Here is a 72,089-nt window from a genome sequence, read left to right as displayed (position 1 = left end):
ACTGCCGCTCAGACACTATACTTTTCTGCCCACACAGGAAAAAAGTTAGAGGGAACATTGTACACTAGTACATGTTCTGCTAATAATGGTTAGTACATATTCAGTATCATAATGTAATAAGCAAATGAAGACCAAGAGAATAATTAATTGTTTGCCCAAAACAAAAGAAAAGAGCACGTGTTACTGAAACATATCAGTACAATCAGTTGAATTGCAGTTGGATTTATTGATCCAGCCTCTTTGATGTTTCACTCTTGAGGCATTTCCATGAAGTCTGTTTCCCAAGATAATAGACAAATTTCTCATTTATTTAAAGCATAAATAATAAAACATGTATAAATAGTCATATTATTATGTAGACCATCTAAAAATTATTGGTGGAAGAAGCACATCATAAGAATATCTCAGAAACTGAGAGACAAAGACCAAAAATAGTAAGTTAATAATAAATATCTATTGTAAATTTGCTTTTCTTTTCTGTTTTGTTGATGGGTTTATATTTAGCAATTGTTTATTTTCCATATTGTAGAATCCAAAATATAATTTTGTCTTTTTAAAATATGAGTAATATTTATTTTAAAGTAAGCGTTTTTCTGTTATTTAGCAATATCCCTCACTCTATCTGTTCAGTAGTTAAAATATATTAAATGCAACAATGGCAATAATGTTGAAACAAATGGTGGAAGATATTTTTTCTGCTTACAGACAAGTAAAGTATGTTAGAACATCCTTGCAGATTGTGGGGAACATAGAGTACATAATTATCCTGTTACTATCATGTTGGGAAATGTCAATCTGTTTGTTCATCAATGCACTGCAACTTTAGCAAACTGGATATTTCCAGTCATTTTGTGTGCATATATTTATTTATTATATTATATTATTTATTTATTTATTTACTTATTTTTATTTATTTATTTATTTATTCATTCATTCATTTATTGATTTATTTATTTAGTCAAGTACATATTAGTAGTATACAAAGATATAACAATGTTTATATACATGATACTTGTAAGAGAGAAACATTAGGACAGGGGATGGAAGGGCACACTGGTGCACTTATGCACGCCCTTCACTGACTTCTTAGGAATCGGGAGAGGTCAACAGTGGATAATCTAAGGGTAAAGTTTTGGAGGTTAGGTGATGATACTTCAAAGTCAGGTAGTGAGTTCCATGTATTAACTACTCGGTTACTAAATCATACTTTCTGCAGTTGAGTTTGGAGCAATTTACTTTAAATTTGTATCTTTTGTGTGCTTGTGTGTTGTTGTGGTTGAAGCTGAGGTAGTCATAGAAACTTAGGAACATAGAAGATTGACAGCAGAAAAAGAACTCATGGTCCATCTAGTCTGCCCTTATACCATTTCCTGTATTTTATCTTAAGATGGATATATATTTATCCCAGGCATGTTTAAATTCAGTTACTGCTGGAAGTTTGTTCCAAGCATCACTACTATTTCAGTAAAATAATATTTTCTCATGTTGCTTCTGATCTTTCCCCCAGCTAACCTCAGATTGTGTCCCCTTGTTCTTGTGTTCACTTTCCTATTAAAAACACTTCCCTCCTGAACCATATTTAAACCCTTTAACATATTTAAATGTTTTGATCATGCCCACCCACCCCTTTTCCTTCTGTCCTCCAGACTATACAGATTGAGTTCATTAAGTCTTTCCTGGTAAGTTTTATGCTTAAGGCCTTCCACCATTTTTATAGCCCATTTTTGGGCCTGTTCAATTTTATCAATATCTTTTTGTAGGTGAGATCTCCAGAACTGAACACAGTACTCCAAATGTGGTTAATTGACAGGAAGGATATTGGAGCGGATGATTTTATGGGCTATGCTTAGGTTGTATTTAAGGCGAGGATAAACCTAGGATAGTAAGTCCAGTTGTGTAGGGTATTCTGTTGTGAGTGGAGGGCTCTTCTAGTAAATTATTTCTGGATATTTTATAGAGTGTTTATGTCCAAAGTGTAGTGTGGATTCCAGACAGATGAGCTGTATTCAAGGATTGGTTTGGCAAAAATTTTGTATGCTGTGGTTAGTGAGATTACCAGAGCAGAAGTTATGTAGGATTAGGTTAACAACTCTTGAAGCCTTTTTGGCAAAGTTGTTGCAGTGGCTCTGGCTCTTAGATAATTTGATATGAGTATTCCAAGGTTTTTTTATGGAGTGAGGGTTGTCTGTAAGGTCTTGTTTGTTCAGCTTGTATTTGGTGTTCTGATTCTTTTTGCCAATCAATGCCAATTTTGACATCTTGTTGCCTTTTTGGATAGGAACACAGTTATCCAGCCATGGAGGGATCCCGAGATGCCATAGGATTTGAGTTTTAGAAGTAGTTTGTCATGAACCACTGAGTCAAAGGCTTTACAGAAGTCAATGTAAATTGCATCTATTGATTTGTCCTGATCAAGATGTGTGGTCCATATGTTTTTGCAATGAAGGAGTTGCAGTTTATCCAATGCACACGTAGAGATACAGACACAAATTGCCAAATATCAAGGTGAATAGTTCTGCAGATGCTATGCTGTATAATTACAAAGATCAGAATAGTGCAGCAATTGAATATTTAAATCTTCCTTATTTGTTGTTATTTTATTACTTTCTTATTTTAATTCCAATGAGACAGTAGTTATAAATTATGTGAAATTTTAGTTTCAAAGACTTACTAATGCTTTTTATTTATTCAAAGATGAATATGGAAGACAACTTGATACTAAATCCCTAAAGTACAAATTGAACATTATAATTTGTGACTGAAATGGCTAGAAAAGTAATTATTTTCCAAAAGTGGCCACAACTGTACTTTCAATTATTTTCTCTTCTTTTTTCCAGATGGTATATTCATCTTAGTAATGAGTAAGAAACTCTTGATGGGTAACCAGACATCTGTGACTACATTCTTGCTTCTGGAATTCTCAGCTATTCGGGAACTACAAATTCTACATTGTTTTGTATTTCTAGCCTTCTACTTTGCAACTGCAACAGCAAATCTTCTCATCATCTCAGCTGTGTCTTTTGACCATCATTTGCACATCCCCATGTACATTTTTCTGATGAATTTGGCTATGCTGGATCTTGCTTCTGTTTCAGTTATTATGCCCAAATCCATAGCAAATTCTCTCATGAATACCAGATTCATTTCTTATTCTGGTTGCATTTCTCAAGCTCTCCTGTTTGTTTCATTTTTGACATCTGATTTCTTTCTTCTCACAGTCATGGCATATGACCGATATGTTGCTATTTGCAATCCTTTGCAGTATGAAATGGTGATGAATAGGAGGACATGTGCTCAGATGATTGCTAGTGTATGGATCAGTGGTTTTTTCTTTGGAATCCTGCATGCAATTGGCACATTTACAGTTCCTTTTTGCTCCGATGTTGTTGATCAGTTCTTCTGTGAGATTCCACAATTATTAAAGCTCACTTGCCTAGATTTCAATCAAGGTGAAGTTGGAATTCTTGCCTTAAGTATCATTATAGTATTAGGTTTATTTATCTTCATTTTAGTAAGTTACATAAAGATCTTGAATGCAGTGTTCAGAATACCCTCCACACAGGGAAGACAAAAGGCCTTATCCACTTGTCTTCCCCATCTCATTGTTGTTTCTGTGTTTATGTTCACAGGAACACTTACGTACATGAAACTTCCTTCAAATTCCCCATCTAATCTGGATATAATGCTGACCATTACATATTCCCTTGTCCCACCCATTCTAAATCCACTGATTTACAGCATGAGAAACAAAGACATAAAGATAGCCCTGTTCAAACTATTAGATCCAAAATTTGGTTCTAAGCATTCTTTTCTTACCTCTCCTTTCTAGATTTGGATTTGGGATTTAATTTAATATTAATTCCATTGGGGGAGAGAAAAATGTATTTCAAATTTTGACTTACTTTTTTCTATACTATAAGTCTTTTTATCAATTTTAATCTTTAATCTTCCAATCTTTCAATTGTAATTGTGAAAACCACTAACAAGTATATCCTGATATTAATTGTTAACTTGTTCTGATTTTAAATTTCTCTTGATAATTTTCCAATAGGTCTCAGTATATCAATTTATCTTTATCGGCATTTTTCTTTTATAATATGCTCCTGAATTGTGATCCCTAAAGAAATTTTTGAGAGAACCTGGGTTTATATTTATTCCATAGTATCAATATATAATAAAATGATTTTTAAAGTCCACATTGACTTTAATTTCATCATAGTATAAATATCCATGTAACTAAGCCTGGTTTCTGAATCTGTAGTTAGATGCCTCTGTGAATGGCAGAAACAATATAGCAGTGGAGTTGCCATTCAGAAGTTGGTTCATCTGATAGAAAATTTCTGCAGATGAAAGAGAAATTGGGGTTATCTATTTGTGGTTTGAAATAGCTTCTATATAATTAGGATGATGACTCCTGATGGCTCCTCAATTACTCTAACTAATAGTGACCTAACTCAAGCAAGGACCATTAGTAAACAATATAAATAACTAATTATAGAGAAATGTGAAAGAAGACAAACTTAAACGCCAATCAGTAGACACAGAAGGCACTTCCACAATCAAGCACAAAGAACTAACATGCCTTTACACAAAGGCACAAAGCATGGGGGGGGGGGGAACAGCGTGAACTAGAAATATTAATGCACGAAGGTGAACATGACATAGTTGGAATAACAGAAACCTGGTGGGATGAAACACATGATTGGAACACAGAGATAAAAGGATACAAACTCTTCAAGAAAGCCAGATCACACAAAAAAGGAGGTGGAATTGCACACTGTATATAACAGATCATTATGTTGCTACAGAGTTACACGTAACTAAAGAAGAAAACCCTTTAGAATGCATATGGGTCAACATAAAAGAAAAAAAGTGTGATACAATAGGAATAAACTATAGGCCACCAAATCAAACAGAAATACTGGATAGCCTTTTTACCAACTAGCTAATGAACATATGTAGGAAGCACAATGCAGTAATGGGAGACTTTAATTACCCAGATTTTAATTGGAAAACCAACTCTGCACCAAGTGAAAAATCAAATAGAGTCCTAACCAGCCTTGCTGACAGCTTTGTGGTCCAAAAAGTGGAGAATGGGACTAAAGGATTAGCCATACTGGATCTGATACTAACAAACATAGAAAAAGTGATTGAAGGAATCAAAACTGTAGGAACCCTGCGTGAGAGTGACCATGTCATACTAAAATTCATCAAAACACAAACACAAATAATTGAACACAACAACACCAAAATCCCAGATTTTAGAAAAGCTGATTTCAATAAACTAAAAGAAAACATGGGAAAGATCTTTTAGATAAAAGTCCTAAAGGATAAAACTACACAAGAAGCTTGGGAGACTCTGAAAAACATGATCATAAAAGCGCAGAACAGTACAATCCTGATGAGAAAGAAAAACATGAAATCCAAAAGGAAACCAGCATGGCTATACAAAGACCTCACTAATAGACTGAATGGGGAAAAAAGACAAATACAAAAAATGGAAAGAGGAACACATAATGAAGGCAGCGTATCAACAGACAACCAGAGCATGCAAAGGAAAAATCAGGATAGTAAAGGCCTAGAATGAACAAAGACTTGCAACAAAAGTGAAAGACAACAAAAAATGTTTCTTCCAACATATCAAGAACAAGAAAAAGATCAAGGAATAAAAAAAGAAGATGGCATAGAAGTAACAGACAACAGAGACAAAGCAGAGCTATTTAACCCATTCTTTGCATCAGTCTTCACACAAAAAGAAGCTACAAACCAACAAACCAGAATGCAACTGCAAAAAACAGAATCGGATCAAAACTCAACATAAGCAAAAATACTAAGAGATTACCTGTCAGAACTTAAGAAATACAAATCACCAGGACCAGATGGACTACACCCTTGATTTCTAAAGGAACTAGCAGACATCATTTCAGAACCACTGTACTGCACTTTCCAAAAATCCTGGAACACAGAAGAACTACCTGAAAACTGGAAATGAACTGATACAAAACCATCTACAAAAAAGGCAAAAAACCAGACCCAGGTAACTACAGATTAATCAGCTTAACACCAATACTTGGGAAAATACTAGAAAAAATAATCAAGAATCCCTTAGAAACAAACAAGGTAATAACCAATAGTCAACATGGGTTTGTCAAGAATAAATCATGTCTCATTTCATTTTTCAACACTGTGACCAAATCAACAGACCACTGAAATGCACTGGATATAGTATACCTGGACTTCAGTAAAGCATTTGACAAAGTGGACCACAATCTACTACTCTGCAAGCTTTAAAAAAGTGGAATAGACAGCTAAACAGCCAAATTAATTAACAACTGGCTAACCAACCTTACCCAATGAGTAGTCTTCAATGGGTCCAAGTCCATATGAAAAGAAGTAAACATCAGGGTACCAGAAGGTTCAGTCCAAGGCCCAGTAGTCTTTAATATATTCATTAATGACCTAGATGAGGGAATAGAAGGAGAATTAATCAAATTTGCAGATGACACCAAGCTGGCAGGAGTAGCCAATACCCCAGAGGACAGGCTCAGGATCCAAATAAATCTTGACAGACAAATAAAATGAAGTTCAATGTAGGGAAAAGTAAAATCCTACACCTAAGTAAGAAAAACCAAAGACATACAAACTGGGTGAAACCATACTCAATAGCACTGACTGCGAGAGAAATCTTGGAGTCTTGGGGGACAACCAACTAAATATGAGCCAGCAATGTGCAGTGGTGGCCAAAAAGGCCAATACAATCCTAAATTGCATTAACAGAGGGATACATTCTAGGACTAGGGAGTTACTAATACCACTGTAGACCCTACCCTAGTCAGACCACACCTAGAGTTCTGCATTTAGTTTTGGTCATCATACTACAAAAAAACCATGGAAACTGTAGAGTACGTGAAGAGCGCAACCAGGATGATTGAACTAGAAAAAAAATATATGAAGGACAATAAGAGCACTGGAAACAAAATATATGAAGAAAGATTGCAGGAATTGGGCATGGATAATCTAACAAAGAGAAGGACCAGTGGAGACATGATAGCAGTCTAAAAATACTTGAGGGTTAGGCTGTTTCCCAAAGTACCAGAAGGCCAGACAAGGAACAACAGATGGAAGCTGACCAAAGAGAGATTCAACCTGGAAATAAGGAGGAACTTTGGTGAGAGCAATCAACCAGTGGAACAGCTTGCCTGTGGAGGTTGTGAATGCTCCAACAATTGAAACTTTCCAGTGGAGATTAGACTGCTTTTTTCTGGGGTGTTATAGGGTGTCCTGCTCAAGCAGTGGTTTGGAGTAGATGACCTACAGGGCCCTTTCCAACTCTAATAATAAATAAAAATAAAATAAACCATAACTGGCTTTCTATGGACTTCTCCCACTGTTGTTCATATCCTTAGGCAAGCCAAGCCAGTGGTTATCAACAGAATAAGAGATATGGATTTTCAACTAGAATGTAACAGGTTATCTCTCCACATCAAAAATCAGATTAAATGGAGTGTGTGACTTTTCCTAAGAAGAAAAAGAAAAGGGAGATGTAAGTATCCTCCTATGAGCACTCCTGCAGGGCAGGTATGAACAAACCCAATAGCTGAGCAAATGTGTACATGTGGCAGTGGGAAAGTTAAAGATATCTCAGATGTTCTATTGCACTGCATGTTCAACAGGAACATCAGGTCAACATATATTCTCCTTTTATTAGAAATATTTTTAGGGAGATCAGATAATTTCTACATGAACCATCTTCTTCAGGATTCAAATCCAGCCACCACTCATGCAGTAGCAAATTTTTGTGCTGCTACAATGATAATAAGGGAAAAAACACTTAAAAAATTAAAAATCCTTATTTATACTACTACTACTTTGCTTAGTTCCTTTGCAATAGTTTTTACAGAATGTATTGCTTTTAATATTTAACTTTTATGCTGATCTGTGACTGTAATAAAGATTGTTGCTGTACGTTTGAGAAATGAATTATTTTAGCAAATCTGAAAGGAAATAATAGGGTTGTATATCTAAAAAATTATATTCATTATGGCAGATATGTCTGGGTGGAAGTTAGTCTACAGGGGACTAAAACTTTGTTTTATATCCTCTGAAATGTGTTCGGAAACTTCAGATCGTGCAAAATGTGGGGCTATTGTCAGGCTTCGAGATTCACCCACGTCTCAGCAACACTCCACGGCCTGCACTGGCTGCCGATCAGTTTCCCATCAAAATTCAAAGTGTTGGTAATGACCTATAAAGCCCTACATGGCATTGGGCCAGAATACCTTTGGGACCCTTTTCTGCCATATGAATTCCAGTGCCTGATAAGGTCCCACAGAGTCGGCCTGCTCCGGGTCCCGTCGACTAAGCAATGTTGTCTGGCGGGACCCAGGGGAAGAGCCTTGTCTGTGGCAGCCCTGGCCCTCTGTAATCAACTCCCCCCAGAGATTAGCACCATCCTTGCCTTTCGTAAGCTACTCAAAACCCACCTATGTCACCAGGCATGGGATAACTGAGTTGCCCCTAGGCTATGCTATGCTAAGGCTATGGTAGAAGTGTGTACGGTCTGTTTGAGTGTATGGTTTTTAAATAATGGGTTTTAATGTGTTTTAATATATTGGATTTATGACATGGTATTTTTGTTGTGAGTCGTCCGAGTCCTCGGAGAGGCGCAGCATACAAATATAATAATAATAATAATAATAATAATAATAATAATAATAATAATAATAATAATAATAATAATAATAATAATAATAATAATAGAAGATAAAACAACATATTATATTTAAAAGTAGATAAACTTTTGAAATTTTATATGAAAATTGATATTTTCTGTGGGAATTATAATATAGTGGTTTCTATACAAAAAGATAAAAGTTCTGAAAAAAAATCAGAATAAATTATGAGAGGGGGGATTTCGTAGATAATTTGAACTTTCTACATTTAAATGCTTTCTATAAGCTTTTTCATCTCCACAATCTTATTCTGTAACTTTTTGGTTTGCACATTTAGCAAAAGCCTCATGCAATCTTGCTGTACTTTAATGACAGCAAGGAGACTATACTAAGGTGACCAGTGGGACGCTTTTTAATAATTTGTCCCGCGTCTCACGGTGTTTCAAACCTGTCCTGATTTTTCCAAAGATTGTGCCACCTTATTCTAGGGGCTATCTGATCAAGCCTTTCTTCTGAACCAAGGAAGGCAAAACTTGTGTGGAGGCAGCTGAGAGAGCTTTGAAAGAGAGACTGTTAAATAAACTAGGGATTATCTCTCTCTCTCTCTCTCACTCATTCACTCACTCACACATACACACAAACACACACACACACTCATGGACACCGAAAGGTTCTCTTCCCTCCAGCCCCCTTGCAAGGGTCTCCAACTTTGCAGCCGCTGCTGTTCCTTGCCTCTCCTGCCCTGGTAGTGGAGCCAGGTGGCATTTCTCTCTGCCTGACAGCTGCAACTGGCAGTGCCTGATCTGCCCCTCCCAAGACCGGCTTCCCTGCTGCAGTGCCCTTCTGCCCACCTTGTGGAGTCTGCGGTGGGGAGGTGCCAGGAAATGCTCCTCCTGTAGCCACTCCCTGTCCCCAGTGGGGGCACAGCAGCCTCTGGAGCCACAACCCCCATATGGCTCAGGAAGGAAGAGGCACAGAGAGCCCCCACTCACCATCCCTGCAGCCCCCCTGGGAGGAAGCCCATTCAGCTGCTTGGCTGGCTGTTGCACTCCAACCCGCTCCACAGAGAGAAAAAAAGAGAGAGGAAAGAAGAAAGGAAGGAAGAGAGAGAGAGAGAGAGAATGGAAGAAAGAAAGAGAGAGAAAGAAAGAAAGAAAGAGGGAGGAAGAGAGAGAAATGGAGGGAGGAAGAGAGAGAGAGAGAGAAACAGAGCAAGAGGGAGGGAAGGAGGGAGAGAGAGAAAGAAAGAAAGAAAGAGAGGTAGGTAGGTAGGTAGGAAAAGAGAGAAGAGAGAGAGAGAAAGATAGAGAGAGAGAAAGAAAGAGGAAGGGAGAGAGGTCTTGTAGTTCAACCCCCTGCTTAGGCAGGAACCCCTACACTACTTCAGACAAATGGGTATCTAACATCTTCTTTAAAACTTCCAGTGTTTGAGCATTAACAACTTCTGGTGGCAGGCTGTTCCATGGATTCATCCATTGTTCTAACTGTCAGGAATTTTATCCTTAATTCTAAGTTGCTTTTCTCCTTGTTTAGTTTCCATACATTGCTTCTTGTCTTACCCTCAGGTGCTTTGGAGAATAGCTTGACTCGTCTCAGATAATTTAGGTAACAATTTATTTATTTTTTCATAGACCAAATTTTTAATCAAGGAACCCAACACTCTCCCCCCTCTGGTCAATGGTGTCCTGCTTTACCAATGTGAAAATCTGGTCACCTTATACTATACTAGCCATTTTTTGTAGGTGATGGCAATAGCAATTATTGTAGAATAGCTATGTCATATCAAAATACAAAATATACAATACACATTAATAAGATTGCAATATAAAACTAACTAACTAACTAACTAACTGACTAGCTAGCTAGCTAACTAACTAACTAACTAACTAACTAACTAACTAACTAACTAACTAATATAGAAACACATCAGTTTAAGACATTTTTTGCTCATCTAAATTGTCAGGAGAAATGTTACTTTTATTTATTTTTATTTATTTATTTTATTAATTAGATTTCTATGCCACCCTTCTCAAGGCAACTTAGTAAAACTTCATATAGGGCTATCTAGATATGCTGCCATTTCTCAGAACAAAATAATTGGCTTACAAAAGTAACTTACCAGCTATTTTCTAGAAAAAGTTTATTTTTAATAGTTTTGATAAGGCAAACCTGATGTCCTTGTTTCTCATACTATAGATTAGAGGATTCAATAAAGGGGGGATAAAACAGTACAGTACAGTTGTAGCTAAATCATGTACGCTAGAGGATGGCTTCATATATGCAATCAATGCAGATAGAAGAAATATTGTAACAACAAACAGATGGGGTAAGCAAGTGGAGAAGGCTTTTTTTCTTCCTTCCTTTGAGGGGATTTTGAGAACGGCTTTGAAAACAAATACATAAGTAATAAGAATATAGAAAAAACAACCTATGCCCAAAATACAAATGACAATAATTAATTTGATTTCCTTTTGATTTAAGTCAATGCAGGTGAGTTTAAGTAACTGTGGGATTTCACAGAAAATCTGATTGATAGCATTGGAACAAAAAGTAGCTGAAAAGGTAAAACAAGTATTCAACAATGCATTGAGAAGGCTGCTGACCCACACAGCAATAATCATGTAAACGCTGGCTTGTTTGTTCATTATTGTTTCATAGTGTAGTGGATTGCAAATGGCAACATAGCGATCATAAGCCATGACTGTGAGGATCCAAAAATCAGAACCCATAAAAAAAGCAACAAAGAAAACTTGACAAACACATCCAAAGTAGGAAATATGTCTTGTGTTCATGAGTATATTGACTATGGATTTAGGGACAATGACAGAAATGGCACCAAGGTCTTGTATGGACAAATTCATCAGGAAGAAGTACATGGGATTGTGGAGATGATGGTCACAAAGTATTGCAGAGATGATCAGGAGATTGCCTGTCAGAATTGCTAAGTACAACACAGTGAAAACAATGAAGTAAAACATCTTCAATTCTTCTATCTTTGTGAAATCAAAAAGTATAAAATCAGATATAATGGACTGATTATCCATGGTTTACAACATGGCACGTGATGTTTCTAGAAAAAAAAATAGAAGGACAGTTACTGTATTTTGATTTTCATTCTAAAATTTTAATCATCTGATTTATCTTTTATTTAATCTGTATAGATTTACTAATTTTTATTCCTTTAAATATTCAGGAAAAGATAAAGGGAAATAATGGTGGTTCACATAATGCTAGTTTTAGTGTTATTTTCGGAAAATCTCAAAGAATTTTTCAGAATTTTCACGTCTTGTTACATGAAATATCTCCACCCTTTTGCTTTGTAACTATAATTCTCCAATCTCTATTACTTTTTTAAAAATCCCCAAACAATGGAAATAATGTGTTTCATTGGAAATCTGTAAATTATCACACTAGCAAAATCAATTTCTGAGGTGTAAATTAAGATAATTCTCTACTTATTTGCAGCTTTCTAAATACGTATTTTGTAACTTTTTTGGTTTCAAAAGGTTTCAAGCTAGGGGAATCAAGTTTCTGAGAAATATATAGTAATTTTTTAAAAAATTATTCATACCAAGCAAATACATTTTGGGAAGAACTAGAAATATTGGGACTCATTTCTTTGCTGTCCTTCAGGAACAAGTGTCTTTTTAAAAAGCTACCTGATCTTATTTCCACATAAATTTAATTTTGGAGTTATTATTAAACTTTAATAATCAAAATACTAAAATCTCAAATAGCAATTCACACCCCAATTAAAATGAGAAACAAGCTTATTTCCCTATGCTGAAACCATTTTCATACTATACCACCTATCATAGCAATAAATGAACTTGATTAAATAAAGATAAGAAGACAAAATCCTCAACGTGAATATATAATAAGAGTTTGGGCTACCCCAGATTGTTTAACCATTAATTTTCACAAGATGCTTACAAAGAATTGTTATAGCAATAAAGAAGTTTGAGTGTAAAATATATAGAAGCATAGCTCCTCATAGCGTAGTAATAATGTGGGTGGGGGGGGGGAGAGAGGTGTGTGAGTTTCATACAAAGTTCTTTAAAAGTACATTTATTTAATATATATTTTTTAAAAATAAAAAGCTTAATTAAATATGCATATTTCCCATAATCAACAGAACTGACAGACATGTTAACTCTGATACTAAATTTAAGATTTAAACTTTTAAAAAATCTCTTAGGTATTATTCCATATTTATAACTATTAACACATATACATGGAGGGAGAGTATTATAACAGAGATAAATACATTCCTCAGTATACATTTAGAATTCTAACATTCATGTTTATTTTCTGAGGAAGCCAGTAATAGTTCTATAGTTCATTCAATAAATTTACAGAAAGCTTACATATTTCTCCCACAAGCAGCATTTTATTTGTGCCTAATAGTTTTCAGTTCTCAGTACTCATCTCATTTTAAATAATGTTGCTAAAATGTCCCAGACAAGAAAAGTTAAAGAAGAATGAATTTATTAATATCTCTTGTCTCTTAGGTAATTTCTGTTCAACCAACAGGGGTTTGGGTTATTTAAATCATGTACTAAGGTTCAAAACAAGATCCTGTAAGAAAATATAACTTTTATTAATTCCCCTCGGGTCTGAAAGAACCCAAAATAAAGTTTGAGACCCTGTAAAAAATTTTCCCTGCATATCTGAAACTTGAAATTGCATGACTTTGTCTCATTTGTTCTTTGTGTTTTGTGATTTTCTCCAATTCTTTCTCATCTATTCTATTGCCTCTAGATCTGACAACCTCCATCATCATTTATTTTTCTTATCAACAATTTATTTCTTTATTTGATTTTTATAGCTGCCCATTTTAGTCAATGTGGTTGGCTTACAATTCCAAAACTATAAAAAGAAATAAATTAATAAAAAGAAATAAAAAAATTAAATGTCCAAGTTAAATATACATTACAGTATATATTTGGCCAGGATAGTTAACAGTCAATAGAAATTGTATAGTTTTAGCTGGGCAAAAAAAGTTACCAATGTTGTCCTCTGGGTCCTTTTAGACCCAGAGAATAAAAGGGTTGGTTCTAGCTACTGGAATGGTCTTTTTGAATACTTTTTTCACTAGTATACTAATTTGAACATTTCTGAACACAACGATATGAAAATTGAAATGAAAAAAATAATAATGTTTATTTGTTTATTTTGCTCAGAAAAGCCCGTCCACCCCGTTTTTGTGAAATTTTGTTCATTTTCATCTAGATTAGGCTGCAAAATCTTACTTTTTTGACCATCTTTGGCATTGAAATACTAATTTGAACATTTTGGAACACAATGATATGAAAATTGAAAGGAAAAATTAATGCTTATTTGTTTATTTTGCTCAGAAAAGGGCCTTCCCCCCACAGCTGTGTGCACTTTTTTCAATTTATAGATAGAATAGCCTGCCAAATCAGAATTTCTTTAACCATCTTTGGTGTTGGCATACTAATTTGAACATTTTGGCAGTTTCGCTCCAGGCAGTGTATCAATACTACAGTCTGTGGCCCTGTGGGGTGGCAATTTATCAGCTTCCCTTTCACTGAAAACTGTCTTGAGGTCCCAATAATCTTTAGGGATTTTCTCCTCCCCTGTAATCTTTTCCATCTCAGGGGGGGTTCTCCATCCAAGTTCTGCTAAGATAAACCCCAGTTCATCCTTTCCTTTATAGGTAACGGTGACAGCACCAGTGTGCCAGTTAATTTCTGCATTCCACTTTTGTAGCCAAGGCAGTACCAATATAACTGCATTATCGGGCAAGGGTCCCACAATAAACTGTATAGTCTCTTGGTGGGACCCCATCATCATGATAAGAGTCCCTGTCTCATGGGTGGCTGGTTTTGCCCCTGCCATCGATCCATTTAACTGGGTAAATGAAATGGGGTCCCTCAAGCCTCGTAATTTGAGGCCCAAACTCTCTGCCACCTCAGGAGACATAAGGTTCCTGGTACAGTCCGAATCCAAAAGGGCTAGCATGCTTCCCCTTGTCCCCCCCATTGGGTCCCTTAACGTGAGGGGAATCTATATCCATCTGGGAGGGACTTACCAATATGGCTTCTTCTGGCTCACTATCTGCGATGATTGGATGCACCGGAGATCCAAACTCCTCCCCTTTTGGGGGGGGTGACCTCTATGGTTTCCTCCCCCATTCGCCCGGTGTCTGTGGATTTCTTGGTCCATTGCTCCGGCTTATTTCCACCACTTGGGGTCACTCTCAGCACAGGCTTCGCCAGGCACTCTGCTGCTCAATAACCCTCCTTTGCACATCGGAAGCAAGCTGTAGTTTTGGGTTTCTCTGGAAACACTCTGGGGCCTTTTTTCAGGCCCCGTTCCCCCCCAAGGGGGAACTTTTCTCCTGTTGGCTTCTCAGGAGGTCCACCTCTACCTCTACCGCCAACTGGAACCATCTACTGAGGTTTCTCGGGGTTGCTCTGGCTCGGCAGTGCTGGTAAACCTCATCATCCAACCCATCCATAAAATACTCCATGAGGATATTCATTGGATACGAACTAACATAAGCCATCAGCTCCCTGAACTCTTGGGTATATTCAGTGACTGATATCCCTCCCTGCTTCAGGGTTTTCAGCTTGGTTCTAGCTTTTCTTTCAGCCTGAAGATCCTCAAAGCATGCTTTGAGGGTGGTCATAAACTGATCAAAATTCCTAAGGATGGGGTCCCTTCATTTGTGTAATGACACCATCCAATCCACGGCTTTCCCGTCCAACACGCGGGTCACAACTCTCACTCAGGCTGGGTCATTAGGGAACTCATCCTTGTAATCTTCCATGTATTGATTCACTTGGGCCAAGAAATATCTCAACCCTCCTGGCGTTCCATCGTATCGCTGGGTGAAGGGGGGGCAGTCAGGGCCTTGCTTCTGTGGGCTTCTCCCCCCCTTTGCTGCATACGTCTTGGGATCAGAGGACTCAGATCTCATGCCGGAGGGGGGGTTTGGGCGGCTGCTCTCCACTGCACTTCCTGCCCCGAGGGCCCGGCCATCTCATCCTCCTCCCCCTCCTCCTCACTCAGGAAGCCAGCTAAGGATTCCTGACTTTTCTTCTCCACCACTGACAGGGCTTCCTTAATCCCAGATACCAGCTCTGTCAGTAAACTCCTTTCCTGGCTAACTACCCACTTCTCCTTCTTTTGTTTCTTTCGGCGGGTCACATTAGCATCAGAATCCCCCATTACATTGCCAAGGAGATCACTTATGCCCACACGGGTTGACCATCGAGGGGCTCTTCTCACCGGCTTGTCTTCGGATTGGTCATCTCTGCTGGGATCCGGAGCTCCCTCCTTTTCAGGTATCGGAGGATGGAGGCTCTTGAGAGCAGTCTCCTCTCCGGAAGAGTATCTTTTGTTGTCGCATCGGGACATATTCGCCAGTCCCTGGTAGAATTTCTTCTCCAGGAATGACTATAAGGGCAGACTTTGCTTAATGTCAAGCAGCCAGTCAGAATTCAGACAAATAAAACTCAGAGTTCTTTTTATAAAAGTTCAAAAGTGAATTTATCAAAATCAGAACTAGAAGCATCGAAAGAAAAGCAAAATCTGAGAAAATGGTGCAATACAGAGATATATCAAACCCCTTTTCCAACTCCCCTTGGGACCGTGCCCAATCCCCAGTGTCCATGATCATCAGGTGGGACATCTTGGCCCTCATGTCACTCTTCTGGAATTTTCCTCTAACGGTCTCCTCCTGGTACCTAGGAAAACGAAACCTATCTCTTCCTGTGCACTTCCTACCTACACCCCTTCTCTCTAACCCACCCTGTAACTATTGACAACCAAGCAAAAGAATGCAACAGTCTAAGTGAAGGTTGACACTGGCCAAGCCAGGCTAAGAGTAGCCATTGGGTTATTGACCTTCAGTGAGATAAGGACTTGTCTATCCCAAACATGTGAAGACAGATTTCAGTGGACTGAGCAGATGAAATCTACTAGAATAGGACAATGGTGGTGAAGGTGGTCTCTGCAAACCATGTGGTACTCTTAGAGCACAGTAAGACATAAAAGACGCCCTGGTCAACCACTGTGTTCAGCCCATCTCCAACTGTCTCAACTCTGTCTGGAGAAAAGGACTAGTTGCAAGGTAGGCTTATGCATGGACAAAGGTTCAGAATCTCTCCAAAAAGGGATTGACCAGCAATGAGTCACCTCGAGAAGGGTGGCATAGTTAGATAGATAGATAGATAGATAGATAGATAGATAGATAGATAGATAGATAGACAGACAGACAGACAGACAAACAAACACACAAACACAAACACACACACACACACACAAACAAACACACAAACAAACAAGTCAACAAGTCAACAAGTCAACAAGTCAACAAGTCAACAAGTCAACAAGTCAACAAGTCAACAAGTCAACAAGTCAACAAGTCAACAAGTCAACAAATCAACAAATGGGTGCTTATAGCAGTTGCCATTTATGGCAGGTGTGAGCAAGCCACGTGCATAGCCAGGTCATCCTGCATGCTGGCACCACTGACCCCATGGCCCTGTCTGCAAAGCTAACAGATTGTAAAATGGTATCAGAAGTGAAGTGGCTGATGGCTAGGAGTTTATTCAAGTCCTGATGTGTCCTGGTTCCTGATGCTAGCAAATGGTCCTGGAGGGCATGGGGCCATTTGAGCATAGTGCAGCAAAAGAACGAGGCTGTGGTCAAAGCCTTCACCACCCAGGATGCTGACTGGTGAGCCTGCTGGAGTGCTGTCTCTGTATGATGGTCTTCCAGATGGAGCAGCTCCTCAGAGTCCCTGGGCATTTGAGCATTCAAGTATAGTGCCAGGATTGGACTGTCAACAGAAGGGACAGGCAGATGTTGTACCAGGGCTTCCCCTGAAGGGGAAGCATGTTAGCCATGACTCTGGCTTTGTGCATTAAACAGTGAAAAAGGCTAGGGTGGAAAAGGCAGTTTAAGGTCTAATTGTGCCCCCTCTGGTTGATCTGCCTGCAGCTGGTCATCCTCTAGGTTCTCAGGGAATCCTGTGGGGAGCAGCTTCCCTCATCATCATCATCAAACAAAGAAATCTCTTTCTGTGGAGGTGGGTGGTAAGCAGCAGATTATGGCATGAACAGAGGAAGTGCTGGCTATGGCCCTAATGCCCACCTCTAAACCCTTGAGTCCATGTCAATCCTATCCTGAACGTCTTTGGACTAGAAAGGATCAGTTTGAGAGGATGCTCAATTCTGAGCTGTGAAGTCTGGCACAGGACAAGTAGGCCCCCACACATCAGCATCCTGCAACCTAAAATCAACATTGTCAAGTGAAATAGAATCAGAGGAGTGCCCCACATCTGACAGGTACTCTCTGCAGAGTGCAGCAATTGTTGGGCAAGAATGTGGATGAAAGGGGCCTCAGGAGAGCAGTCCGCAGTTTCTGGAGGTTTGGTTCAAGGCCCAGGCTCTTACTGGAAGTATGCACCAGCTGACGGGCTCCTGATCAGGTGGCTACTGGTCTTACACTGACACTGACAAGGTCTGAGAAGTTCCGATAGGCTGCGGCAGGCTGAAAAATGGCTTGGGCAAGATAAGCATGCAGCTTTTCATCAGGAGGCCAGGCAGCTGGGAGAGGTGCTGGAAGGCTCTGGGAAATAGTTATTGGCTCTTTGTGATTAACGCTTGCCAGCCCATTTGAAGTTATTATTGGAAAGTGATGACAATGCTCAAGCCAAAAGAGAGGTTTTACCTCCTGTGTGGCCTATGACCAGCCAGCCTCTGCCCCCCACCTGACAGCTGGTATAATGGCCATCTAGATACCAGATATGGGTCTTCAGCTGGAGGTAGGAGTGGCAGTTGAGCCCTGGGCTGCCTTCAACCCAATGATGGTGTCAGGTAGCAATTGGAGAGCTTGAAAGGGGAAAGGCACTCAACAATTTTGGATGATATTGATTGATGAAAAACTCTTTGACTGTAATTCCTTTGGAAGCAAAGGCACACATCCTAGACTTAAGGACTGAGTTGAAAGAAGTGGAACCTAAGATGGAGGGCAATATTTATACAGTTTTCAGACTCAATCCTGATTGGCTAGAGGACAAAGTCGTCCTAGCCTTGGAGGTTAGCTCCATCCACTACCATCAAGTGAGTAAAATAATTGAAATGGAAATGGGCTGGTCATATAGCAAGAAGAACTGATGGTAGGTGGATCAAAGCAGTCATAAAATGGAGCTCATCTGATTTTTAAAAACATCCAAAAAAAGAGACTTAAAACAAGATGGATCAATGATATCAAGTATTGCAGGCCCAATTGGCAAAAGAAAGGACCAAGTTGGAAACATGTGGAAAAATCCTTCATCCTGCAATGGATAGATAATGGCTAAGATGATGATGATGATGATGATGATGATGATGATGATGATGATGATGATACAAAGGCTACTGCAGCATTATTACTAGTCGCTAGTCAAGATGAAATGTCCAACAGAATAGGCAATTTTATATGATTTTTTCATTTAACTATTACATTTATTTATTTATAATAATATCACAACTGATCAGATTGTGAACATTTCACTGGTATTGGCATCCTGGTATATCTATGTCTTCATTTTTATTCTGATATTTCATCCAGTCCACATAGTTCATGTCTCCACTATGGGCCCATCTTGTATTGCAATTCAGATTATTAGTTTTGCAGATTAGTAGTTTTGCAGCATTGTCATAACTGGCAGTTTTATATCATTCCCTCTTTTTTCTCTCTGTTATGTTGTATTACATTTATTAAAAAATTCCTTTGATACATGAGTTATTTGAAAAATAAAAACTTTTAACATACATGGGAAAATGAATCAATGTCCTTTGCTTGAAGTGACTGTGATATATTAATTAATTATATTATGTATAATAAAAACCTTTCACAATCTAGTGCTTTCCACAGAAAAAGAACTGAGTTCTTGAAGTTTCAGTTCCAATACTTTGAAACTGTTGCCTTTGGGATATGTGTATATCTAGAAGGCTTCAACAATAGAAAGACTTGTGAACCACTTAATTTATCCTATAATGATCATGGAAAAGGGAACATGAATGATTTCATCCTATTTGGGATTCTTCAACATATATAGTTGTTGTTCCTTGAGATTTCAATCCTTTATGGGGAAATGAACTCATAGACTTCACATTACAGACTAAACTCAATGTGTTAACTTGAAGAACTACTCTCATTAGTTTGCAGAAAGTTAGAAATAACATCTATCGGAATGGTAGATACAGCGCATCTTCCTTTGAGATCACAGAGAGGTGAGTTATATCTTCGATAACCATGAATTTATACCAATAATTGCTATAATGATTTTTCTACTTTGTTACATTTTATCCTAAAGTAAAATTTAAGAACCATTCTGCAACAGTACTGAAATGAATTGAGCACAATTCAATTTCATTAAGATATCTTGGAAGGGTTTAAAATTGAATGTTGAATGCAAACACTACTATTAATTTATAAATCTATTGCAGTCATTTAGTATTCTAGTTGGATTATAGTAGAACTATAATCAGAAAATAATTTAGTTCCCATAGTCATGTACTCTTGAAGTTCTTTTGAGTACTGAGATCAAATTTACAAAGATGTTCCATATTTTTGGAGTATAAGATGCACTTGAGTATAAGATGCATCTTAGTTTTTGGGGAGAAAAATAGGGGGGGAAATCTGCTTACCAGATATTCATCTGGCTAGCATCCTTAGTCTGGTTAGTTTCAGCACATTGTTTTATCCCCTGGTTAGGGCTTTAAAAAAGCTTTATTTGGAGAGAGTAACAATGAAAGAGCCAGTAAGAGCTGGGAACATTGTTACAACCTGGTGGGGGCTGGAAAAAAATATTTAGAGCAAGTTAGAGCAATGAAAAAAACTCTGCAAAGACGTAGAGCTTGGAAAACATTATTTGCAGACAGTAACAATGAAAGAAACTGCAAGTAAAGATCTGGGAAGATCATTAGACCTAGTTAGGGTCGGGGAAAAAAGCTTTGAAAAAAGCTGCATTCAGAGTATACGATGCACCTGAATTTTCAGCCTATTTTATGGAGGAAAAGGGTGCATATTTCATCTCTTTAAAAAGTATGGATAAAAGTTCTTGCTTTTATCCAAACTTTTTGAATAAAAGCTTTATGCTTTAATACTTTTATGCATTAAATTCTTGCTTTACTGGGAAAAAAGCATAAGTTTCATCTCATAATGAATGTGTAAGCATTATACCATATTTTTGTGTGGAATACTCTCTTGTTACATTTCTTATTTTCCTTATATTCCTTCTAGAATATTTCTTAAGTCTTTAAAATACTACAGGTATTTTGCAGATTGATTAAATAATATCTTCATCGCTTTGTGAATTATCATGATATATCTATTAGAAAAATAACCCTATACTAATCCTATCTGGTTTGATATCCCATCTCATTTATAACATGTTGATGAGTGTAATGGTAATGATTAGTATAGAAACAACATAATTACTATTTCTTTGAAACTCTTTTAATTCTTCTAATGACAAACAGATTATTTTTAAGCAGTTGACATATTTTAAACAAATTTAGCTACCTTATAGGATGTTTGCAATGCATATTTAATCATAATTCAATCCTGAATTTTTTTTAAAATGATACAACTCACTGAATTGGATAGCAGACTGCTCTAATGGTCTAATACAAACCGGGATATGATTTAGAAAATACTCTGAATACAAATTGAGTAAATGCTTGATTACTAACTTATGTGAGAAAGTTGAAAAAGTCAGATCAATAAAAATGTTATTATTCATTAGTAGAGTAAGAATAAAAATAATCAAGCTTTAAGAAATTAAAACAAATATATCTTTGGAGGTGGAAATTTATATCAAAGTCATTCTTACACATTTTTAATGGAGCATTTAAATGTAATTAAATCCAATTATTTATAAATTATATGATACATCATCAAATTGAGCCAGTGTGGCGCGGCAGGTAGAGTGCTTTACTACAGACCACTGAAGTTGACTGTAGATCTGTAGGTTAGTGGTTCAGATCTAATCACCGGCTCAATATTGACTCAGCCTTCCATCCTTCCGAGGTGGGTAAAATGAGGACCCGGATTGTGGGGACAATATGCTGGCTCTGTTAAAAAGTACTATTGCTAACATGTAAGCCTCCCTGAGTCTAAGAAGAAGGGTGGCATAAAAATCAAACAAATAAATGAAATTTGAAATCTTATACCTTATAGCTAAATCCAATTAACCACAATTTTAACCAATGTTTCCAAAAAGCTTTCATTAAAAAGGATTAATTAATATTTCACTATAATAAGAGTAACCTTGTGGAAAGATGAGCTGTAAACAAATGTAATAAATAAAGAAATTAAAGATAAATTAAGAATCATAAGGGGCTACCACACCATTAGAGTTGAGCTATTCTAGTTCCAGTGTCTTCTGATTTGTGTATGTTGAAATATTGAAAAGGGAGTATAAACAAGGAAGAACAGTTTTCTCCCACTACATCACAAATGTATTTACCTTTTTCACAATATTTAATAGTACATGAAGAAGCCAATTACCTAGAGAAAGCAATAGTTATAACTTAATTTATGCCTTGAATACTATTAGAAATCCAAACACTTTTAGACTTTAAATGATTTATCAAAGTGTGACAGTGGGCAAAAATTACAATTTACCTGTTCAAGTAATAGAAAATACTCTAATTTCAAGTTCAGGAAAGCATTTCTGGTCAAGAGCAACCATATTACCCTTGATCAGTGGTTTTCAATCTGTGGGTCAGGACCACTTTAGGGGTTGAATGGCCCTTTCACAGGGGTGGCCTAATACCATCGGAAAACACATATTTCTGATGGTCTTAGGAGCCAAGACATCACTCCTCTATCCATCTCTAGGCGGATCCACTCACATTCATATTTCCACATATGAATACTCAGTATGATGATATCATTGTGCCAACCCCATTAGATACATTCTGAACAAATACAGGTATATGTGACAGGGTGGGCACCATAATGTGCTTATGTGGAGAGCAGTTACTGTGTTGAAAGCAGCAGTATTGGAGGTAAAACAATACTTTATGAATTATAATTACTGGGTAAATGTAAAATCATGTACTGTAAATTCATCAACTACTGCAAAAAAAAATCTGTATCATGGGAACTTAATCTGGATGCTAATAAGTATTTTTATATTCAGCTGTGGTTGATGTGAATATGCCCCCTTGTGATAGTTTATTCTCTTTTACAAGTATTAGAATAACTTGATTTTGACATTGAAAAGATAAAGAAGTTTGAACATAATATAAATTATTTTTAACCTCCCAAAACTAATTTAATTCAAGTTATAATCATAATTAAATTTATATTTCAAAAAGTTTTATTTTGTTTCTTCCCAGGAACAGAAAATATCTCATGAAGCAATGAGCAATCAAACAGTCTCTGGATTTTTCCTTCTTGAATTTACAACAAATTCAGAACTTCAGATATTGCATTTTGTTATGTTCCTGATACTATATTTGGGAATAGTTATAGCAAATGTTCTTATAATCTCTGCAGTAATTTTTGACAGTCACCTACATCGCCCCATGTATTTCTTTCTGATGAACTTGGCCATACAAGACATTGGTCAAGTTTCAGTCATTATTCCCAAATCCATGATCAATTCTCTCAAGAATACTAGATACATTTCTTATTCTGGATGTGTTGCTCAGGTATTCTTCCTTGTCTTTTTCATGGGGTCTGATTTTTCTCTTCTCACAGCCATGGCATACGATCGCTATATTGCAATTTGCAAACCTTTACATTATGAGATGGTGATGAGCAGGGCAGTATGCAAGCAAATCATTGCTAGTACATGGATAAGTGGTCTTCTTTATGGATTAGTACATACTGCAGGCACATTTGCAAACTCTTTCTGCTCTAACGTTGTCAATCAATTTTTCTGTGAAATACCACCCTTGCTCACTCTCTCCTGCTCAGACTGGTATTTTCATGAAATTTTAATTATTTTATTAAGTTGTAGTTTAGCTTTAGCTTGCTTTACTTTTGTCATTCTCTCTTATACAAAGATTTTGATTATAGTGTTGAGAATTCCGTTAGTTCATGGGGGGAAAAAAGTGCTCTCAACCTGTCTTCCACACCTCATTGTATTTTCCATATTTGTGTCAACTACAATGTTTGCTTATTTGAAGCCCAACTCTGACATTGAGTCACATCTGAATTTATTATTTACTGTTATATATTCTTTAATGCCCCCTCTACTGAACCCAATAATTTATGGTCTGAGAAACAAAGAGATTGGACTGGCCTTAGTAAAACTACATAGAAACATAGAAACATAGAAGATTGACAGCAGAAAAAGACCTCATGGTCCATCTAGTCTGCCCTTATACTATTTCCTATATTTATCTCAGGATGGATATGTGTTTAAATTCACTTACTGTGGATTTACCAACCACATCTGTGGGAAGTTTGTTCCAAGCATCTACTACTCTTTCAGTAAAAAAACTCCTATGAGGTCTCAATCCTTCTTCAGAAAAGAAATAATGTCAATTTTTCTGCTTGGAGGCACTATTTATTGCCAAGTAAATGAATTCTCCATATTTCTGCCAATTCTTATTTAATGTGATAATTTGTTTTATATTTGGCTTCAGAAGCATTTAATTTGGAAACCACAAACCAATATTCAATGTGCATATTGAAAGATATTTCAGTCCTGTGTGATTGCAACAGTCCTGTGTGATTGCAATCAGGATTTAATCTTAATTTTTAACATATGTAAGCTTGGAAATATTCTGAGTGCCAGTTGATGTTGATCTTCTGCTTGTTTATCCTGTATTTGAAAGGCCGGCATGCCTTAACAGCTGGTCGACATTTGCAGAAAGGGCTGGATAAACAGGACACCAGTTATTCAGGTGAGGGACGATGGTGGTTTTTTACAGCTGCTTGGGCACCTCCCAGTTACCTCAAGGGGGCAGGAGCGGTGCTAAAAGACCTATTTAAGGGGCAGCACGCCACCATGCCAGTCCTTTTCCCCTTTGGCATCATCCCTCAAGTCAGACACCCACCTGCCCTCTGCTATGTTCAGTGTGCTTGGTAGGGTCACCCACTGGGGGCCGAGTAGGAATTTTTGCAGTTGGGACACCTTATGTCATGGCTGGTTTTTTGCCTACACCACACTGGAAAGGCAGAAGTGGACTTGGTTAGGGTGTGTTACGAGTGTAAATAGTAAAAGGCCAATTAATTCTTAATTTTCCCTATGGTCATGGGGTTAGCAGAAAGCGGTGGAAAAGGGGATGCCAGATGCAACTTCATGTTTTCCTATGGGCATCTTTTTGGGAAGTTGATGGACAGCCCCTCACCAGAAACCCAAGTTTCGACTCGATCAGGGGATTTTGGGAGGGGCTGCCCCTGGGGCTCATACATGCCATTTCCGGTACTGGGTCAGGGCATTGGGCCCTACGGTTATACACAACTTCTGGTTCTGGGTCATGGCTTGTGAGCCCTCCCACACGCCTGGGGCATGGCTAAAAGTTGGGTGAAGGTGAATAATAGTTTCACACTACTTGGCAAGGAGCTTTGCCCATAGTTGCCCAAGTATTTTTTGGCAAGAAATTCCACCCACTTAGCAATCTCTGCAGGTCTTTGTCATAATCAATAAAAAATGACCCATTATAACCCAGCTCTGATGTCCGTGTGATTATTCCGCCTCCTAGGCAATACTTGCTGTTACTGTTCTTACATTATATATTTTATAAGGCTCCTGTTGTTTACTCCTGGAGTAGACTGCTAGGTATTTTGCTTTGCTTAGGATGATTTGGAGGGCTATAGTTGATTCACAGAACACAAAAAATAGAATAACATAGTCTGAAAGGATCTTGGAGTTCTTGTAATCCAATCCACTGCTTAGGCAGGAGACCCTATACCAGTGATGGTGAACCTATGGCACAGATGGCACACGGAGCCAAATCTAAAGGCATATGAGGTGTTTCCCTATGTCAGTTCTAGTGCACATGTGCTTGCTGACCAGCTGATTTGGGGGCTTCTTTTCGGCCATTGTTGTTGTTGTTGTTGTTGTTGTTGTTATTATTATTATTATTATTATTATTATTATTATTATTATTATTACTTATTAGATTTGTATGCCGCCCCTCTCCGTAGACTCGGGGCGGCTCACAACACAATAAAAACAGTTCCTGACAAATCTAATAATTTACAATTTACAATTTAAAATAGTTAAAAAAACCCATTTTTAAGCAGACATACCTACAAACATACCATACATAAATTATATAGGCCCGGGGGAGATATCTCAGTTCCCCCATGCCTGACGACAAAGGTGGGTTTTAAGGAGTTTGCGAAAGGCAAGGAGGGTAGGGGCAGTTCAAATCTCTGGGGACAGCTGGTTCCAGAGAGTCGGGGCCGCCACAGACAAGGCTCTTCCCCTGGGGCCCACCAACCGACATTGTTTAGTTGACGGGACCCGGAGAAGGCCCACTCTGTGGGACCTAATCGGTCACTGGGATTTGTGCAGCAGAAGGCGGTCTCAGAGATATTCTGGTCCGATGCCATGAAGGGCTTTATAGGTCATAACCAACACTTTGAATTGTGACCGGAAATTGATCGGCAACCAATGCAGACTGCGGAGTGTTGGTGTAACATGGGCATACCTGGGGAAGCCCATGACTGCTCTCGCAGCTGCATTCTGCATGATTGGAAGTTTCCGAACACTTTTCAAAGGTAGCCCCATGTAGAGAGTAGTCGAACCTCGAGGTGATGAGGGCATGAGTGACTGTGAGCAGTGAGTCCCGGTCCAAATAGAGCCGCAACTGGTGCACCAGGCGAACCTGGGCAAATGTCCCCCTCGCTACAGCTGAAAGATGGTTCTCTAATGTGAGCTGTGGATCGAGGAGGATGCCCAAGTTGCAGACCCTCTCTGAGGGGGTCAATAATTCCCCCCCACAGGGTAATGGATGGACAGATGGAATTGTCCTTGGGAGGCAAAACCCACAGCCACTCCGTCTTATCCGGGTTGAGCTTGAGTCTGTTGACACCCATCCAGGCCCCAACAGCCTCCAGGCACTGGCACATCACTTCCACTGCTTCGTTGATTGGACATGGGGTGGAGATGTAAAGCTGGGTATCATCAGCGTACTGATGATACCTCACCTCAGGCCCTTGGATGATCTCACCCAGCGGTTTCATGTAGATATTGAATAGCAGGGGGGAGAGGACCGACCCCTGAGGCACCCCACAAGGGAGAGACCTCGGGGTCGACCTCTGACCCCCCACTAACACCGACTGCAACCGACTGGAGAGGTAGGAGGAGAACCACTGAAGAACAGTGCCTCCCACTGTCCCGGGCCCACCAGAGATCATCCATCAACACATGACCAAAGCAGTTTCCGTGCTGTGACCAGGCCTGAAACCCGACTGCTGGGGACCTATATAATCGGCTTCTTCCAAGGACCGCTGGAGCTGGAGCGCCACCACCTTCTCAACAACCTTCCCCATAAAGGGAAGGTTGGAGACTGGACGATAGTTGTTAAGTATGGCTGGGTCCAGGGAAGGCTTCTTGAGGAGGGGGTGCACAAGTGCCTCTTTATAGGGTGATGGAAAAGACCCCCTCCCCAAGGAAGCATTGACAATCTCCTGGACCCAGCTCCGTGTCACCTCCCTGCTGGCCGAAACCAGCGAGGAGGGACACGGATCCAGTAAGCAGGTGGCGGAACTCACAGCTCCAATGGCCTTGTCACCAGATCAAACTCTTCCCAGACAGGTGGACAAGTACAGGCCCCAATCACCTCGACTGACTCGTTGTCAGACGACTCTGTTTTACAATTAGAGTCCAGGTCCGCCCGGATCCGAGCGATTTTATCAGCGAAAAATGTGTTAAAATCCTAGGCACTACTCTGCAAGGGCTCCCCAACTCCCCCCTGGTTAAGAAGGAAGTGGGTCACCCTAAACAGAGCAGCCGGGCGGGATTCCGCTGATGCAATCAAGGCGGCATGATACGCGCATCTTGCCGCCTTGAGTGCCACTTTGTAAGTCTTAATAAAAGCTCTTACAAGTGTTCGATCGGATTCAGACTTACTCTTCCTCCATCGCTTTTCTAGATGTCTCTTCTGGCGTTTCAACTCCCGGAGCTCCTCATTGAACCATGGAGCTCTACGGGCTCTAGCGCCACAGAGAGGTCGCAAAGGCGCAATCCAATCAAGAGCCTCCGCTGCAGCCTTGTTCCAGGCCTCCGCAAGAGACTCCGCCAAATTGTGGACGAGTGCATCTGGAATAACCCCAAGCACCGTCTGAAAGCCCTCTGGGTCCATCAGGCATCTGGGGCAGAACAACTTGATCAGTTCCGCCTCCCTGCGGGGAAGGATTGGAGCCAGGAAGTCAAGCCTAAGTAGAAAATGGTCCGACCATGACAAAGGTTATGGTTCTAAGCCCCTTAGTCTCAGACCATTTCTCAATTGCTCAGAGAGGAATACCATGTCGGGTGCGTGCCCTCCCTCGTGAGTTGGACCCTGTACTACTTGAGTCAGGTCCATGGCTGTCATGGTGGCCATGAACTCACTAACTATTCTTAAGGTCTTAAAAGAATAACATTATCAAAAATTAACAAATTTATAAAGTGCAGGATAATTTAATTTAATTTAATTTAATTTAATTTAATTTAATTTAATTTAATTTAATTTAATTTAATTTAATTTAATTTAATTTAATTTAATTTAATTTAATTTAATTTAATTTAATTTAATTTAATTTAATTTAATTTAATTTAATTTAATTTAATTTAATTTAATTTAATTTAATTTAATTTAATTTAATTTAATTTAATTTAATTTAATTTAATTTAATTTAATTTAATTTAATTTAATTTAATTTAATTTAATTTAATTTAATTTAATTTAATTTAATTTAATTTAATTTAATTTAATTTAATTTAATTTAATTTAATTTAATTTAATTTAATTTAATTTAATTTAATTTAATTTAATTTAATTTAATTTAATTTAATTTAATTTAATTTAATTTAATTTAATTTAATTTAATTTAATTTAATTTAATTTAATTTAATTTAATTTAATTTAATTTAATTTAATTTAATTTAATTTAATTTAATTTAATTTAATTTAATTTAATTTAATTTAATTTAATTTAATTTAATTTAATTTAATTTAATTTAATTTAATTTAATTTAATTTAATTTAATTTAATTTAATTTAATTTAATTTAATTTAATTTAATTTAATTTAATTTAATTTAATTTAATTTAATTTAATTTAATTTAATTTAATTTAATTTAATTTAATTTAATTTAATTTAATTTAATTTAATTTAATTTAATTTAATTTAATTTAATTTAATTTAATTTAATTTAATTTAATTTAATTTAATTTAATTTAATTTAATTTAATTTAATTTAATTTAATTTAATTTAATTTAATTCAATTCAATTCAATTCAATTCAATTCAATTTAATTTAATTTTTAATTCAATTCAATTCAATTCAATTTAATTTAATTTTTAATTTAATTCAATTCAATTCAATTCAATTCAATTCAATTCAACTCAACCTAACCTAACCTAACCTAACCTAACTTACAAAGTGGCGCTCAAGGCGGCAAGATGCGCATATCATGCCATCTTGATTGCATCAGCGGAATCCCACCTGGCTGCTCTGTTTAGGGTGACCCGCTCTCTCCTTAACCAGGGGGGACTTGGGGAGCCCTTAAAGAATAGTGCTGAGGATTTTAACACACTTTTTGCTGATAAAATCGCTCAGATCCAGGCAGACCTAGACTCCAATTGGATAACAGAGTCGACTGACAACAAGTCAGTCGAGGTGACTGGGGCCCATACTTGTCCACCTGTCTGGGAAGAGTTTGATCTGGTGACACCTGATAAAGTGGACAAGGCCATTGGAGCTGTGAGTTCCACCACCTGCTTACTGGATCCATGTCCATCCTGGCTGGTCTCCGCCAGCAGGGAGATGACAGGGAGCTGGGTTCAGGAGATTGTCAATGCTTCCTTGGGGAGGGTCCCTACAAGGAGGCACTTGTGCACCCCCTCCTCAAGAAGCCTTCCCTGGACCCAGCCATTCTTAACAACTATCGGCCAGTCTCCAACCTTCCCTTTATGGGGAAGGTTGTTGAGAAGGTGGTGGCGCTCCAACGGTCCTTGGAAGAAGTCGATTATCTAGGCCCTCAGCAGTCAGGATTTAGGCCTGGTTACAGCACGGAAACTGCTTTGGTCGCGTTGATGGATGATCTCTGGCGGGACTGGGACAGGGGTTTATCCTCTGTCCTGGTGCTTCTTGACCTCTCAGCGGCTTTCGATACCATCAACCATGGTATCATTCTGCGCCGGCTGGAGAGGTTGGGACTGGGAGGCACTGTTCTTCAGTGGTTCTCCTCCTACCTGTCCGGTCAGTTGCAGTTGGTGTTAGTGGGGGTCAGAGGTTGACTTCAAGATTACTCCGTTGTGGGGTACCTCAGGGGTCAGTCCTCTCCCCCCTGCTATTTAATATCTACATGAAGCCATTGGGTGAGATCATCCAGAGGCATGGGGTGAGGTATCATCAGTACGCAGATGATACTCAAATGTACATCTCCACCCCATGTCCAGTCAATGAAGCAGTGGAAGTGATGTGCCGGTGCCTGGAGGCTGTTGGGATCTGGATGGGTGTCAACAGACTCAAACTCAACCTGGATAAGACGGAGTGGCTGTGGGTCCTGCCTCCCAAGGGCAATTCCATCTGTCCATCCATAATCCTGGGGGGGATTATTGACCCCCTCAGAGAGGGTCTGCAACTTGGACATCCTCCTCAATCCACAGCTCACATTAGAGAACCATCTTTCAGCTGTCGCGAGCGGGACATTTGCCCAGGTCTGCCTGGTGCACCAGTTCACTCACAGTCACTCATGCCCTCATCACCTCGAGATTCGACTACTGTAATGCTCTCTACATGGGGCTACCTCTGAAAAGTGTTCAGAAACTTCAGATCGTGCAGAATGCAGCTGCGGGAGCAATCATGTGCTTCCCTAGGTATGCCCATGTTACACCAACACTCCGGAGTCTGCATTGGTTGCCGATCAATTTCCGATCACAATTCAAAGTGTTGGTTATGACCTATAAAGCCCTTCATGGCATCGGACCAGAATATCTCTGGGACCGCCTTCTGCTGCATGAATCCCAGCGACCGATTAGGTCCCACAGAGTTGGCCTTCTCTGGGTCCCATCGACTAAACAATATCGTCTGGTGGGTCCCAGGGAAAGAGCCTTCTCTGTGGCAGCCCCGACTCTCTGGAACCAGCACCCCCTGGAGATTAGAACTGCCCTCACCCTCCTTGCCTTCCGTAAACTCCTTAAAACTCACCTCTGCCATCAGGCATGGGGAAATTGAGGCATTCCCCCCTCCCCTGGGCCTATACTATTTATGTATGGTATGTCTGTGTGTATGTCTGGTTTAATAATGGGGTTTTTAAATGTTTTTTAAAATTTATTAGATTTGTCATGAATTGTTTAATTGTATGCTGTGAGCCACCCCAAGTCTACGGAGAGAGGCGGCATACAAATCTAATTAAATAAATAAATAAATAAATAAATAAATAAATATGATTGTCAAGGCCAATTATATCTTTATAGTTTAAATTGTACTGTATAAAAATACATAGCTACATTAACTTTAGGTTTTTAAAAAAATTCTGACCATAAATGTGGAAATTATACTGAAAACAATTAAAGGATGATGCAAAGGGACCGCTGAATATTTTAATCCAATAAATTTATCAGTAACAAGAACTAAGTATAGACCAAGGTTTTTTTTTTAATGAAGAACTATTTTGAATTAGTTGTGATGGACTCTTGGGTACTGAAGTTGTGTCAAAGAAGCTGAAACAAACATGATGCTGCTGCAGATGCAGCAAATCCTTTAAATCCCATATTGATTAGAAGCAATATTATAATGGGTCAAATTTCAAAGGAAGCATATAAAAATGTTTCAAATACCAGAAGGGAATAGCCGAGTTACCAAAACCAACATTATCCTAGAATTGTAAATAATTCTAAGCGAACGTTGCAAGTAAGGTAAGTAGATACATTTATAATTTATTATCTTTGTTATAATTAGTCTTCATCCCATTCCCTAACCTGAGACTTTGATGGTCTTGGTATATTCGGGTTTCTTCCCGTGTAGGATTATATATATATATCTTGAAGCTTGCAAAATGTCAGGGGTTTTTTTTACATGTCACCACATCACAATATAATGGTCAAGATAAAAATATAATGTTGTTGCTTTTCCATCAGATCTTATGTTTGAATTACCAGATTTATGGATCTAGACATGGCCACATTGGTCTAAGGAATAACTCTGCATTTGATAAATTGAATGATTTGGCAGATTTTGATTACATTGTTCCTAAAATAAGAATATCAATTTATGTGTACCAAATCTTACTGATTATGGTACATCTAATTTCAAATATGTTGAACTACTAAAATGCATCTTTGTAAGCTATTGTTGCGATAAAGCTAGTTACTATCCATAAACTATACTGATCAAAAATTAAACCATGCTGAAAATTAAATGTTGACTGCATGAAAATTCTTCCTAGCAATGACAGTTTTAGATTTTCTCATCTCAACATGTCTTTACATAGCTTTATAGCTTCATTTGGCGTTTGATTATACATATTTTGAAATAAAATACTTCTTACCTTGTTCACTTCTATAAAGTATTTAATAGTATTTATTAAATACTTAAGATAGTATTTATACTGTCTTAAAATATTTTATTGTTTTCTATTTGTTCATTTACTTATTTGTATCAGTTCAACAACAATTCTTTTATTCCGCTCAGTCTATAAGTTAATAACATTGTAAGGTTACATGTAGCCACTCAATTTCTGCTGGTCTGTATAGAGAGGTAAGCATTTTATTACTTTTTGCATTATATTAATTTGTATTGTGTGGTTGTTACAATTTTTAATAATTATTTTGGTTAAGCCAATTATACCACCTGTTCCAGGTTTTATAAAATTCCATTTCATCCTTATCTTGCAATTCCAATGACATTTTGATCAGTTCTGCACACTCTAATACTTTGTTGATGAGGTTTAGCATAGATGGAATTGATTGCATTTTCCAACTTTGTGTGTATATGATTCTGGCCGTTGTTAAGATATGCAAAATTATATACCTGTTTTCTTTTGTCATCTTTTCTCTGAAGATGCCTAATAAGAGAAGTTCCAGCTTTAAAGAGATTGTTTGTGATGTAATTTGTTCGAGTTAGTTTTTTATTTTTATCCAAAAAAAATTCACCCTGGGGCATGTCTACTATAAGTGATATAAAACTCACAACATGCTTTGGATAATGCTGCAAACTCCACTTCAGCTGTTGACAAACTTATAGATGTCTGCTTTCTGGAATTTCATACAATTGGTACATTTTCATATTTTATTACATAACCAGTACATGATTTTCTGTCTTCTAGACTTGCAAATGAACTATTCAGTTTAGTTCATTCCCTTGCTTTGGTGAAATATTAAACCCATTCTCAGAAATACCTTTTAGATATCTCAATATCCATTTAATTCCTTGCCACTCTCTCATTGTAGGTTTTGTAACTCTCCTACTCAATACTTCTACAGCATATGATATATCAGGCCTTGTATAATTTGCAATGTGCAATAGACTACCAATAATGGATCTACACAAATCTGGATATTCAAACATTTCATTATTGTCTTGCTTGTTAAAATTGACACCCATTGGAGTTTTTACAGCTTTAGCATCTTTTAAATTTGCTTTCTCTATTAATTCCATGACCTTTTTCTTTTGGCTTAATATAACCCCTTTGTCATTTACAAGTGACAAGTATTATGTTATGTCAAACAAGATAGTGTTTAAGATATCCTAGGTCTTTAACTATGAATGACTTACTGAAATCATCAAACACCATTTTGATTACGTGGTCTTCCTTCGCACATACACATATGTCATCAACATACACAATATTCATGACTTGTTTATCCCCATCATCCTTGGCATACACACAAGCATCTGCTACACTTGTTTTGAAGCCCATCTTTAACAATTTTCTATTCAAAGATGTGTTCCAATTTCTAGCAGATTGCTTTAACCCACTGAATGCTTTCTTTAATTTATAAACCTTTCTGGTGTCATCTAGCTCGAAACCTGATGTGGCTTCAAATACACCTCTTTTGACAATGTAGCATTTAAATAGGACACTCAAAATCCAAGTGTTTAATCTTAAACCCTTTCTTCAGTGCTAATGTTAATATTAACCTCATAGATTTGGTCTTTGCTGTAGGTGAGTATGTTTTGTCAAAATATACATGTAGTTTTGTACATAACCTTGAGCTACTATTTATTTGTTTGTTTGTTTGTTTGTGTGGTGTGTGTGTGTCTATCTATCTATCTATCTATCTATCTATCTATCTATCTATCTATCTATCTATCTATCTATCTATCTATCTATCTATTGGATTTATATGCAAATCTAGCTTTGTACTTCAAACTGCCATTTAGCATAGATTTCAGTCCATAAACCCATCTGGAACCTATTGCTTTCTGATCCTTGGGTAATGTTACAATTTCAAATGCATTTTGTTTTTTCAAAACATCAAACTCAACATTCATGGCTTTCTTCCAATTGCTTACTTCTTCCAGTAGTCTCTGCAACATTTCATTGTAACTTTGTGGTTCCCACATTAAATTACAAACAAACACACTTTGTGTATACCCATATCTCTCTGGTGGTTTACCAATATTTGATCTTTTTAGATCTTCTGGGTAATAGCCTATCACTATCTTCAACCTGTACTTTATATTATTCAGAAATACTTCCCTCTTTACTCTCCTGTTTCACACTTTCATGTAATGTTGAAGAACTTCTTACTTCAGAATTAATCTGATAGATCATGGTTTGATCACTGCCTAAAAATACTTCTGTATTTTCATGAATGTTATCCCAATCACTATGCTTTTTAAAATTAGCACTCCTAGGTATGACAACTTTACCATAAGAAATTGAAAATCTATATCCTTTTGAATACTCGTCATATCCCACAAACCTTAATCTTCTCCAATTAGGTTGCCCTTTAAGTCTTCTTTCTTCTGGAATCAAAACATTAGCACATGACTAAAAAATCCTTAAGATGCTCTAAACTAGGATTTAAACAACTTGAAATAAGACATTTGGTTAACACTTGAACTTCATGTCTGGTTTAAAATATATCTGGCTGTCATCACAGCTTTCCCCCAATAATTTAACTGCAAACCAGCATCTGTTATCATGTCCTTAAGGATATTTAACATTCCATTGCTACGTTCCACAATTCTGTTCTCTGATGGTGAATAAGGATTTGTCATCTGTGCATAATACTTTTGCATTTAACCATCTTTTAAAGTTATAGCCAGTGAATTCTCCACCCCTGTCCATTTGTAATTTAGAAACTTTACACAAAAATTGTCTTTTTATCTTTGCTACCCATTCCTTAAATTTCTGAAATATCTCACTCTTGTATTTCAATAGTATACAATATGTATAACATGTATAGCCTACTACTAACACAAACCTATATCTTGCATCTCCCTTGAACATTTTCTTTGAACATTTTCAAGGGTGTTAATGTCTGAGATGAGCTGTATTCTAGGATGGGCCTAGCAAAAGTTTTGTAAGCTCTGGTAAGTAGTGTGAGATTTCAAGAGCAGAAGCTACATAGGATTAGATTAAAAACTCTTGAGACCTTCTTAGCGATGTTGTTGCAGTGGGCTTTGGCACTTAGATCTTTAGTTATTAGTATTCCAAGGTCCTTGACCGAGTGGGGATTATCTGTGATAATTTGTTTATTAAGTTTGTATTTGAAATTCTGATTCTTTTTGCCGATGTGTAGGACAGAGCATTTGCTGATTGAGATTTGGAGTTGCCATATGTTGGACGAGTCAGATACTGAGTCTAGGTCTTTTTGTAGAGTAGTTGTGTTATCAGTGGTTGAAGAGTTTTACATCATCTAGCAAAAAGAACACAGTTGTTTGTGATGAGATTATAAAGGTCGTTGATGTAGAGAATGAAGAGTGTAGGTCCCAGTATGGTTAACTTTGGATGAATCATTATGGTATTCTTTGTTGTTGGGTCCTTTGAGAGGTGGGATAGGTCTAGAGTCCTTGAGTTTGTTGTTGACAAAGTTGTAGAAGGCACGATTGGATTTGGTGCACAGAAGGTTTTCCTCTTGTATGCTGTGGTAGTTGAGACATTCTGCTTTTATTTGTTTGCATATGCTTTTATAATGGCTTTTGAAGTTTACTACTTGTCCTTTTTTGTTTTTACACCAGAGAGATTTTTTTTAAAGTAATTTTCTTATTGAGATGGGGAGGTTATTTTTCTTGGTTGAGGCAGATGCAAATGGTATGTAAAGTCTGATGATTATTTTCATCTCAAGCAAGAATGTGTTGTATAGGTCATCCATAGAGTTGCAATTAGAGAATAAAGTTTGCCAGTTTAATGTTGAAAGATGGGTATCAATGAGTTTGTACTTCGCTTTTTGGAAGTTGAATTTCGGAGTCACGTTATTTTGGTGGATCTTAGTGTGATTTAGGTTGAGATTGAGGTTTATCATGCTGTGGTCACTGTTGGAAAAAGGTTCTTTTATTTGTAAACCATATATTGTACTGTTGCTGTTGCAGAAGATGAGATTCAGACAATTATCTAATCTAGCATTGTCACTTACTAGTTGGTCAAGTCCAGACTGGTGATTGTGTTATATATAGTAGAGTGGATAGGTTCCTTGCTACATTCATTTAATGTCCAGTTGATGTGTGGTAGGTTGAAGTCACCAAGGAAGATGATGGGGTGTGGGCAGTGGGTAGCCCACGTTAGTAGTGCTGATAATTTGTTTGCATGTGCGATGTCATAGTCAGGAGCTCTGTAGCAGAGTAAGAAGCAACTTTGATGTTTTTTATGTTTAGAGATTTTTTGTAAAATATAGCTACCCCGCATCCTCTGCGGGATTCATGGTCATAACGAGAGACAAGGTAGTTCCTTGTTGTAATAATGGAGTCTGGGTAGGATGCATTAAGCCATGTTTCACAGCCAAAGATAATATCAAAGACTGAGGAATACTAAGTATAAACGTGGAGGATTTGAACTTGTTGATGATCCTCACTCTGTCAAAGACCTTGGAGTACTCATATCCAGTGACCTAAATCCTAGAACCTACTGTAACAATATTGCCAAAAAGGCTTTAAATGTTGTTAACCAAAACCTTTGCAGATTCTTCTCTGGTAATATTGATCTACTAACCAGAGCATACAACACATTTGTCAGACTAATCCTAGAATACAGCTCACCTGTATGGAACCCTCATCTGACATCAACACAATTGAGAGAATCCAGAAATATTTCACAAGAAGAGTCCTTTACTCCTTTCCCCACAACAAAATGCCATACTCTGCTAGACCAAAAATTCTTCAATTGGACAACTTACAACTCTGTCATCTCTGTTCCAATTTAACTATAGTTCATAAAATAATATACTAAAATTTCCTTCCTGTTAGTGACTACTTCACCTTCAACTGCAACAACACATGAGTACATAATAGATTTAAACTAAAAGTCAACTGCTCTAAACTAGGCTGCAAAAAGTATGACTTCAGCAATAGAGTAATCAATGCCTGAAATGCACTACCTGACTCTGTGGTTTCTACTCCTAACCTCAAATCCTTTAACCGTAGATTATCTACAATTGATCTCTCCCCCTTTATAAAAGGTCTGTAAGGGGTGTGCATAAGCCCCTTACCAGGGGTGGGCAACGGGCAATTTTCTCTGCTCAAGCCAAGCCCCCTTCCCTCACAGCCTCACCACCACTGGCAGCAGGTGTCAACAGCTGCCCCACTACAGGTGGAGGGCAAAGCCGAGCCAAGATCTCCGCTGGGGCAGAGAAGTAGCTGGAAAGGTGGAATCCAAGGCCCCTGAGCTCTGGCAGCATAACACAGGTTTCCAGCTGTGGCTGAGGAGAACAGCAAGCAAAGCAGGGTGGAGGGCAGGGTGTGGAAGGACTCAGGTGATCAGCTAGGAAAGTTTCCTTCATGGAACTTTTTCTGCATAGAAATTTCTCAGGCGTGACCTTCACCTGCTGTTCGATTCCCAGGCAAATGTTCTAACTGAGCACCTGAGTCCCTCCACCCTCCACCCTTCACCCCACTGGGAGAACACATCTGTTCAGCCACTCAGTATTTTCTTGCTTCTGCGTATGCACAGAAGCAAGGAAATACTGGGGGATTTGCAAAATGGTATGCTGCGCATGTGCAGGAAGCTGAAGATTGCATGCATGAATGCACCCATGCACCCCCCACACCGGAGCATTCCAGTGGGGCCGTGAATGGCTGCCCTTTGCTGATTGTGCCTACCATCCTTCTCCTACTGTCCTATTGTCTTTTATCATTACTTTTCTAATGTTATGCTTATACAAATTACCATCCTATAATCGTTTGAAATACAGTGGTACCTCTACTTATGAATGCCTCTACTCATAAAATTTTCAAGATATGAACTGGGTATTTAAGAATATTTTTACCTCTTCTTATGAACCATTTTCCACTTATGAACCCAAACCTGTGCCATTAGGATGCTCCACCTCTGGACTTCTGTTACCAGCCAAAGTGCCTGTCATTCTGCTGCAGGGATTTCCCTTCACTTCCCCCCACTTGCCGGCAATGCTGGGATGCTCCGCCTCCAGACTTCCATTGCTGAACTGGCCAACCACTGCTAAAAAAGTCATTTTTAACTCATAGGAAAACTGTTCACTTTCTCAGGAACAAATCTTCTGCAGTACACCTGGTTCTGTGTCTTCAAGAAACCTGGTTTCTTGCCAATCATTTTAAGTTCAATTAAAACAAAAATGTCCTTAGCAGATCTTAACTCTGCCAGCTCAAGTGTGAGTAAAAAGAAGGCTCTCTGTCTTCTTTTTACTCACACTTGCAGTTGCCTCTTTTTTGTCTCCTGGTGCTTTCTGTCTTTGCTCCTCCAGCTGATAGCCAGCAATTAGGGCACACCATCTTATATCTTTCTACCAGTCATTGAAAAGTCCTCTCAATGTTTCTCTTTCCTATAATCTCTACCACTCATCTTGGCTGTTCTTCTCTTGCTTCCTTATTCTGAGTCAGGCTGTCACGCTTCTGGACTAGCCATGGAGGCCGTTTTCTTCATGATAAGCTCTAGGGGTTATTCTCGCTCTCTAGGAGGATTGCTTATCCACCACAGAAGCTCTGAATTCTTCTCCTTTGAATCACTCCTCCCTCCAAACCAGCAATCACCTTTAGGCTTCCAAAACACCAAAAATTATCTATCATCTATCTATCTATCTATCTATCTATCTATCTATCTATCTATCTATCTATCTATCTATCTATCTATCTATCTATCTATAAGCCACTCCTCTCCGAGGACTCAGGGCAGCATACAAATACAGCCCAGATACAACACAGATATAGTCCCAGAGACTCCAAAGGCTGTTCTACTCTGGCATGACATCAAACTGGAAATCCTCTTCTTCTCAATCTTAAAATCAATTTTATTCATCAATTGTGTTTCATCTTCCACTTTAATGTTTTTATTAATATATTGTCTGTTCTATATTAATCTTGAAACCACTCACCAAATGAATTAATGTTTCAAATCCCCTTAAAGAATATTGGAGTTTTAAGGATGATTTTAAAATTTGTTTTTAAAGACACATTAATCAATTGTCAACTTGTTCAGAAATCTCCCATATGAAAACATTATAGTAATATACAGTACATTTACAATGGAAATTTACAGTGTCTAAAAACTATTCCTTTATCCAAAAGCTACAACTAATTTAAATATCAACTGTTATTGTAACTTGATTTTTTTAGTTCATTAGTTAACATAAACTAAATGATTCAACTTAAGAGCACTCTGTTATTTGGAACAACCTTTTATTTTTATTATTAACCCTTTTTACTCTTCTTACCACAGAGAGAACAGGATGTCAAATCTCACCTTCGATTCTGGGTTCCTGCTTCTGAAATTTTCTGAAGATCAAGGGTTACAGATCTTATATTTCTTCCTGTTTCTAGGAGTATACCTGATCACCCTGTTGGGGAATCTTTCTGTCATCATTGCAATAGCTGTTGATCATCACCTGCACACACCAATGTATTTCTTCTTAATGAACTTGGCAATTATTGATATTGGTTCCATATCATCTATTGTACCCAAATCTATGTTCAACTCACTCATGAACAACAATTTCATTTCTTATTTTGAATGTGCCATTCAGGTTTTCTTTTTGCTTTTCTTTGATGCATCTGAGATCTCTCTCTTAACTGTAATGGCACATGACCGTCATGTTGCTATTTACAATCCGTTACAATACGAAATAATAATGAATAGCGGAACCTGTATTAAAATTGCAGCCATTGTGTGGATATCTGGTTTCCTTTATGCCATATTGCACACAAGCAATACATTTTCAATAACTTTCTGTTCAAATAAAGTTGACCAATTTTTCTGTGAAATCCCCAAACTACTGAAACTTTCTTGCTCTGACTTATACCTAGTGGAGGTTATTCTTGTTGTAATGAGCGCTACTCTTGGGGTGGGATGCTTTATTTTCATCATTATAAGTTATGTATGGATCTTCAGAGCTGTACTTCAGATCCCTTCTGTACAGGGAAGGCAAAAAGCTCTCTCTACTTGTCTCCCACACTTAATTGTAGTCTCAGTGCTCATTTGTGTTGCTTTCTTTGTCTATGCCCAACCTCCCAGCAATAGTTCATCTTATTTAGATTTAGTTTTTTCAATAATATATGTGATTTTTCCTCCTATGTTGAATCCATTCATCTACAGTATTAGAAATAAAGAGTTTCAGAATGCCTTGTGCAAGTTCTTAAACCTTAGGCAAATTTTCCACACTTTTTCCAGGTTTGTTCTAAAATTATTGGGATTGTAAGATTTTCTTTTCCAAACAGCCTTCACCCTACATTATATAATTAATAGTTTATTTTGAAATATATATATTGTTTGTTTGCAGACACAACCAGTATAGTTTAGACAATAAACTCAATATTAATTATATGTAATCTAAACATACAAAAAAAAAGTAAAGGAGAAGACAGAAGAGAAGAAAACTTGTTTTGTCAGGCAAGTTATTTATTTATTTATTTGTTTGTTTGTTTGTTTGTTTGTTTGCCTGCCTGCCTGCCTGTTCTGTTTTGTTCACATTTACATACTTCAACAAGTTGCAAATTCAAAATTGAAACAATGCAACACAATTCAATACAATACGTACAATACAATACTATAAATACAGTACAATGCAATACAGTACAATGCAATACAGTACAAACAATGCAATGCAATGCAATGCAATACAATACAATACAATACATAACAACACTTCTCCATTAGTTATTTTAAAGGATATTACAGTATATTTAGGATGGGGGGAAAGGCAGAGAGGAAAGATTTTAAAATAGGTTTTAAAAATATGATGTTTGACAAATGACAATGCTAGATCTAGTCAAATTGATCAATTTGTTTTTGTTTTTTCCTTAAGCATCAACATCAGTTTGTACAATCCTTTGTCAAAGAGAATAATAGCAATAGCACTGTAGACTTATATACTTATAGTGCTTTTAAAGAAATCCAGGCAGGCAGAATTGGGAGTAAAGGTACTGAAATTCTAAGAATGCTCTGAATACTGCAGTATCCAGAGGAAGAAATGAAATGCATAATGAATGAAACATTGGTTACTCTTCAACTTAAACAATGGAATGATTGACTGTACTGTACCCTGAAGGTCACTTCTGCAGTTCTACTTAAGTTCTTATAACAGATGATTCAATCAGCAAAAAATGCTTCAAATCAGTGAAATAAGAAGGGAAGCTTTATATGCTTTATTCTGATTTATATTCCTTGAAAAAGAAATACCCTACTTGAGTCAAGTGTGCAGGGGAAGATTTCTAATTTTAAGGCATGTGGGCTAGACTAAGGTTTTAATCAACTATTGTAGTTAGAATGCAAACATTGTGTTTCATTTTTCCCACACTGAAACATATCATTAATTATTAGAGAAAGGGGTGACATCTTTCTCAACAACTGAGTTTTTTATCACTTCTATAGCTAAGCTTTGTCATTATGATGATAATAAGATTGTAGTAAGTAGAACAGAGAATGTAGATACTTTTTGAAGCATTTTAAATGTCTTTCCAACAACACTTTTTTCCCATTACATAAATTAGGAAATAATTTATGCAATAATTAAAACCTAACATACTATCCAAAGTAATCTAAATTATATTGCCCTTGACTTAAAATATATAAAAACTGTTTATCTTCCATAACTAAGGAAAAGTTGACAGAAATCTAATGGTAGTGCTTTATTTTAAAAAAATAGTTTTATTGAGTTATTTACATTTAAAAACAACTAAAAAGGCATATATACATTTAAATAAGACAAAATAGTATGGTGCAATACAATACAATATTTGAAACAGCATAGACACTTTTTGCCCCTCAATCTATTCATGCAGTTTCATGGGACACTATGCTGGTCAAGTTGAAAAACTACTACATGCCACTACATAAGGTCTAGGGCAGGGGACCCCAAACTTTTTACACAGGGGGCCAGTTCACTGTCCCTCAGACTGTTGGAGGGCCGGACTATAAAAAAACCGCTATGAACAAATCCCTATGCACACTGCACATATCTTATTTAAAGTAAAAAACAAAATGGGAACAAATACAATATTTAAAATAAAGAAGAAGTAATTAAGTAATTAAGTAATAAAGTAATTTATACTTCTTAATTAACAAGTAAATTTAAACTTAAATCAACAAACTCCCTCCTTCCTTCCCTCCCTCCCTCCTTCCTCTCTACTTCTCTCTACCCTCTCTCTTTTCTTCCTTCATTTTTCTCTCCATCATTTTCTCATTTTTCTCTTTCTCTTTTTCTCTCTCTCTCTCTCACTCTTTCTATCTATCCCCCTTTCTCTCTTCCTCTCTCTCCTTCTTCCTCTCTCTCTTGCTTTCTCTCTCTCTCTCTTCTATTTCTCTCTCTCTCTTTCTCTCTCTCTCACTCTCTTTCTCTCTCCCTCTATCTCTCCCTCTTTCTCTCTCTCCCTCTCTCTCTATCTCCCTCTTTCTTTCTCTCCCTTTTTATCTCTCCCTCTTCCTCTCTCTCTCCCTCTTTCTCTCTCTCTCCCTCTCTTTCTCTCTCTCTCTTGCTTTCTTTCTCTCTCTCACTGTATTTTTATCTCTCCCCCTCTTTCTCTCCCCCTCTCTCTCCCTCCTTCTCTTTCTTTCTTTCTCTCTCACTCACTCTATTTCTATCTCTCCTTCTCTCTTTCTCTCCCTCTCTATCTCTCCCTCTTTCTCTCTCTCTTGCTTTCTTTTTCTCTTATTTTCTCTCTCTCTTGCTTTCTTTCTCTCTCCCCTTCTTTTTCTCTCTCTCTCTCATACACCTTGCCGGCAACAGAGAGAGAAAGAGAGAGAGAGCGGAAGGTGGCTTGCCGGTCCATGGCCCCCTGGATGAGCGGATCCGCATGGCCCCAGCACCGGACTTTGCCGTTGCCTTCGCCTTCGCCCAGCTCTCCAGCTAACTCCCTAAATTCGCCCGAACGGAGGCAGCGGCGGTTTCAAGGGACCAACATATAGTCCTTCTCGGCGCTGCATTGCTGCAGCCTCTGAGCACCGCTGCTGTCCCCGGGCACTGTTACTTGTAAGCTGCACTGAGAGAGAAAGAGAGAGAGAGTGGAGAGCACCAGATTTTGCCATTGCCTCCGTCCCTGTCCAGCTTTCCAGCTAAGAGGCAGCAAGAGACTTTCCCCTTGGCCCTGCAACTAGTTTATGCGGGGAAAGTCTCTGCGGAGAGCCAAAATCCCAACGAAGCTTCTTTTGTCTTCAGTAGTCATTAAGGAGGTGAAGAAGAGGCCAAACTGGTTTTGCGAATTCACACTTACAGCTTTCCCCTCATCCACGCCGCATCCACAACAAGCCCGGGAGAAGGTCGCTCCTAAGCGGCAAATGACGTTCAGAAAGGGGTGGTGGAGTGGTAGAAAAAAAAGCCCCAGAAAGAAGTAGCCGCCTTTTCGCCAAGCAAACTTGCTGTGGCACGCTTGGTTCTCTCATCCTGCCTTCCGCCAAGTTGGAACTCTATTTTTTCTTTCCCCCCCTCTCCTCTTTGGAGGTGCAGATTTTTTTTCTTTCCCCTCTTCCCAGTCAGCAGGTGCTTGTGTAGATAAGTCCAACCACTTCCACCCTACCACCCGTTCCTGCAGAAAGAGGTCGGGTGTGCTACCAGGAGGCGGGGCGCTGGGTGCCGAGGAGGGTGAAGGGGTGGACGTGGCTGCTGCCTCTTAGCTGGAGAGCCGGAGGGTGGCGGAGGCGACAGTGAAGTCCAGTGCTGGGGCCGTGCGGGGCAGCTCATCCAGGGGGCCGTGGACCGGCAAGCCGCCCTCTGCTCTCTCTCTCTTTCTCTCTCTCTCAGCACAGCTTAGAGGTAACAGTGCCCAGGGACAGCAGTGGAGCTCGGAGGTTGCAGCAAGAAGTGCTGAGAAGGACTGGCTGTTGGTCGCTTGAAGCCGCCTCCTCCTCCATTCGGGGCAAATTCAGGGGGATTCCTGAATCGCCCGTCCATTCACCGTGAAGGAGGAGGTGGGGAGGAGGCGGTGCAGAGGCAAGGGGTGGGGAGGAAAGCAGGCCTGCAATTGGCCCCTTTCTTTCTTGCATTTAGGGAGAGGAACTGTTACTGCTCTGCCATAGGGCAGCAACAGTTTCTCTCTCTAAAGGCGGCAAAGAAAGGGGCCAATTGCAGGCCCACTTTCCTCCCCACCCCTTGCCTCTGTACCACCTCCTCGCTCAGCAGCAGACCACGGTGAGTGGACAGGAGATTCGGGAGCTTATTATATCTATTGATAAAATCTCGTGCACTGCTGCGGGCTGGATAAATCGCCTCAGTGGGCCGCATCCGGCCCATGGGCCGTAGTTTGGGGACCGCTGGTCTAGGGTCATAATAAAACTGATTTTACTGACAATAAATCCATGTTTATGTAATCTTTTCCATTGCCATATTTACATAATTGTTTTCATTAGCATATTTAATTATTATTCATAGATATAATTGTTCAATTTTAATATAATTAAAAATAATCATATTTACATTATTAAAATAATAATTTAGAGATTTATTTTGTGTTCTCTTTTCAAACCAATCTTATAGTTTGTTCCAAATTTCATAGTATCCCAAGTCCTCCTTTTCATTTCATTCCATCATAGTGCTTTTCTATGTGTGGTTTAAAGATGATCCATTATTGAAAAATTGATGTAATCATGAATTTTGAGAAATTCTTGCAGACAAATAATGTCCTGAATGACAATCTCTTGTAATCTGACAAAATATCAGATCATAAATTCCAAAAAATATAAAGGTACAGAAAGGCAAAGTGCCATTTTAGATTTCATGGTTAAAGAACTAAGCAAATAGTAAACCCACAGAGTGAAATAGAAAGATATACATTTAATGTTGAAAGTTATTAATGTATTACAAGTGAGTTAATGCCACTTTAATAACAATAATGAGAAGGAAGGGGAGGAGGAGAAGCAGTTAAACAACTTAGTAAAGTAGTAGCATGTTGCTAATGATAATATACTACAGAGATCTGTCATACTGAAGAAAAAATTGTTGGTAGGATGGGGAATGAGTGTAACTTTGCAATAAAATGTTTGAGTATATCCTGGATCCTTCAATTGTCTTAGATTTTTCTTTTGGCTGTAGTTTTCCTATATTGAAAGAGAAACTAATCTTGTAATTTTGAGAATTTATTGTATTTCTTCTTTCTCCCTCTTCATGGAGAATGTCAGCATAATGAAAACTGTTAAAATTAACATAGTTAATTACATAGTAATGATTTTAGGATAGGGAAAAGATTTCCACATAGACAGACAGACAGACAAACATACACACACACATGTTCACAGACATGTATGTATGTATATATGTATGAATGTACATATAGTTGTTGCCCGCCAGCAGCCCATGCAGCTGGTACTGATTCCAGCAGTGCAGAGGCTGATGTGGTGATGCCTGAGTCAGACAGTGAGGAAGTTGGACAGGATTTGATGGCAGAGGTGGAGATTCATCAAGCACCTTCAGAACCTCCAGAAGCTCCCATAAGTGAGGAAAAAGAGGAGGAGCCTTAAATATCTATAGGAAGCAAAATAAAATGATGTATTTGGTCTACCTGATTGGAGAGGGTACTATTACACAGTAGTCTTAACATGGACAAAGAATGGATCAAATTAGAAAACAACAGATTATTAGAAATAAAGGGAAACAATTTACAAGTCGGGTGGCATTCTTATTTATGGGATGGAAGACAAAAAATACACAGATATTTTTTAAATCATTATATTAGGAATTAACTGATAAATATTTGGTTAAAGATAAAAAGACAGATGTATATGGACATTCCAAATTGGTTCTCACCACTGAAAGTTTTTGTTCACTCAAATTTCAAGAAACTAGATAAAACAATAACATATAAACATATGATCAAAGATGAGAGAAGCATCAAGACCAGAATGGAATTAAAGGACGAAGGGATTAAATTAGAATGGTGGAAGTACTTGAAAATTAAATCAAGATATGACAAGGAGAAGAAAGAGCCGGGATAGAGAAAGAAATGACACCAGACAAACTTTTATTGGGAACCCAGGAAAAATAAAATCAAAAATGTAATGTATTTGCTTAGAGTTAGCAACTGTCTTGCTATTGGTCGTTCTGGTTGGAGGGAGGAATACTCGCTCCTCATTGGTTATGTAAGATTCGTGCCGGGTATAAATACCCTGTCAGCTGTCAAAGTGGGGTTCCTGTTATGTGTTACTGTCCGACTAATAAAGACTGTTAATATTCGCTCCGTCTGGATCTCGACTTAACAGTGGCGACGAGGAATTGTTCCACACGTGCAGAGCATACGCTCAATTATCCCTGTCTACAGCATGTCTACGCAACTGACTTTCGCTCCATTTGACCCGCGAGTGGAAACTTGGGACTCATACGTTGCAAGGTTCGAATGTTTCCTCATTTCTAATGGGTTTACTGAAATTTCGGGGGACAGAAAGAGGGCATACTTCCTCAGTTTTTGCGGTGCCGAAATGTTCGAGACCGCCAGGGCTATTTTTGCTCCAACTTTGATCCATGACGTGCCTTGGGAGCAGTTTCTTTCAACCCTCCAAGACCATTACGCCCCCGCCCCCTCCCGCTGTGCTCGCCGCTATGTTTTCTTTCACCGGAATCAACAGGAGGCTGAATCAATAAATGATTATGTGGCCGCGCTCAGGAGAGCTGCCCTGTATTGTGAATTTGTGGATTTGGAAGATTACCTCCTCGATCGCTTAGTCTTTGGTGTGAGAGACGGGCGCCTGAAGCGCCGTCTCCTGGCTATCCAGGGGCTCTCCTTTAAAGTCGCTCTCGCGGAGGCGAGAGCTTTCGAGATGTCTAGTCAGTCCCTGGCTGCTATGGATGTGTCAGTCAACGCGACTTCGCCAGCCCCGGTCAAGTTGATTCCGCAATTGCCTCAAGATGTGGAGAATACCTTGGTCTCTGAGGAGGAAGTTTGTCGCCTGGCTGCGTCTAGGCCGCGGGAGGCCCCTCCTACCACCCGGCCCCACCCTCCTCCTCCCTCGCCGTGTCGAGGGTGTGGCGGGGATCACTTCCGGGCTGTTTGTCCCTTCAAGGATCTGACGTGCCGACGCTGCGGGGGGCGGGGACATATCGCCCGCGCCTGTAATGTCCGCCGGCCGTATTCCAATCAGTCTACAGGTTACAAGGATTCCGCGGCCGGAGGATTCCGACCGCCTCCAAGGGATTCATCATATCGCCGGTCTAATTGCAATGCCATTTATTCTTCAGTTTCTGCTTCCAGCCGCTGTCTCCACTCTCGACCTACCGTCAGGATCGCCGCTACCGGCCCGCCTACTGAGAGGATTTCCATTACTGTGATTTTGGGGAAGAGCCCTTGCTCGATGCTGATAGACACCGGGTCTGCCCATTCACTTGTACCTTGGACAACCGTCAAGAGTTGTTTTCCTCGTGTAACAAAGAGGTCTTTATCTGCATGCCCCCTGAATCTTCGGGACTATCAGGGGTCCCTGATTCCAGTTGTGGGGCAGGGCCATTTTCTTGTACATTTCAAGCAGTTTTCGGGGTTATTACCTCTTATTGTTGTGGATGGCCCTTTTGCCAATTTACTGGGCCTGAATTGGTTTGATTCCCTGGGTCTTTCTGTTTCGGGGGTCAGTTTTGTGTCTGGGGGTAAGGCATTTTCTGAACTTGCATTACAATTTCCGGATGTGTTTGATAGCAGCCTGGGGTGCTATAAGGGTTCCCCTATATCTTTTGGGTTAGACCCCCTGGTTCCACCGGTGAGGATTAAACCACGCAGGGTACCGTTAGCCTTACGCCCCAAAGTGGATGCTGAGTTGGATCGCCTTGTGGCCCAGGGCGTTTTGGAACCAATTGACCAATCCACGTGGGAGACCCCAATTGTTGTGGCTGTTAAAGCGGGGGGTGGAATTAGAATTTGTGGGGACTATAAGTGTACCATCAATAGGGCACTGGCACACCATTCATACCCTGTCCCGGTAGTGCAACATCTCTTACATTCATTGGGGGAGGGTATTGTATTTGCAAAACTGGACCTCTCCCAGGCGTACCTACTGCTGCCCGTGGACTCTCAGGCGGCCGACGCACAGGCCATATCAACTCACAGGGGAGTGTTCAGGTGTAAACGTTTACAGTTCGGGGTGTCCACGGCCCCCGGGATTTTCCAAGCACTTATGGAGCGTTTGTTGTATGGGATTCCGGGCACGGTCCCATATTTCGACGATGTCTTGGTCTCCGCCCAGTCCGAGGCGGACCTCCTGGATAGAGTTAAAATGGTGCTGTCCAAATTTAAGGAAGCGGGGTTAAAACTCAAAGCCCATAAGTGTGTATTTGGAGTGCCGCAAGTGGAATTTTTAGGGTTCATCATTGATAAGCAGGGTATCCACCCCACTCCTGAAAAAACCAAGGCAATATGGGAAGCCCCTACCCCGAACACTAGGGCAGAGCTTCAAGCTTTTCTGGGGTTATTAAATTTCTACGCAGTTTTCGTCCCCCATAAAGCGACCTTGGCCGAGCCCCTACACAGACTACTTGATAGGAATAAGAAATGGGTTTGGGGACCCAAGGAGGCAGAGGCTTTTGTGGCCGTCAAAGAAGTTCTAACGTCCAACACTGTCCTAGCACAGTATTCCCCATACTTACCTCTAATTTTGACCTGTGATGCATCCCCGTATGGGGTGGGCGCGGTACTCAGTCACAGGCTTCCAAATGGGACTGAAGTACCGCTGGCTTTTTTTTCAAGGACACTGGCCAGGGCGGAGAGGAATTTTGGCCATATCGACAGGGAGGCTCTGGCTATCATAGCCGGAGTCAGACGATTTCATGACTACTTGTACGGCCGCCCCTTTGACATTGTAACAGATCACCAGCCTTTATTGGGCCTATTGTCCGGGGATCGCCAGAGCCCCCTTATTTTGTCGCCAAGGATGTCCAGGTGGATCGTCTTCTTGGCCAATTATTCTTACCACTTAATGTACCGGCCGGGTAAACATATTGCCCATGCGGACGCGCTTAGCCGTTGTCCCTCGCCCCAGGTACTCCAGGACCCGGCCCCAGCTTCCGTTGTGTTAGCCATTTCCGACCAGCCTTTAGCTTTATCCGCAGCTGTAGTCGCCGAGGAATCCAAACATGATCTGTGTTTATCTACTGTCTTACAATGGGTTTTACGAGGATGGCCCAGGGGCGCCCCTTCCGAGGAATATATTCCGTTCTTTCGCTGCAAAGACGAGCTATCAGTCGTACAGGGTTGTCTGCTAAGGGGGTGTCGGGTTTGCATTCCCCCAAAATTAAGAGGAAAAGTGCTCTCTCTCTTACATAAGGGGCACCCGGGAGTGGTGAGATCGAAGGCTTTGGCAAGGGGGTATGTGTGGTGGCCTGGCATCGACAAAGACGTTGAGCATCAGGTAGCTCAATGTTGGCCCTGCCAAGAGCAGAGACCTTCACCCCCGCTGGGGGTCCCGTTGGCCTGGGAGCCGCCAGCCGGCCCGTGGACCAGAATTCATGTGGACTTGGCGGGGCCCTTTATGGGGCAGATGTTTCTAGTGACCGTTGATGCGTATTCAAAATGGTTGGAAGTTAATATATTACACTCAACCACATCTTTGGCAGTTATTCAAGTCCTAAACTCCCTTTTCGCAACCCATGGGTTCCCAGATGTGGTAATATCCGACAATGGGCCGCAATTTACGTCCTCCCAATTCGAGGGGTTTTTAGCGGGGGTGGGTATTCGCCACGGACTTATAGCCCCTTGGCACCCCGCGTCTAACGGACAAGCAGAACGAATGGTCCGGACCACTAAGGATGCGTTGAAGAAGATGTCCCGGGGCACTTGGAAGGAGAAACTGGCAGATTTTCTGTTTGCACAGCATTCTACTCCGACTATCCCGACAAGCAAATCCCCGGCTGAGCTCCTTATGGGTCGGAAATTGCGAATTACGTTGGATAGATTATACCCGGCTTATGCTCATAGTCCGACTTGGCCGGAGCCCGACCGCTCTTTTAGTTTAGATGAACCGGTGTTTGCTCGCTCGTATGATGGGGGGCCCCCCTGGGTTGCGGCAAAGGTCGCTGGTATTAAAGGTCCAAGGTCTTATGTGGTGGGGCTTAGTGATGGGCGAACGTGGCACCGCCACGTGGATCAGCTCAGACGTCGAAGTTGCTCAGTCCCTCCTTGTAACCAGGAGGAGTACACAAGCCCTAGTGGGAAGAACATCGATTTTCCTCCTTTTCCCCGGGAAGTGGCCCCTCCCACTAATTTAGATCCGGTGGGAATTAGTGTTCCAAGCCCCGAGGGCCGGAAAGACATCCCCGACAACCTTCATCCGGCAGAAGGGGAACCTTCCCTGCGGAGATCCGAGCGGGAGCGGCGCCCCCCCGCTTATTTACGGGATTATGTAGTTTCCACAGTAAGGGAAAAGGAGTGTAATGTATTTGCTTAGAGTTAGCAACTGTCTTGCTATTGGTCGTTCTGGTTGGAGGGAGGAATACTCGCTCCTCATTGGTTATGTAAGATTCGTGCCGGGTATAAATACCCTGTCAGCTGTCAAAGTGGGGTTCCTGTTATGTGTTACTGTCCGACTAATAAAGACTGTTAATATTCGCTCCGTCTGGATCTCGACTTAATAAAAAACTATATTGATATTTGTTTAAGTATAAAATGGAAAATGAGCAAGTAAAAGAGAATATGATAAAAGGAGGACAAAGCCAGTAGTGGCCAGTTTGATTGCCTTAGGTGCAGCGGCCATCTTGCGAGTTCCAGGTGACTGGAGGCAGCCATTTTGAGTGTCCCAGTTCACTGATGGCAGCCTTTTTAAGTGTCTAAGGGGCCTGGCAGCAGCCATTTTTTATGCACCATGTTCCGGTTACCATTTTCAATGTTCCTGGAGGCTGTTGGTGTCTATTTTGAGTGTCCAAAAATAAATAGTTAAATAAAAATAAAAGAAAGGAAAATAAAGAAAGTACCAAAAATAAAAATAATAAGAAATAAATATTTTTTTGCTTTTAACAGATCTGTTCCAGGCTACCATGGCAAAAGCCTCTAAACAAGGCAAAGTGAAGGCTACTTCTACCAGGCCCACAGTGAACAATGCTCTGGCTACTTTGACTTCCACCAACCTGCCTCCCAGGGGCCGCTCACCCATTGAGTCACAACCCATGCCCACTTCTCAGTCTAAACCTCAGAAGGTCCAGCAGCCTTCACAGCCTTCTCCTGCCATGGGGCAGAGAAGACCAAGTCCAAGCACAAGTCTGCAGGGTTGGTATCCTCTCAAGTCAGTGTGGATGCCAGGAAGAAGGGGCCATTGCCAATGCCCATGCCCATAGAAAGTTCTCAAGATACTTCTCTGACTCTGTTTCATTGGACAATATTGATCTTCATTTACCCCAAACTGATGTCTGGGGGCCTCCTTGTCTTGAACTGGATTACTTGCCCCAAGAGGAGTTTAGCATCTTGTCCCCAATTCATTCTACTCTAGTGATGTTCAGGACAGAATCAACATGGCCATTAGGCAGGTTATTGAGAATGGCGTTAGAGCCTTGGCCACAAACTTTTCAGTCTGTGCCCCTATGGCTGCTGTTCACCAACCACCTCCCCAGATGGAGTATCCTGGCTTGTTGATGATAAAGAGGAGGACAATTCTTTTCCAGGCACTCATGCATCTGCTGAGGACCTAGAGGATGGCCAGTTGCAGGAGGATCACTCAGAAGGGGGATCAGCCAGAAGGGGCACAATTAGATATGAAACTGTCTGATGATGAAGATCTGTCGCTCAATGCACCTTTTTCCTCCAACCTTTACCATCCTAGCCTGGCTACCTAGACCAAGGTCATCCCTCTGTTCCAGTAGGATATGGCTCCATAACCTACAGGAACACCTGCCAGTGCAGGACACCAGGGCTCACCAAAATCCAAATAAACTCTTTACTGCTGCCCAATTCACTTCCAATGCCCCACTACAGTTTGCTCATTTTCAGCTAGGACTATGGGTTCAACAGTAGGGATGCACAGAATGACCTGGCTGCACACCTGATTGGCTGATGCCTGACACAAATGGCACTTGGCATCTGTACCTATTGCCAGTCAGTCCCTTTTGGGGCAGATTCTGGATCCCTTCATTGTGGAGATGAAGGATAAGCATAAGATTTTGCCTTTGTCTTCCTGCAAGCCTACCTTCCCACTGACCCCATTCCCAAAATGGAGCCCCAGGGGTTCTGATCATTCCTATGGGCAAAATTATGGGCAAGATCAAGCGTAGTCCAATGCCCATCAGATGGTAGTTTGCAATAATTCCTTTTTAAATGCTGCACATAGATTTACATGCTATGAGAAAATTATGTTGGGAAGGAAATGAATAAACAACACATAGATAATTCTTCTTGTGAATCACACACACACACACACACCGTGAAGGGCCACTGTTTCCAAGAGACATCCCGCTATCCCTGCAATGTGAAAGTTTCCCCTCCACATCCTCTCTGCTCATTCCAGCTGCCCCCGCCCATTTCCCTCCATGTCCCTGCTACTCCATGACTTTCTCCCCTACTTTTTCCACCACTTGCTTGCTAATGCTTCTCCGCCCTCTTCTGCAGCACAGAGAGCAGGCCAGTTAGCCAGAGTCTGGCACCACGTTGCTGCTGGCTGGAGCTCTCAGGTGTGTGGTGAGATTTGACTGCTGCGCATATGCAGCAACCAAAATCTCACACAAGTGAGATTTTGACGATTTTCAGTGTAAATTGCAAAAATCTCCCTGGTTGTGCCCATGAATAGCCACCACTAAGCTAGAACTGTGCACATAGCTCCATTTGTCCTACCAGAGTGGCGTTTCCCCCCATTCTAGAGGTGGCCCACTGCTACCCCCCTTCTATTTATGACATGCTAAAGTTCTATGGACTTGGCTTTTACAACCAAATTGTACAGCAAATAAATAGTTGTCTTATCCGGGGAGGAGACTCCCCCCCATCTCTCCCCTCCACACACTACCATTAACTTTTCTCTAAGAAAAACAATAGTATGTGGTCAAAACAGTAAAACAGTAGGTCATATTAATTGCTTTTCAATTCTGCAATTAATTATTTCCTTGCCTGTGATAGTAACATTTCTATTTTACAGCAGGTATGTCCATTTTAAAATGTAACTGTACACAGCTATGTCTCAGGTTTTCTTTTTCATTAATCTGGTGACTTCCCATGGCTGGTAGAATATTACTTTTCTTATGCTTCAAGTTCTCTTTTACCTCTCTATGTGATCATTTGGTCTTCAATCTGGAATGGATTTCTCCAACAACTAAAAGTACTTTGTTTGCTAGCTTTTCTTCTTCTTCTTCTTTGTCTACCCAACTTCAAAAAGTTGTTATTCTTTAAAAATTGTTTTGATTACAGTAGTTAGGTAATTTATTATACCATTTTAAAAGATTATCCATTGGGAGTTTGGTCCCCTTTTCATTTTGAATCAGGAAAAATTAGTTAGCTATGAATAACTAGAGCTGAGAGGATTGGATATTAAGTTAAGTCCCTGTTATACAACATTTAAAGGGTTTATCGTAGTTAAACTTGTGCCTTTTGAAATTTTATCAGTCTTAAAAATATGATCCTTGGAGAGTGACAATATATAAACAGACAAATAAACAAACAAACAATTGCTGGCCTATAAAAAGAAGAAAACATATGAAATTGTGATCCTTAAGCTTTGCTATTATTCAGTTTTCAATGATAAATAAAAGCCAAATATATTTGCATAACACTTTCCAACAATGGAAATATTCTCTACATATTAATTATTTGCAAATAATTATTTTATTATTTTCTCTCACTGATAATTATACACTTTATATTAACACACAACATGCCAAATCTTACCGGACCTTCTTAATTCCTGCTCCTGGAGTTTTCTCAAGTCTTTTTCCTATTTCCCAGTGCTACATAGTATCCCTTGTATATATACTAATATACACAGTATCCCTTGCAGGCAATCTTTTCATTTTCATTGTTTGCATTCTCCAATGTATTTCTTCTTAATGAATTTACCTCTGATGGATATTGGTTCCATTTCAGTCATTGTACCCAAATCTATGACTAATTCACTCATGAATAACAGGTTTATTTCTTATTCTGAATGTGTTGCTCAAGTTTTTTTCTTTCTGTTTTTTGAAACCTCTGGATACTTTTTTTAACAGTAATAGCTCATGATTGCCATGTAGCAATTTGTAATCCTCTGCAATATGAGACAACCATGAACAAAGGACCCTGTATTTGGATGATAGTCATTGTGTGGGTTGTTAGTCTGTTTTATGCAGTGTTGCATACAAGTGGCACTTTTTCAATAAAGTTTTGTTCCAGTAAGTTTTTCTGTGCAATTCCAAAATTGCTTAAAATCTCTTGCTCTGATTCATATCTTGTTGAACTTGGATTAACATCATAATATTTGGATGTTCTATTTTTGTTGTTGCAACATATGTGTGGATTTTTAATGCAGTTCTCAAAATTCCTTCTGTACATAGACAGAAAAAGGTCATCCGCACTTGTCTCCTTCACCTCAGTGTTTTCTCATTTATGTTGTTCACTGCACTCTATACAATGACTTAACAACACCCTTCCTTCCTTCCTTCCTTCCTTCCTTCCTTCCTTCCTTCCTTCCTTCCTTCCTTCCTTCCTTCCTTTTCATTCATTCATTCATTCATTCATTTTCTTTCCTTCCTTCTTTCCTTTCTTCCTTCCTTCTTTCCTTCCTCTTTCTTTCCTTCTGTCTTTCTCTCTCTCTTTTCTTTTCTCTCTTTCTTCCTCTCTTCTTCCTTTCCTCCCTCCATTTCCCTTCATTTTTCCTTCCCTTCCCTTCCTTATTCCTTTATTTTCCTTTCCTCTCCGCTCCTCTCTTTTCCTTTCCTTCCTTCCATCCTACTATTCTTCCTTCCTCCTTTCCTTCCTTCCTTCTTTCTTTCTTTCTTTCTTTTCTCTCTCCCCCTCTCCCTCCCTCCTCTGCCTCTCTCTTATACATAACTGGTCTAAGCAGAGCCTTTCAGGAAGCTCTGCAATGAGGACATGCTTGCAGCAGCAGCAGTGGCAGCGGGGATGGGGGGAGTTTGCCTGGGCTCTTTGCCATCCTGGAACTATGCTATATGTGGGGAGGTTATTTTCCTGTATGGCACAGTTTTGGGATTGCAGAGAGCTTGCTTGGGAGAGCAGCAGTGAGGACAGAGATTGCTTGGTAGAGGCCAAGTAAGCTCTCTGTGCTGTGAGGCAGCAGCAGTTTACCTGTTGAGACTTCAGGCTTTAGCGCTCTTAGCCAGAAGGGAGGTAGCTGAGCAGGCAGGCAGGAAGAAGTGTGGCCGTGATCCCCATCCTTGCTTCAGTGCCTCACTGGAGCTTCTTTCTTTGCCAGTGCCAGGGTTCCAAATAGCATCCAAAAGTTAATCAGAGTCCAAGTTAAAGTATTCCTCAGAGTTCCAATTTATTCTTAGAGCCATGTTGGTACATCTGGGTGAAACCTAAATCTTAAGTCCCTAGGGTTTCGCCACCCAGTTGAAAGTTCAAAATCATGCTTTCCCTTCCCACAAATTCATCATGTTCTCCAATCACTAAGTGCCAGACTGGCAGATACACCCATCTCTGCAGGGGCGCAGAGACAAAGGATGACCTTGAATTTATATAAAGGAATTTGTTATGATTTCATGCTATCCCTCCATAGAAAATGCACAATATAGTATTGTATAGTGTGGCAGGTCAAAGAGTCCAAATAAAATGGCTTCGGACTGACACCTCGCCTGGTACACCAAACTTTGCATGGCAGTGGGAAGCAGTCCAAGAGCCAGGGCGGGCCCCCCACATGCTCAGCAGCTGAGCTGAGCTCTATGCGCCCCTCTTTCTCCTGCCTCATCTGCCTCCTCTTCCTGCATGTCAGGGAGGAAGGGTAGCAAGAAGGGCAATGGTGGCTCCTGCCAAGCACAGCACATGGAGGCAGCAAGCAAGGCAAGCCCAATACACCTGTTAATACAGCCAACTACAAGGGCAATGCGAAAGCCACTGGTGGCCAGGAGGGAAGCAGCCTTCCAGCTGGGGAGGAAGGCCAGGTCTCTCACTGTCATTGTCACTTGCCTGGCTGCAGACATCTGCTTACCTTCCTGAAGGAGGGCTGCTACTGTTTGCTTTTGATTTGTGGTGGGAGAAGAAAGAAAGTGGGCAGCTGGCATCTTCTGCTTCTGCCCCTCTTAGCCTCAGTGCAGAAGCTGTGTCTCCCACAAGGGCTGCCTACCCACCCATTGGCCTGGCTGGGCCAAAAGCAATGCATCTCCCATCATGGGCTGGATGCCGACTTCAGAAGGCAAATAGCCATGGCTGACCACTTAGAAGGCCACGTGGAAGGCTGCCAAGCATGTCAGGGCTGCAATGAAGGGAGCAGGTTACCGACCTTCCCCATCACTCCAACATGCTTTCCTGCCTTGCACATGGCCTTCTACTTAACTACCTTCCCAAGCTGGCCACAGAGACACCAGGAAGGCTGCAGGTAAGGCAGGAAAGTATGTAGTGGCTGCAGGTCATGGGGAATAAAGTAGGGAAGGTAGGCTGGTATGGTTGAGGGAACAGGGATAGTAGGTAGGCCATGACTTTGCAAGCTTACCTGGCAAGCAGATCAGGGGTGCAGTGCTTCAGGCAAGCAACCTTCAGAGCAGAGACTGAATGGATCAGGGCGAGCATGCAGTGGACCAGTTCAGGAGCACAGTCAGGCAGCCATCACTACTGGATCTCTGATCAGAGCTGTCACTACCGATATGCATGAACTGGTCTGAACTGGGAACATTTCATTCTTAGGCAGAGGGCTGTCAGAAGGTTTCAAGAAGGAATCACTCTAGGACACTGCAACTGTCATAAATGTGAGTCAGTTTTCAAGCATCTGAATGTAACAGGAATGCTGCAAGTTATAAATTACTTTTTTCTGTGCCATTGTAAATTCAAAGTCACTAAATCAACTGTTGGACATCAAGGATTACCTGTAAAAGGTTTATAAAGGCAGGTAATCATTGGGGCAGTAATGCTTAGCATTACAGTTGTACTTATTTACAGCTAACGTAAAATGTGTGGCATTTATTTGGTCTTCCTGTCCCAAGTTAATCTAAAGTAAAACATTCAATTAAAGAGCAAGATATTCAATATTATTCTCTTCCTGTATTGCCTCATAACCAGAGGTGGCTTCCTACCAGTGTTCCCAGTAATCCACTAGTGCCCCACCAATTTCACAATTTGCATGTGACAGCTCCAGTGCTGTCTTTCCCGGTCCGTGCATGGTGCCATTTTTAAAAAAATAATTTCCACTTATTTTTTGCTTCTGTGTATGCGCAGAAGCAAATTCTCCTGAGAGGACATGCATGTGTGAACACACAAATTATTGCAATGTACACATAGCACACTGGTATGGACAAAAGAGGACCTCACCAATGCTATTGCTAGCTCTGGATTCAATGTTCTAGATTTACAATATAAAAATAATACTAATTTAACTTGATCATGAATAAGGGCTTGATAAATGATCTGCTCTTTCAAAATATTTTACGTTGGTCAGAAGTTAATCTCTTCCTATTTTTTCTTTCCAACCAATTTTATAGGACACTCTCTCTCTCTCTCTGTGTGTGTGTGTCTGTGTGTGTGTGTGAGAGAGATTTGATCATAATTAATAATAAATGTAATTCTATTCCAACCTGTTGTTACTGTTTTTCATTTTTCAGAATCATATGTGATCACTTATGGATTCAGAAAAAAGATCAAATTCAATCTCAAATGTAAACTAATCAATGCAAGAAGTATTATCAATAAGTTGTCTGAATTCCTCATCCTACTTGACACCAACATATTTGACATAATCTTTGTTTGTGAAACATGGCTGAATACATCCTATCCTGTCTCCATCATCACACCAAGTAACTACCTTGTTTTCTGGTCTGACTGTGAACTCCACAGAGGAGGTGGTGTAGCTATATTCTATAAAAATTCACTCAATCTAAAAAACATCCAAGTTGCACACGATCTTATCCTTCCCGAAACCATAATATGTGATCCACTTCCTACTTTGCTACAGAGCTCCAAATTATGACTCATGCAACAAAATTAACCTCCCTACTCACGTGGGCAACCTCCTGCCCTTATCCCATTATATTCCTTGGTGACCTCAACCTACCACACATCAACTGGACCCTAAACGAATGCTCCACAGAACCTATACATACTGCCCTTTACAACACTGTCACCAGCTTGGGACTTGAACAATTAGTATCAAAAAATACCAGACTCAATAGTTGTCTTGACCTCATATTCTGTAATAGCAAAAGTGCTATCTATGGACTGCATACAAAAGAACCCTTCTCCAACAGCGATCACAGTATGATTAACTTCAACCTCAATCTAAACCATCCTAACACTCACCTGAAAAATGTGACACCTAAGTACAATTTTAGGAAAGCCAACTATGAATTCATTGATGCCAATCTCTCAATTCTCAACTGGCAATCTTTGTTCTCTAACTGCAACACCATTGATTATCGCTATAACACATTCTTACTCCAAATTAAAAGATGTATTGAAATACATGTGCCACTCACTCCATCCAGTGGTAAAAATAAATAAATAAATTACCTGTCTCAATAAAGAAACTACAAACCAAAAAAATATCTCTCTGGCATAAAAGCAAAAAAAAGGTAACCAACTTCAAAAGCCGCTACAAAAGCATTTGCCAAGAAATAAAAGCAGAATGTCTCAACTATCACAGCAAACAAGAGGAAAACCTCCTTCGCACCAAATCTAGCCAAACCTTCTACAACGTCATCAACAACAAACTCAATGACTCTTGACCCATTCCACCCCTCGTTGGACCCAGCAACAAAGAATACCACGATGATCCATCCAAAGCTAACCTCTTCAACTCTTTCTTTGGCTCTGTCTTCATCAACAGTAATGGCTCATCCCCCATCTTTGCTAATCGCACCTCAAACTCTATCAACAACCTAACCCAAATCGACTTCACTGTAGACCGCGTTGAAAAAGCAATCCATGACATCAAACCTTCCCTATCAATCAGACCAGATGGTCTTTGTGCATACTTCCTAAAAAAGCTTTCTTCTGCCATAGCTGAACCTCTAAGTATTATCTTCCAAAAATCCTTCAGAACCAGCACACTCCCCAAGCTATGGTCAAAAGCAATAGTCATCCCCATCTTCAAAAAAGGAGACCCTTCTCTCGTTGACAACTACAGACCAATATCACTATGCTGCATCTCATGCAAAATCATGGAATCAATTATAAATCAATCAATTACCCTTTACTTAGAATCCAATAACCTACTCTCTAACAAACAATTTGGATTCAGGAAGAAATTATCCTGCAACCTACAACTACTTCACTGCAAAAACATTTGGACTACCCACCTAGATCAAGGAAAATCCATTGATGCAATTTATATTGACTTTTGCAAAGCCTTTGACTCAGTGGTCCATGACAAACTACTCCTAAAACTCAAATCCTATGGCATCTCAGGATTCCTCCACAGCTGGATTACTGCATTCCTGTCAAATAGGCAACAAGTTGTCAAAATTGGAAGCACCATTTCAACCCCCGTCCCCGTCAAAAGTGGTGTTCCCCAGGGCAGCATACTAGGTCCTACTCTTTTCATTCTCTGCATCAATGACCTCTGCAATCATATCGCAAGCAACTGTGTTCTTTTTGCTGACGATGTAAAACTTTTCAACACCACTGACAACACATTTGACTTTGTCTCAGATTGGTCTAACACCTGACAAAGACTTTGGAATACTAATATCAAATGACCTAAGTGCTAAAGCCCACTGCAACAATATCGTTAACAACTTCTAGAGTTGTTAACCTGATCCTACATAGCTTCTGCTCCGGCAACCTCACACTACTCACAAGAACCTACAAAACTTTTGCCAGACCCATCCTAGAATACAGCTCATCTGTCTGGAACCCATACCACATCTCGGACATCAACACCCTTGAAAATGTCCAAAAATATTTCACCAGAAGAGCTCTTCACTCCTCCACTAGAAACAGAATACCCTACAAAAATAGACTAACAATCCTGGGTCTAGAAAGCTTAGAACTATGATGCCTAAAACACGATTTAAGTATTGTCCACAAGATCATATGCTGCAACGTCCTACCTGTCAATGACTACTTCAGCTTCAACCGCAACAACACAAGAGCACGCAACAGATTCAAACTTAATATTAACCACTACAAACTTGACTGTAAAAAAATATGACTTTAACAATCGAGTTGTCGAAGCGTGGAACTCACTACCAGACTCAATAGTGTCAACCCCTAACCCCCAACATTTCTCCCTTAGACTATCCACAATTGACCTCTCCAGGTTCCTAAGAGGTCAGTAAGGGGTGCCTTTCGTCCCTTGTCCAATTGTCTTTCCTTTATCTCATATATCATATATATTTTCTTCCTTTCATATATCTTCTCCTCTATTTTATAATTTTCTTTATATATATTACCTCATGTCTATTCTCTTCTATGTATTGTGTATAGGACAAAAATATAAATAAATAAATAAATAAATAAATAAATAAATAAATTTATACTCATAGTGTACACCTGTGTAAAAGAAATGTAAATTTTGATGATGGAGAAGCCAGATGGGTATGTTCACCTCTGAGAAATCACTTGATGACAGAAGATTTCCCTGTCTAATGCTTGCCAATATGGATTATAAGGTGTGCATTTTAAATTTATGATATGCTATGTACCTGTTGAGTGTCTTCAAGTTGAGAATCAGTCTCCACTCATCTGAGGATTTAGGCACTATGAACAAAATAGAATAAAACTCCCCTGCTGACCCTCTGGAACCTGCTGGATGGCCTGGATATCCAGCAGGTGCTGCACAGCCTCATGCATAAGGGCCCTCTTGTTGAAATTAGGGGAGATGGGACAGGGAACCATAAACCCTCAGGGGGTGAGGAGGTGGAGATGACATGAGGACATGGTCTTGAGGACCCACTTATTGGTAGTGATGTCCTACCACCACCTGACATACAAAGCCAGGTGACTTCCTATGGAAGGACCTGATGAGGATCTATTTGAAACAGCAGAAAGTGTGATCATGGGCTCCTCAAAAGGGCCATTTAGCTTGACTGCCCCTAAATTACCTGTCAGGAGGCGCCTTGTGATGGGTGTTAGTCTGCCCTTGATATCACCCATAATTTTGCCCATCAGAGTGCCCATCTGGGAGTTGAAGTCCACTAGTCTTAAAACTGTCAAGTTTGAAGACCTGTGAGTTAGGGGTTAGATGTGCAAGGGTCTTCAAACATGACAAGATTAAGGCTTGTGGACTTCTAAGGTAGCATGACTGGTGGAGAAATTCTGGGAGTTGAAGTCCACTAGTCTTGAAACTGTCAGGTTTGAAGACCCTTGAGTTAGGGTTTAGAAGGGCAAACCTGAAGCATGACTGGTGGAGGAATTCTGGGAGTCCACAAGTTTTAAAACTATCAAGTTTGAAGACCCCTGAGTTGGGGTTAGAAGTGCAAGAATCTTCAAACCAGGCAAGATTAAGGCTTGTGGACTTCAACTACCATTCCTAGGGTAGCATGACTGGTGGAGGAATTCTGAGAGTTGAAGTCCACTAGTCTTAAAACTGTCAGGTTTGAAGACCCTTGAGTTAGGGTTTAGAAGGGCAAGCCTGAAGCATGACTGGTGGAGGAATTCTGGGAGTCCACAGGTTTTAAAACTATCAAGTTTGAAGACCCCTGAGTTGGGGTTAGAAGTGCAAGAGTCTTCAAACCTGGCAAGATTAAGGCTTGTGGACTTCAACTACCATTCCTAGGGTAGCATGACTGGTGGAGGAATTATGAGAGTTGAAGTTCACAAGCTTGAAGTCCTTGAAGCTGTCAAGTTTGAAGTTTATAAAAAGTATACATGGTTTAAATATATATATACATGGCTTTAAAAAGTATACATGGTTTTAAAAAGTATACATGGTTTTAAAAAGTATACATGGTTTTAAAAAGTATACATGGTTGTAAAAAGTATTCTGCTACACTGGTATTTTATTAAACAATATAATACTACACCATTTGGTTCAGAATACTTTTTTCCTTTTCCTCCTCTAAAACCTGGGTGCGTCTTATACACCGGTGCGTCTTATACACCGAAAAATACATAAAATAAAATAAAATGCAAAGTGATTGCTTAGCCTTCAGAGAGATACAATAGTCTCTTGAATGATTGGCTAAATCATAATCTTAACTTGAATAACAATTTATAGAATTATAATGTTTCTAGTGTATATTGTGTTAATTAGGAAAAGCAATGAAAAATGAAAAGGGGAAAGGGGAAAAATGCCTCTGGATGTTATTTTAATCAGCCATGCAGGACTATGCAGGACCCCTGGGGAGTTAAACAAATCTCTGATTAGGCACAGAAGACCTGACAAAAGTATCCTGATTCAGAAAATTATTTAAAAGCTCTATTTATAGGTGGAAAATACATGCAAGAGATTCCAGGAACATTGAAAATGAATACCTAATAATTGAAAATCAAACTAGAATAGAAAGGTCAGTTGATTTCTATGGCTATCTATATGTGTTACTAGATTACATAAATTATATATTTATTCTCTTCAGATATATATTTCTATCTATATAGTAGGAACTCCAATAGTATTTGAATTTTGTTAAATCTGAATCTTACATATTTTTAATAAATATTTGATTAACCTATCAATCCGATACAGGGAAATTAAAAAAAACATGCTTTCTTTATCTAAAGTCTTTGTAAGGTCATTTATGGAAAAAAGTTGAAGATTATTAAGATTATATGATTAATTAATTTCATGAAGGTATTCATAACTTGGTGATAAATAATTTGTTTCTATAGTTTTTAATTTTATTTCCATATGCATACATTTTAGATATTATTTAATATTAAAAATCATACAGTGGAGGAGAGACCCAAATTCAGCTAATACAGATGGTATTACACAGTCAAGATTCCAGTGTAAATTATCATTAGCTAAAGATTCAAGATTCCTAGTTTTAGTTTCTTCTCTGAAATTTCACCTTTATTTCCAGTCTTCAGATGGATATGCTTGCAGTAATGTTACGATTTAAAAGAATTAAAAATAAATTTCTCCAATGTCTTTGAATTCAGAATTATAAGAGCTGATATATGATATGAATGTTATTTGATTAAAATTAATGGAATCCAAAAACCTAAACTTAAAATTAATGTTTAATGCAATTGAAGTAGTAAAACAAAGATGCATATGTTTAGGACTGTTTATAGGTATTTAGAAAAAAAACGTGTTTCTGTTTAATTTTCCCTGAAAATATAGAATTTGCTATTCAAATGTTCTCAAGAGAAACATTTTAATCAATCACTCTTCTCTAATAGGTTTCTGATGCTTGTGACAAAATAATGGATAATGACACATCTGTATTTTTTCTACTGGAATTCTCAACAATTCGGGAGCTACAGGTTATGTACAGAGCTATATTTCTGATCCTGTATTTAATGACCTTAATAGGGAATGTTCTCATTATCTCTGCAGTTGCTTTTGACTCCCGCCTTCACACCCCCATGTACTTCTTTCTGATGAACTTAGCCCTACAAGACATTGGTTCTGTTTCACTCATTGTCCCAAAATCTGTTATCAACTCCATTATTAATGCACGACATATTTCTTATTCTGGATGTGTTACTCAAGTCCTCTTGTTTGTCTTCTTTATAGATTGCGATATTTCTCTTCTTACTGTCATGGCATATGATCGATTTATTGCCATTTGCAATCCTTTACGATATGAAATGATAATGAACAGAAAGGCCTGCATTAAAATGATTGGTAGTGTGTGGATTGCTAGCTTTCTCAATGCTGCATTAAACACAATTGGAACTTTTACTACTCATTTCTGTTCTAATGCAATCAATCAGTTTTACTGTGAAATCCCACAGTTACTTAAGCTTGCCTGCTCAGATGCATTTGTAATTGAAATTGCTGGCATAATATTCAGTTTTACATTAGCATTTGGTTGTTTTGCCTTTATCTTTGTTACTTACATACAGATCTTTACTGCTGTTTTAAAAATCCCTTCTGTTCAGGGAAGGAAAAAGGCCTTCTCCACGTGCTTCCCACACCTCACAGTTTTCTCCTTATTTTTATTTACATCTTCATTTGCTTACCTGAGAACTCCATCTGATACCCCATCAAACTTTGAGTTTGCAATTACCATCATGTATTCTATTGTCCCACCTATGTTAAATCCATTAATATACAGCTTGAGAAACAAAGACATCAAAATTGCTCTTTCAAAGCTTTTTTATCTGAGGACTTTTATATTAATCAGCAAGAATTAGGAGCAAACATGTGAAGAGTTGAGCATGAAATGGAGCCTATCTCATAGTTGAATGTGGTAAGAATGAAGTAACTTGAAACCAAAAGAAGTTATTCAGCTGTCCATCTATACATTTATAAAAAAACAGGGACCAAGGTTTAAAACATTAGAGTCACCTATAAGCTGACATGCAGATTTCCAAAGAGAGAATGATAAAAGGAGCCACAGCAGATAAACAAAGAAAGAAGGTGGGAGTCTTCTAAATGTGACAAGAGATGCTGTGGGCATGAGAAGTGAATAGATAAAGGATGTAGCAGAGGAAGCCAGGGGTTTTTTGATGTAGAAGCCAAAAGATCATTGACCAGTGAGAAGAAGCAAGAAGATCCTTAAAGGCACTGAAAAGAAAGAAGCGTCAGAGAACAACCAGTAGAAAGATATGTAACCCTTGTTTCCAGATGATGAGAGAGCAAGTTCTTAGGTCTGGTTGAGCAGAAATAAGGGAGAGGTTATTAACATTCGTAGGACTATTGGTAAGTAATATAGAGGAAGAAATTAGCAGTGAACCTTTTTTGTATTATAAACAGACTGTTAGAATGTTAATTAAATTCTCAATATTAAGTTAGATGTTATTTGTTTGTTTGTTTGTTTGTTTATTCAATTTTTTAATGCCTCCCTTCTCCTTAGACTCAGGGCGGCTTACAACATGTTAGCAATGGCACTTTTGTATTTATATTTATCATAAATATAATTAGATTTATTTGATGATGTTTGTCCATCATGATAGAAGAAGACCTTGACATCTAGTAGGTTGTGGGTTGTTTGTGATGTTTCCACAGGTAAGGCCTATGTGGGCACAAAATTTTCTGCCACACATTGGGAAGACATGTGTAGGTACTATTTGGCAGTATTTGCAGCTCTGGCTTTGCAGAGTGCTCGCTTCTCTTCTGCTATGGCTGTTCTTCTGAATTCATATATCTGGCAGCCTTGGTGGATCAGCATATACCATGTTGATCGATCTTGTGCCAGGGTTTCCCAGGAGGTGGTGTCAGTGGTGGTGTTGATATCAATGGACTTGAAGGAGGCTTTCATCATGCCTTTTTATTGCTTCCTTTGTGACTTGTATTATTGTTTTCCTTGAGACAGCTCACCATAGAGGAGCTGTTTAGGGATGCAATGGTCTGGCATCCTTGCAATATGGCCTGCCTAGTGTGTCTGATCTTTCATCAGCAGGATGAGACTTGATGGCAGGCCTATCCTGGAGAGGACCTCTGTGTCTGGAACCTTATCTTGCCACTGGATCCTCAGAATTCTATGGAGACAGGAAGAGGTTCAATTGCCTAGCACGCCTCCTGTATACAGTCCAAGTCTCACTGGCATACATGAGGTAGTTAGCACTATTGTTTGGTAGTCTTTGAGCTTTGTAGCAAGGCTTATTCCACGATGGTCCCAAATGCAGAACTTGCCTTGGCGATTCTGAAGTTAATCTCAATGTCAATTGTCATTGCATGGGAAAGGGTGCTGCCAAGGCATATAAATTGGTCCATTGCTTGCAGCTTTTGTCACTTCACTGTAATGGTGGGCTTTCAGTATTTGTCTGATGTATCACTTTGGTCTCCTTTACATTGATAAGGAGACCAAAGTTGTCGCATGCTGCTGAAAATTGATCCACACTGGCTTGCATTTCCTGCTCTGATCCAGCAAAAAGAAGGTCACGTAGCACAGTCTCCTTTATTTTGGTGACAGCCTGGAATCTTCACAGGTTGAACAGTTTCTCATCAGTCCTTTATTTTAATTAAATATTTATTTAGCACACATAAACAAACACGTGCACATAAAACACACAGCCAGCTAAATGTTTGTATATACATTAAATATGTAGATATATAGAAACATTTGTAGAGATAAATACTTTAAATATATTTTATATTATATCTGTTGTGTTTGGGCCTGGGCCAGCTGTTGCCCCCACAGATGGGGGAGACGCGGCACACAGTGACTGTGAAAGCCTGGCTGACAGCCAGGATGATGCAGCTGACAGCCAGGAAGATGTAGCCAGCAGTCAGGAAGATGGGGCAGAGAGCCAGGACGAATTGGCAGACAGTTCAGGGGAAGGGGCTGGCAATTCGTCAGACAGTTTATCTTCTCTCAGCTCGTCTGCAGGACAATACATCAATTTACGCAGCTGTAGGGCCTTACAAAGAAGGGGTCGCTTTAAGAAGTAGGAGAAACACACCTGGGCTGGGTGTGGTTCCCTTAATGAGGGCTAAACAGCATAAAAAGGGAACGGGGCCAAGGCAAACTGTGGCTGATTATCTGGGTAGTTTGTGGTTTGTTCCTGCTTTGAAGTTCCTGCTCTGAAGTTCCTGCTTGTGGATTGTACTTCAGCGTTGGGGGAGTTGAACGCTCTGGGACAAGCTGCTGCTTTTGTGCTGTGAATATTCAGAGACTCTTGGACTATTTCTGCTCTGTGACTTTTGTATGGGTTGGCTTTTCACTGAACTTTTTAGCTGATTGAAGTTTGCAACGAATCCTCTTGGTTTCTCCTGAAAGTAAGGACCATTTGCTTTAGTCTTTTTTCTTTACTTTTTAAATACAAGTTTGCTGCTTAACTATCCACGTGTGTGTTTGACCTTCTTTTCTGGACCATTAATCATTGCTTGAGGCCGGTCAGGCAGAACAATATCTAGTAATAAACTGCACTTTTTCACTTATTAGTTCTGTATGTATTTTTCAATTCTGTGTTTATTCAGTAGGATTCGACAGGGGCTATATATATGAACAAATGTACCAGAGCCATTCCCCACCATCACCTTTGGATCAAGTTAGCTGCACATTATTATTTTGAAACTCAAGCTCCTGTTTTCTACATAAATCACTTCATAATGCTTCTTTTTATGTTCAATGCAAAGAATGCCACTTTCGGTTTCCAGGATCAGATCCGGAAATATGCATCTGAGAAAAAGTAATGTGGAAATCTCAAAATTATTTTGACAGAATTATTATTCAATCTTTATCTTGTAGTAGTAGTAGTAGTAGGTGGTGGTAGTAGTAGTAGTTCAGTCATAAGCTCATTGATGTGTGTGTGTGTGTGTTGTTTGTGTGTGTAGTGGTAGTAGTCAGTAGTAATAAAAATTAAGTCATTTAATTAAATTATAATTCTTAAATTAAATAAAGTATTAGGATACACCATCTGGGTTGGCGATAACAAAGGCAAGAAGGCAAGAAAGATCAGTTGTCTGTACACAGCCAGGGATGGGAAGCAGTGTAGAAGAGAGAGCCGAGGACAAAGACTGTGCTCAGAAAGCCATGGCCACTGTCAGGAACATCTACTGAACTCGGAAACAGCAACCTGACAACCTCTTAGAGCTGGTAATTAAAATCTTCAGTGAGAGCCCAGACTCAGGGAAAAACCTGTGGGCTTATCTCCTGAGTGTAGAAAAACTCCTTTGCCACTGAGGCTTTCCCATGATCTCTTCTCCTGCCACCATCATATCTGCCGTTGTAGTTGCAGCTATCAGGGACATCTAGTATAGAGACCTTAATAGGAGACACTTTCTTGAGGATATCCCAAGTTCAACAGGAGGTACTATCTGTTGGACATAAATAGGGGGCCTTAGAGGTTGTGGAATCAAACAACTGCTTTAGCTAACATCTTGCTGGTCATATTTACTATTCTCACTCATCTGGGGCCTCTATCAACCCTATCTGGTTTTTTATTCTTAGTAAAAGGCTCCTTCAATTTTAAATTAAACTTGGGAACTATTACTGTCCTACCCAATACTGTATTGACAGGACTATTCAGGGAATTTATATCATCAACTCCCTAATACCAAAGAGAATGGACAAGATATGGCTAGTCTTAGTGTTTGTGATAAACCTTTTATATTGTGTATTACTTTTAACAGGTTTCTGTTATATTGATATTTCTATTTTAATTTTGGGGGAGAATGTGTTATAATGTATGTGCTAGAAGAATGAGAGAGCTGGGGACAAGAGTTAGTGCCCCCCCCCGCTGAGTATGTAAACAGAAGCAGATGGGAGGTCAAATATAACTCCAAGCTTGGTATGGATGCGTTAGCAGGTCTGCCAGGTTCTCTCCCCTCTCCTATTTAATATCTATATAAAAACACTGGGTAAGATCATCCAATGGCACAGAATGAGGTATCAGCAATGTGCTTATGATACCCAGCTTTACATCTCCACCCTGTAACATTTCAGTGAAGCAGTAGACGTCATATGCCAGTGTCTGGAGATGGTGAGTTAACAAGCTCAAGCACAACCCCAACAAGACTATGGCTATGGGTACTGTCTCTGAAGGACTAATGCCATCTGTCCATCCTTGGTTCAGGGGGCAACAAACCTGCTCAGAATGTGTTTACAATCTGGATGTGCTCCATATCCTCAGTTGAGACTAGAACAAGATCTCTCAGCTGTGTCTAGTGGGATCTTTTCACAGGGTCACCTAGTACACCAGTTGTGACTTTTTTGTATCAGGAGTCTCTGCTCATAGTCACCCATGCCTTTATTACGTCAGCTCAATTACAGTAACACACTCTACATGGGGCTACCCTTGAAAACTTCAACTTCACCTAAAAAAATCTCCAATTTAATCTTTAGACAGGCTTAACCATTTTTAAATTACATGCTTTCTAGGTTTTTTAAAAGCTTATTAAGTTAATTAGGAGGAAAAAATCAAACGTCAGGGGGAAGTGAGAAGTGCATGACTCCTGGGAACTGTTTCTTTGAAACTAAAGAAGACTTGGTAAAGCTATCAGAAAAATCTTTAAAGTTTCACATGAGAAATTAAAGAAATTCAAGTAGCAGACAAATACCTAATGACCTAATGACCTAAAATGGGAATGAAAGAGGAAAGTAAGCAATGATCTCCTCCATTTTGCCTTTTTTCACTCTTTGCATTCTGTCTGTCTTTCTGTCTCAGTTCCTCTGCAAGTTTTCCTCCTTTTATTTTTGCTATGTATTATAGCAAATGTATCTATACTTATGTGATGATGGCAGAAAAAAGAAAGAAGAAAAAAATGCTGACATGCGTTGAGAGGTATACATTTTAACAATGATCGATCAGAAGGCAATTTATATACAAATCCCACGCAGGAGATATAATGTTACCATAAATTGTCATCATCGTCATTGCTGTCATTATCAACCAAAGTCCTAGCAAAGGATTCAATGGGTATCTGGTGGACTGTGCAACCAACCATAACAAATATTCCTTTCATCTTTCTGTCTCGCTGTTATTTTAAAGTCTTGTAAATTCATTTCACTTACATATAAATGTGATACTTAAAATTTTCTAATCATTAAAACAATTTTTATCCTAACTCTGATTATCTTGATTATAATCATAAGACATGTTTGCTTACTGAAGAGCTGCAACTGATGTCATAATGTGGAACTTTAAATTAATACAAGAAAATGGAAGCAATATGGATGTAATATTAATGCTTTAAAACACTTATCCAAAATGGAAATATCAACATTTATTTTTATCATCATTGAAATCATACAATTTATGATTAAAATTTCTCCAAATGAAAATAAATGGAAACTTTGTTAAGAGTGCTTCCTTTTCTTTTAAGCTTGTGATCTTTGTGACTAAAAATGGATAACAACACATCTATATTTCTTCTCCTGGAATTATCAAACATTTGGGAATTTCAGATTATCTATGCCTCTGCATTTTTGATTTTGTATTTAATTACACTGACTGGGAACTTCCTAATTATATCTGCAATAGCTTTTGATTCTCACCTTCACACACCAATGTACTTCTTCCTAATGAATTTAGCACTCCAGAACATTGGCTCAGTCTCAGTCATTATTCCCAAATCCATTTTCAATTCATTTATAAACAGACGATGGATTTCTTATACTGAATGTGTAACTCAGGTTCTTTTATTTTTATTCTTTGTAGACTCTGATATTTCTCTTCTTACTGTCATGGCATTTGATCGGTATGTTGCTATCTGCAATCCTTTACAATATGAAATGATAATGAACAGGAAGGCCTGCACCCAAATGGTTGGCAGCGTGTGGATTGCCAGCCTGTTCAATGCTGTACTAAACACCACTGGGACTTTTCTTACTCCTTTCTGCTCTAATATTATCAATCAATTTTTTTGTGAAATCCCACATTTACTGAAGATTGCCTGTTCAGATTTATACATAACTGAAATTGGAGTTGTAGTATTTAGCATTACATTAGCATTTGGTTGTTTTGTCTTCATTGTTGCTACTTATGTGGAGATCTTCCTTGCTGTCCTGAGAATTCCTTCTGTTCAAGGAAGAAAAAAGGCTTTTTCCACTTGCCTGCCCCACCTAATCATCTTTTCCATTTTTTTGTTTACTGGTTGTTTTGCTTATCTGCGTCCTATGTCAGAGAAACCATCACATATTGATTTTGCCATTACTGTAATGTATTCCATTATCCCACCCATGATAAATCCATTAATCTATAGCTTGAGAAACAATGACATTAAGACTGCTCTGTCAAGAATGTTTGCTTTGAGGTCACTTATATAAATGGAAAATATTAAGAGCATGCTTAGACTATAAAACTGAAAGGTAAGATTAGGTAAACGTCATCCCACAACTTCACACCTTATTATACTAATTTGGAAAGTTATGATAATATAAGTTGACAATAAAAAATGAAACATTATTTTTTTCTTTTCTCCTACATATTACTTAATAAGTAAGAAAACAAATGTAGGAATATACTTTCTTGAATGTTACATAATGTTTTCTTTTTTCTTTTTTCTTTTTTTCATTTAGTTTGAAAATTCATTCTTAATCTCAGAATATATGGGACAATCAAGGAGTAATGGTCAGCAGTTCTTCAAACAATTGCATATTTTCCTGGGATCATGTAGCTGAACATAAAAGTATCAGAAACTTAGAAAAGACATAGCTATTTGAAACTATTCCAAACAAGTGCCTTTTCTATAATCAACTATGAAATGTCTTTGAATATTAATAGCTCAGGTTGGTAGTTATATTGTTGGTTGAACTCTGACATTTGCTATTTGGTTGCAAACAAAGCTTGGAACTCAAACCAAATAGCATAATAAACTATGCTTGTTCCCTTTATTTTCTAGTTATGTATAATTCCAAGAACATTGCAAAATATATTCTTTTGAGTCACAGGACAGGAATTATATTTCTTTGATCAAGTAAAGATAGTATCCACTCTGGAAGCAGAAAAGGACATTTCTTTAGGCAATCTCTCCTTTGCCTGATCCTTTCTCACCACTAGCATGATCAAAACTAATGGCTTAGTCTCATGCAATCCTCTCCAATTTCTCCATTCCATGAGGAGGGCATGATACCTTGTCTTCAGAAATTGATTGCTTTTCTAGAACCACCCAACTCAGACTTGTGACTCAT

The 72,089-nt window shown here is 39.2% G+C and overlaps 6 protein-coding genes across 6 annotated transcripts; 5 read left to right on the top strand and 1 right to left on the bottom strand.

Moving 5' to 3' along the window:
- The first annotated feature begins 2,875 nt into the window (after window positions 1-2,875).
- LOC139154048 (olfactory receptor 14A16-like) lies at window positions 2,876-3,829 on the top strand. Its single transcript, XM_070728478.1, has one exon. It carries the CDS (start codon window positions 2,876-2,878, stop codon window positions 3,827-3,829), a length of 954 nt encoding a protein of 317 aa, XP_070584579.1.
- Window positions 3,830-10,801: 6,972 nt separating this feature from the next.
- LOC139154047 (olfactory receptor 14A16-like) lies at window positions 10,802-11,716 on the bottom strand. The gene has a single exon (XM_070728477.1). It carries the CDS (start codon window positions 11,714-11,716, stop codon window positions 10,802-10,804), a length of 915 nt encoding a protein of 304 aa, XP_070584578.1.
- An 11,349-nt stretch (window positions 11,717-23,065) lies between these two features.
- Window positions 23,066-23,986, top strand: LOC139154046 (olfactory receptor 14A16-like). The gene has a single exon (XM_070728476.1). It carries the CDS (start codon window positions 23,066-23,068, stop codon window positions 23,984-23,986), a length of 921 nt encoding a protein of 306 aa, XP_070584577.1.
- A 15,694-nt stretch (window positions 23,987-39,680) lies between these two features.
- On the top strand, window positions 39,681-45,895 carry LOC139154045 (olfactory receptor 14A16-like). The gene is made up of 2 exons (XM_070728475.1): window positions 39,681-40,618; window positions 45,712-45,895. Exons 1-2 carry the CDS (start codon window positions 39,681-39,683, stop codon window positions 45,893-45,895), a joined length of 1,122 nt encoding a protein of 373 aa, XP_070584576.1.
- A 17,876-nt stretch (window positions 45,896-63,771) lies between these two features.
- Window positions 63,772-64,707, top strand: LOC139154044 (olfactory receptor 14A2-like). Its single transcript, XM_070728473.1, has one exon. The coding sequence runs from the start codon at window positions 63,772-63,774 to the stop codon at window positions 64,705-64,707; it is 936 nt and encodes a 311-aa protein (XP_070584574.1).
- Window positions 64,708-70,304: 5,597 nt separating this feature from the next.
- On the top strand, window positions 70,305-71,225 carry LOC139154043 (olfactory receptor 14I1-like). Its single transcript, XM_070728472.1, has one exon. It carries the CDS (start codon window positions 70,305-70,307, stop codon window positions 71,223-71,225), a length of 921 nt encoding a protein of 306 aa, XP_070584573.1.
- The last annotated feature ends 864 nt before the right edge of the window (window positions 71,226-72,089 follow it).

This window comes from Erythrolamprus reginae, chromosome Z (assembly GCF_031021105.1).
Source record: "Erythrolamprus reginae isolate rEryReg1 chromosome Z, rEryReg1.hap1, whole genome shotgun sequence".
Lineage (NCBI taxonomy): Eukaryota > Metazoa > Chordata > Lepidosauria > Squamata > Dipsadidae > Erythrolamprus > Erythrolamprus reginae.
Note: the sequence above shows the minus strand (reverse complement) of the source record. Positions and strands in the feature narration are given on the sequence as shown.

Coding starts and splice junctions, on each gene's coding strand:
- LOC139154048 (XM_070728478.1), top strand. CDS start 2,876: ATGGGTAACCAGACATCTGTGACTACATTCTTGCTTCTGGAATTCTCA.
- LOC139154047 (XM_070728477.1), bottom strand. CDS start 11,716: ATGGATAATCAGTCCATTATATCTGATTTTATACTTTTTGATTTCACA.
- LOC139154046 (XM_070728476.1), top strand. CDS start 23,066: ATGAGCAATCAAACAGTCTCTGGATTTTTCCTTCTTGAATTTACAACA.
- LOC139154045 (XM_070728475.1), top strand. CDS start 39,681: ATGTCAAATCTCACCTTCGATTCTGGGTTCCTGCTTCTGAAATTTTCT. Junction 40,619..45,711: donor ATTTTCCACACTTTTTCCAG/GTTTGTTCTAAA, acceptor ATGTACATATAG/TTGTTGCCCGCCAGCAGCCC.
- LOC139154044 (XM_070728473.1), top strand. CDS start 63,772: ATGGATAATGACACATCTGTATTTTTTCTACTGGAATTCTCAACAATT.
- LOC139154043 (XM_070728472.1), top strand. CDS start 70,305: ATGGATAACAACACATCTATATTTCTTCTCCTGGAATTATCAAACATT.